Genomic DNA, 72,089 nt, shown 5'->3' with positions numbered 1-72,089 from the left:
TGTGTTGTAATTAAAACGTGACACAAATGCTACAACAAATATGGACGTTGAGGCAAGAATGTGACGTTTTCAGAGCACATGCCACCGATTGGCTGGTCAGTGGTGTCACTTAATGAGCCTTAAGAGCGAATCGTTCATAAAAATCAAAACCACCATTTTTGAAACCTGGCAACGAGAGAAAAGGCTACAAAAACAACGCTGTGTACCTGGTCGGATCGCTTGGAACCCCGGCCAAGCAGGTACTAAAAAGGGCTTAATGGAAAACACTGGAAACTGTGGCGAGCTGTGGAGAGTCAATCCAAGTACCCATATGGAAAAGAAATATTAAAAACTTATATATGATTTACTCATGAAAGTGGCCACTTTCTCATTACTTTCATATATTGTTTTAGTAAGTATCCAAAACATACAAGTTTCATTATATAATTTTTCAAGGGATCTTATATCTGTTTTCACTCTTATATGCTTTTCATACAAGTTTCACACAAGACAGATACAAACTTTATAAGATTTATATATATCTTTTCCATATGGGTAGGTACCAATGGAAAAGGGGCTTAACATTGTCTCAGGGCAAACTAACATCATAGAAAACAAAATGGGATAATTTGAATTTATTGCCTGTGATGTGAGAAGTCTAAGTTGATTGAGAGTGTTGCATGAATCCAGTTTAGTTATTTTCAGAGTGTATTATACTTTAAAAAGTGCCTTACAAATAAAGCTATGTTAAACAAACCAGAGCAGGCAGCTAAACAGACAAACACACTGGTGGATTGTTGTTAGTGGCTATGGCCGATCAGATTTGAGGACTTGTTAGGATATATCACTGTAGAATGATACTGTTAGAGACTCGGTCCTTGCCAGGTTTTTTCACACACCAAGGTTCTCGGCCTTCCTTAAAAAAGGCCACAGTGAGGTTACACAGACTTTGTATACCCTTTCTAACCTTTGAACTTTGACCACTGTGCACTGAGTGACATCATTGTTTTGTCATAGAGGAACTGAAGCTTGTAGTTCCGCTAATGAGGCACACACACCCTGGGAAGGGTGGTTTATTAATTCCAGGGTAAATCAGTTCTAGGAAACATGTTTTTGACATTTTCTGATATTAATATTTGTAATCTCCATTCACTCCATCCTTAGTCTACATAATAAATGTTTTATTTTGTTTCGTTTCTGTCTTTTCCTGCTCTTATTCCTAAAAATCTTCTATTGTGCAGCAGTCTTGCACTGCTGTGCTCATCCAAATTTTTATCTGAAACAGCCCATTCATTCCTTCTGGGGTTGACGGTTCATATTTCTTAGTGCTGAACTCAGAGGCTTTCCTGTTGGAGCCTGTTAGGCAATAGTTCACTGTGTACAGCATGCGTGTGTCCTCTGGCTGCGAGCCCAACTAAACAGAAACCCCATGTGTGAACTTTTGGCACAGCATGAGTTGAATGTGTAAGCATGTCAGTGGGTAATCCAGGGAATTGCTTTTTTGTGTATCTTTTCTCAAAAATGGATGCACATATTGATGAAATCTTAACTTTTATTTAGGGTTACATTCAATAAGGAACATTCTGAGGAGTTTAGAGTGGAGACTAGATACTCTGCTGTTATTTCTTAATACTAAATTACTATTCAAATTTAGTCAGCTGTGAAAGTGTCAAGAAAACCCGGTTCAACCAGCACGAGATCCTGATAACTCACGTAACATCTTTGGCTGCAGAGGAGGCGATAAACTGTGGACAAGCGACAACAAGTTGAAAAAATATTTCAGTATCCATGCTGCAAAAACTGCCCGAGGATAAGATATTCTATCAGCCCTCAACTAATACAGTGACACGATGAGTGCTTCATTGTGTCACTATTGTCACGAGGAGCACTCAAACAATGCAAGGAACATTTTGGAAAGATAAAAATCATTTAGACTGAAAAACCAGGATAAGAAAACACTGAAGACATCAACCATACTATGTCTTATCAGTTGCTGTTGGCCAGTCAAAATGGCCAAGGGCTCATTCCTATTGATTATGTCAAAATAAGATAGGAGACAGAACGATAATCAATGTGATAACTTCCAGAGTTGTAAATTCCTCTCACAGTATCATAAACTCTGTCCAGATGCTTTGATCTTTAAACTTGTGGTCCTTGATCATATGCTGACAACACCTGTTAGCAACACTCTACACATACAACAACTCGAGTCTTTTTTAAACTGTCTGTTACTTACCCGTCTCCCCCTCCCTTTGTTTGCCCCGTAACACTCATTCAACAAAAGGCGTTTACTATCAGTGTAACTGAAACAATAAAGAACAAAACATAGAGTTTACTTGTCTTGCTCCAAAACTTGGGACATGTTTCATCAACTGTTCTTCACAAAGTCTGCGATCACTCCTTACCTAATAGTCATATTGACTGAGGAACACTGTACCCTTACGTGGTTGCAACCTGTCTGACTTATCGTCTATTTTGGCTCATTTGGGAACCATAATTTATTAAATGAATATTGTGTTGTAGTCAGTAAGACCTGAAACAAGCAGTTTTTTTGATAAATTCTTTTAGAGTGTTTCACTGAGGCCACAGATCAAGGGAGCACTAGAGCTTACCCATAGACTTTAACATAGACATTAACTTGTCCACCACTTTGGCCGTCTGACACTCATGGTGAAAATGTATAATCAAATGAATAAGGCCCCAGTCAAACAGGCCAAACGACGAATCTGTGAAAATCTGGTAACCACTTGTCTAAAGGGAAAGATGTATACTCCTCAACCAGTTGATAAAAACCACCTTGTGAATGCGTTGTTGCTATGTTGCTGCAGTCATAGTCTGAATGGAAGTTATCTACAAACATTGCCCAGCTGCTCTCTGAGCTGTAGTGAAAGTGCGAAATGTGTGACACAAACCGGAATTGGTTTGTGTCACACGTTTTCTCACAGCACTGAGGCAAATCTTTCACTTTGACAGTGAACCTTCTCCATTTTTATGCTAATAGTCAGCAAGTCATTGCAGACAAACACAAAAAAACTACAAAGCAATCGCTGGGAGGTTTTTGGTTCAGCGCCTTTTTTGCAACAGTTTTTACCCAGCGAGACCCAGAAACCTCCAGATCCACTGTCACCCAGTCAGGAGACACATTTCTTTCTTACTAAACAGTTGCTATATCATGTCCAATATGGTAGACAACTCTTGAGTAGAAATAATGGAAGTCGACTTCAGTTTAATCAGAAATTCAAATAAGAAGGAATATAGCCTTGAAGAAAGATGAAGAGCGGATTACGGACGCCTTGCAATCTCAATTCTTTGGTTTTAGAGGTACTTATATACAAGCCAACTCTCTCACCCATACTCACATAGTCACATTGCCTGGAAAGGTTAGACCTCAGACACATGTATGTGGTATGCTTTCCTGGAAGGACTGTATGATCCTTTTCATGGCCCTGTGTGTCAGCACACTATGTTACTGTCTGAACCACAGGCAGCTGACATGCAGCTACAAGTGCAAACTCCTACAGTTCTTACATTTGGCAGTAAAAGCCACTGATCAGGTTTCATGCCATAGTGGGGCTTTAGGGATGGCAATATTGCTGCAATTTTTTTGTTCAGACATGAAATTATTTAACAAAGAATGAATTAATTACAATGAAACTGGGTATAGGCACTTCCCTTACGTCCATATATGGTAGCTTGTCAGATACGTTATATATCCACATGCGCTAGCAGGTTATTTTGTTCAATATTTTGATTTATGACTCCTGGCAGGTCCAGAAACTGCTGATCCTATTAATCACACAAATGACCCTGATACTGTGTTCTTGTTTAAACAACTGAATATATTACAATTACACAAAAACTTAGAATGAGCCTCAATACAGACTTTCAACAAATAAAATTTTGAATGACCATTAATGGTTTTCTTTCTTTCTTTGAGGACCACTGTATTAAATGTAGGACTATTATTCCATTTGTAATATTTGGGAGTGTGGCGTTGTTCTGGGACCTCCCCATCTTTTCATGTACAGCCTATATGCAGAGAGGGAAGAAGCAAGACCTCCTTATTGAATGGAGCAGGCATCATAAGTAATGATGGAACTGACAATAACCTAGTCAGAAACAACAGAGGAGATGGGGAGGAGGTGGGTACCAAAGTGGCTTGTAGAGTTGCTCATGCTTTTGAGCTGTAACAGATCGTTTCAAGGCTTTCTTCCACCTGCTTGAAAGAGCTGCAGCCCAATGCTTACAAGCTACAAGCAAGAAACAACAAACAGATGAGTGTGAATTCTCTTTCAAAATTGGGAGTGTGTCATCAGGTCAAATTGAATTGTGAGCCGTTTTTGCTTTTGCACCACCATGACTTCACACCCACCCTGTCCTTCCCGTCAACAGCTTGAATGTCTCTGGAAATCACAAGTGAGCTGCTCTGCTAAAGGTGCTTTCTTAAAAGGCTGGTGATCAAACTGAAAAACAAGAAATTTTCCACCATAGTGACCTTTCCACCTCCACATGTTTATACTTGTTTTTCTACAGTGCATCACCATTGAACACAGGCTGTAACTTCGCCTGCGCTTTAAAATAACCACTTTCATATTCTTGCTGAAATCATTTAAATAAGATTTGCATTCCTGTAAATGTGTCTTCAGCGTGTATCTGATCCAAAATACAAGACAGCGTGAAAAGTAAAGGTTCAGTAGGAGAGATCATGAGGGCGCTAAATGCACAGCTGAAACATAAAAACACTGAGCAGGAGCTTCTCGAACAACTTCTGTGCATTTCTGTGTGTTTGTTGGTGCTTTGAAGCTTTGAAGGTCTTTTGTGTTTAATTTTTTTAGTTTGCGGATACAATAATTTGATTCCTGTATCATTTAGTAGTCCTTACCAACACCAGTAGGGTTAAGGCCTTCGCACACTGGACGCGTAAAATCTGTATGAATATTTCATGCATTAAAAATGTTTCTGTTAATGCAGCCGTTCACATCGACTTCTTAATTTTCCTGGACAGATTTGCGGCATTTATACGTTTATTTTTTCTGAATGAACAGTTTGAACAACCAGAACATTACATTTGACAATAAGTGCGCTGGTGCAAAAACGTGCAACGGTACTGAATGTACAACAAAACAATAACACAAAATACAATTAAGGCTTTAGAGCTCAGAAGCATTTCCTACCTTAGCCTAAAAAAGCACATTAGCATTGTGTGCATATTGTCTTTAGTTAAAGAGTTATCACTTGATTCTTATGGCCTTTCTATCAGCGAGCCCGGATAACGCTCAGCAGCCGCACTAGTCGACATCTTACTTCTACGCTCTTCTACGTTAGCATGTTTGGATAGATTAGAGAACTTGTAGATATGTGCAGCCTCTGTACATATACCACTTATGCTACCTACAGTAACAATTGAAATTTTGGTATTTAAAGGTATTGTGAGGCTGCGTCCACACTAGCCCAAATAGATTTGAAAACTGCTCCACGTCCACACTAGTGTTTTCAGTCGTTTTCACAGAGTTGTGCATCCACATTGAAATGGCCGAAAACGCTACGTTCCAGTCCTGCACATGCGCAAAAGCGAGTGAGAATTTAAGAATTTGAAGAAAAGCTATCTGGAGCATGTACAAACTGATATTAATCTTTTTTAGGGCTGTCAAAATTGAGAGCAATCAAAACAACTGCTGTATAATACGCTCCGCTATCTTTGTTTAATTGGTCACATGACTGCATCACATGACTAAAATGCGTCATCGTTTTAGAAAGTCTGCGTTTTCGAGTGTCCACACTGCGATGGGACAACTCCGTTTTGAAATGTATGCGTTTTCGAGAGCGTTTTCAAAAGGAAAAACGCTGTCTCAGTGTAGACAGGAGGCCAAAAAACGAAAACATATTAGTGTGGGCATAGCCTAAGTATAGGCAGCATCCTTACTGTTCTCAAATTGTGGGGTTGGTGGCATGACTTTTTCGACTATTTTAAGGGTGTCTTGCAAGAAGACGTCTGAGCCACTGCTGTAATATGCATCTTGCTACTTAGCACTTCACAGTGCTTTCAGGAACCTTCATGTGGAATTTGTCTACTCACTTTCACGTGGAAAATCCCAAAAGCATTTTTCAGCCATCATTCAACAAAAGCATGTGTGAACCCTGGCCTGTGTGGGTTGTTTCAACCCCCCACCTCAATCAACAGATCTTCAGTGGCTACCAAAAAAGACACATGCCGAAATTCCTGGGAATTGCTCAAGATGGTTTGGCATTCAAATTCCCTGTCACTGAAAGATTAGTATTTGAATGGCATTTGCATGTGAGTGGAAGCTGACCCGAGGCGACCACCTGAAGTATGAGGCAACCGAAACGTTAGAACATTCCTGTCAGGGCAGAGCTTATCTCTGCTGTTGCTTATCTACTGCCAGCATTGACGGGAGGCAGGCGCTGTGGAGGCTTTGTAGGCTCTGTTTACACAGTCCCTTCTTTGAGCTTACACCAGTTCACAATTAGATTAGAACTTTCCGTTAACAGTTCTGTTTTGCATACCTGTTGTCAGTAAACTGATACAGAAACACTGACGAATCAGAAGGAATCACTCAATCAAACCAGTGTTAGAAGTTTAACAACACAAAGTTTCTCAGTAGTAGTTTAGCTTTACAAACTGGCTGTTACATTTTTTCTATGATAGAAATATTTGTTTCTTTCATCCCTCGCAGCCATTTATTTGTAGTTTGTGCAAACCGACTGATGCGTGATAAAGCATGATAAAAAATATGATTTATTGCATGGCCTCTTTTTCTTAACCTATCTCATGTAGTTAGTGAATGTAAATGATAATTTTCAAAACTGAAACAGACAGCCAAAGTTAAAGTGGAAAGAACAATTTGATGGAAAGTGATGGAAATACTTGGAGGAGTCTTTTCACTCTGGTGACCTAAAAGATCAACAAACTTTCTCAGTATGACTTCACCTCGGCTCCCTTTAGGCTGTTCTGCCTTTGTTGACCCCACCCTCTATCTCTTAGCTATGTTCCAGTCATCGCTCAGTTCACACCTTCACCACAGAGAAATCCCTTCAGCTTGCATCGTTAACCACGCTGCTCCAGTATACCCTCGGGTTGTCCTCATAATCATATTTCATATGTTGCATCTTTTTCTTTGTTAGAGAAAGCCAGTAGGTGTCAACATGACAACCAGGTTGCATTTTACATCAACAGTTATGATTTTATAAAACTAACAAAATAGTATTTTAATACCTAAAGATAACCATGAAAAATATTTGTAATTAATAACATATTTATAAATCTATGAAAAACTGTGACGTATTTACATATATGAAGCATGACATTCAGGACTTACCATCCCTCCGCCTCCACTGTTTTCTTACTTTTTTTTTTTTTTTTTTGCTTAAAAAATAATGGTCTGGGGTAATTCATGTTGAGAAACACAACATTTTAAATTTACTATATAATAACAGAGTGCCGTGAAACCAGATTGTGATGTGGGTAACTTTCCATTTGACACATAAGCCTCCTTTCACCACCCTAATTAATCCTTTCACAGATGGCTCCAGGCTGCTATAGCTGGTAGCTGTTCGCTGGGCTACACCTTCTGCTAATTCATTAAATTTGTGAAGTGGATTATGGTCAATGCTGTTCTGGGCATTTTTAATGGAATTATCAGACAAATAACACAGATTGGTTTATAGTTAATGTACTGACAGAATATCAAAGACATCTGTGAAAACTGGAACCCTTTCGGAGAAGGTGGAACAAAGAGTTAGCTTATTACAGAGTCAGAAAGTCAGAACTCTGAAGTGATGTCTTCCCAAGTTGAATGATTTGATTTGATTTGATTTTTATTGATTAGCATTCAAATATCTCAGTGAAAACAGAACAAAGATCTACCACAAAGCAAGAAAGCATGAGACAAGGCTAATCAAAAGGTATTGGCTGAAGCATTTGCTTATTACGCCAACCCTTTTAACAAAATATCTTTTTGCATGCAGCTCCTGTACACAGGGCTCGAAGCAAATAATAAAACAAAGCAAAAACAAAAACAAAACAAACAAACAAACAAACAAACAAACAAGAAAAAAAAACTTTCCACCTTAGATAAGTAACTACATCAAAGCAAAAGAATCAAAAGGTTTTTTTTTTTGGGGTTTTTTTTTTGCTCTTTTCATTCTTGATTTATATATTTTTCTAATACTCTATTTTTAAACATATTTTTAAACAAGGAAAATGAACTACACCTTTTTAAATCACTGTCATAACTATTCCAGAAAGAAAGAAAAGAAAGGGTTTTATTGCCAAATGTTGAGCAGGTTTACAACATTAGGAAATTGCTGCGGTGCTTCAGTGCAAACATACTGTCATAAATTACGCTTAAATAGACATGAAAAAATAAAAATAAGAATAAGAATTAAAAGTGCTACGTAGAAAGATATATACATGAGTGCAGGTGGTGATCAGTGCCAAACATGGAATGATGCAGTGACACAGCGTAGGGTCATGTGTTAGTGGTGGGAACAGTCGTACGTTTATTGTTCATGTGTCCAACAGCAGAGGGGAAGAAACTGTTCTTATGGCGAGAGGTTCTGGTGCGAATGGACCGGAGCCTCCTGCCTGAGGGGAGCAGGTCAAACAGCCTGTCTCCAGGGTGAGAAGGGTCAGCTGAGATCCGAGCTGCACGCCCCAGTGTCCTGGAGGTGTACAGGTCCTGCAGAGATGGGAGTCTGCAGCCAATCACCTTCTCAGCAGAGCGCACAACACGCTGCAGTCTCTGTTTGTCCCTGATAGTGGCTCCAGCGTACCACACGGTGATGGAGGAGGTGAGGATGGACTCGATGATTGCGGTGTAGAATTGCATCATCGTCCGTGTTGGCAGGTTGAATTTCTTCAGCTGCCTCAGGAAGTACATCCTCTGCTGGGCTTTCTTGATGACGGAGGTGATGGTGGGCTCCCACTTCAGGTCCTGAGTGATGGTGGTATCCAGGAAGCAGAATGAGTCCACAGAGGTGATGGGGGTGTCAGTCAGGATGATGAGGGGGAGTGGGGCTGTGTGCCTCCTGAAGTCCACAATAATCTCCACTGTCTTCTGGGCATTCAGCACCAGGTTGTTGTGGCTGCACCAAGACACCAGACGTTCAACCTCCCTCCTGTAGGCAGACTCATCCCCGTCCGAGATGAGTCCAATAACGGTGGTGTCATCTGCAAACTTGATTAGCTTGACAGACTGGTGGGTGGAGGTGCAGCAGTTGGTGTACAGGGAGAAGAGCAGGGGAGAAAGAACACAGCCCTGAGGGGAGCCGGTGCTGATGGTCCGGGAGTCCGAGACATTCTTTCCCAGCCTCACATGCTGCTTCCTGTCCGACAGGAAGTCAGTGATCCACCGGCAGATGGGATCAGGCACATTCATCTGGGAAAGCTTGCCTCGGAGATGGTCTGGAAGGATGGTGTTGAAGGCAGAGCTGAAGTCCACAAACAGGATCCTGGCGTAGGTTCCTGGGGAGTCCAGATGCTGCAGGATGAAGTGTAGGGCCATGTTGATGGCGTCATCTACAGACCTGTTGGCTCTGTATGCAAACTGCAGGGGGTCCAGGAGGGGGGCCGTGAGGGTCTTGAGATAGGAGAGAACCAGGCACTCAAATGACTTCATGACCACAGGTTCCACAGGTTAACTCCTCTAACAGAGACACATCTCTGCTTTATATTTGTCCTCATCTTGTTTTTTTTTTTTTAAAGAAATCTGTTCCCCTTAAGTCATATTGACTCTCTCTGACTTTGAACAGCTTCTGAGTACTGGGGCAAAGCAAGTTATTTTGTCCTTTATACATTATCTGTGCCATTTTATATTCAACTAAATCATAAAATTTCAGGGTATTCAGATTAATGGATTCCAGCTAGAAAATTGGAAAAGCAAGAAAACATAGGATTCTATTTCCTTCTGAGCAAAATGCAGCAATTCGTGCTTCAGTAGCAATACAGTACAATGTTTTTTTTGTTTGTTTTTTCAATGTTTCAAAACACTGCTACAGTGCTTTCATGGATAGAGCCTCAAACACACAACAGTGACAGAAAAGTTTCATAATTTTAATACTGTTTATGTTGGCTGAAGCCATCTTGGATCGCTAACCTGGGCGTGGTAGAGCTGCTCAGAGTTTCCACGTTGGATATGTGAGATGAGGAGGTGTTTTAGATGAAAATTCTGACATCTGACGTCCTCTGGAACACACAATGAATTAAATGATCCAAGCATAAACAGACAAATCGTAAAAAAAGAGAGAGTGATAGTGTTATAAAACTTATGTCAGTGTTGGAGGGTTAAGATAAGATAGCATTTATTATTCCCCACTGTTGGGAAATTCACAAAGGAAATTCAATTAGCTGCTAACTTACACCTCTTGTCCCCATATGGTCACATCTGGCTTTGAAAAGTTAAAGAACGCATTGTTTAAAATGCTGCCAAAAGGGTTGAAAAAGACTTCATCTTGCTATGTTATGTATGTCTCACAATGATATCCAGGAAAAAAGTAAAAATCCAGAATTATATAGTGATGGAAATAATAATAGTGTAAGAAAAAAAACTTACAGAACTCTAGAAACTCACTTTCTAGATTATAACCCAAAATCACTCATCATGTTCATTGTCTGCTTTAGCTCAACAACCTTTTTAACATGTCCGATTCTGTATTTACTTACATACTTACACATACCCCGAGGCTGCTTTTATTGTTGCTGGCGACTTCAACCACACCAACTTAAAGACAGTCCTCCCCAGATTCCACCAACATGTCTCCTGCCACACCAGAGGAGACAAGACTTTAGACCATGTGTATTCCAACCTGGCCGGAGCCTACAAAGCCACACCCCTCCCCCACATTGGACAATCGGACCATCTCTCCCTGTTCCTCACACCTAGGTATTCACCACTCATCCAACGTGTGAAACCTGCTGTGAGAACAATTAAAGTGTGGCCAGAGGGGACAGACGCAGTGCTCCAGGACAGATTTAAAAACACAGACTGGAATATGTTCACCCACACAGACCTGGACCAGTACGCCTCATCTGTACTGGATTACATCTCCGAAACCACAGACAGTGTCACCACCCAGAAACGGATCACCATGTACCCCAACCAGAAGCCTTGGATAAACCGGGATAAACCGGGATCTCACCTGGACGACCAACTGCTCCAAGCTGGTCAAGAAGGCTCACCAGCGCCTCTTCTTCTTGAGGACTCTGAGGAAGAACCACCTGTCCTCAGACATCCTGGTCCTCACATATCTATATTATTGCTAATATATAGTGTAATATATCTATATCACTAAAGCACTTCTGGATGGATGCAAACTGCATTTCGTTGCCCTGTACCTGTGCATGTGCAATGACAATAAAGTTGAATTCTGTTCTATAAAAAAATTAAACGAAATCAGAGTTAGTAAGTTACTGTACACCTTAATTATATATTTTTAAAGATTGAAATGTTTTGTATGAAAGCAAAACAGGTTTTTTTTCATATTCCTTTGAATTAGACAAAATTAGTGTTAAACATATTTTCCATGAGAACTGCGCAAAAAAAATAAGTTGTATGTTCTTAGTTTAAAATCGTTAATTCTAACAGACAAAAATGAAATGTGCTGTTTTACTACAATATGCAAATAGTTTGCCTTTTGACAGAGAATTTAGCCTTCAGCTTTTACTTTTGCTTAAATGTAACTTAATTTTGTTTGTGGAACAACTGAGCCATACGCAGTACAGGGGATTTACACGCCTGCAATATTGCACATAAAAAATCCAACTCCGTCACAGTATCAACACGTGACAGAAAAGGAAACGCCTATGAAGAAAAAAATCGCTTAAAAGGGTTCAAAGGATGTGAAAATGTGAGTGGAAAGAGATGAAAAGGAATAGCAGGGGTGACGTTATCTTCCACTGTTCTCTGTCCCAGTGGTTATTGTTGTATGACTTTTTCTGAAATAAACTAGTTAAAACATGAAATATCTTCTCACTGAATTTAAACCCAAAATCAGAAGAGGAAGAATTTGGAGCCAAACATATTTACAAAGGATTTACAAGCCTCAGATGGGATATATGCAGATATATGCTCCGTATATATTTCCTCAGACCTCATGAGTGGAACCACACTTGTCTTTAGGCCTTCATATTTTTTTCTTTTTTTTTTAAACTTGCAAAGTTTTGTGAACATAGGATGTTTCTATAGGGGACACAAAACATGCCCCTTCTGCAAATACCTTTCCAAATAAGCAGCTGAACCCAAGTGCTGCTAATCTCACAGTTCACAATACACACCACACTTGTAAAAAATCAGGATTTCTGTCAATTTGTGACCAATAAATCATTAAGTTGACCTTAAAGACCTTGATGGACAGTCAAATTTTAATAGGTTGTTAACATGACCCCACCTTTCGAGGTTTTATCAGAATTCATTCAAAACTTTTCAGGCTAGATAACTTTCATCTAGAAGGTAAAATGAATATTTACATCTGCACTGTAAGTAAAGTTACTCAGCCCAAAACCATTTTCAGGTGCCTGTGCAGCCTCTTTTACGGTGGCCCTGAGAGGCCAAACAAACTGCAACTTAAGAAAACACCAGCAATAAGAAAAACGCGACAAAAGCACACAAAACACAATGGAAATAGGAAAAACGACAACGGATATAGGAAAAACGACAATGGAAATAGGAAAAACACAAACAGAAATAGGAAAAACAAAAACAGAAATAGGTAAAAAACTGATTTCCAAAAGCACAAGGGAAGTGTTTCTGGGGAGACAATAACCTGACGGACCAGTTGCAGAAACCAAAATGTGCTAAGAATTGCGCTGGGAGACACTTACAAGAAGTGGAGGATCTATCGGTTTTGTGAGGAAAGAAAAGATGAGAGGTAAGGGTCTTAACCTAAGTATTAGCCTAAAAACCCGTCATCAGTACTATATGAATCCTGATAAAATACATCTACCATGTTTTGGGTTCCTGCAACTGGTCCGTCAGGTTAATGTCTCCCCAGAAACACTTCCCTTGTGCTTTTAGAAATCTGTTGTTTCCTATTTCCGTTGTCGTTTTTCCTATTTCTGTTTTGTTTTTTCCTATTTCCGTCGTGTTTTGTGTGCTTTTGCAGCGTTTTTCTTTTTGCTGGTGTTGCCTTAAGTTGCAGTCTGTTTGGCCTCTCAGGGCCACCGTACTCTTTTCATATAATAAATCTGTATGAGGGAGAAGGAGCAGACAATGAGCCTGAAAAATCATAATCTATGTATATATTTCTTATTTCATAAAGTATTCCCTGTGATCCCTGCATACCGCGTTATCGCCCATTTTGAAAAAACTGCTGTCTGGAACTAGTCACCAGTTACGGGATGAGCAGACAAATTGTGTCAATTTCTTTTTGACACAATTTGTCTACAGACAAACCAAACATCTGCTAAATGACTCTAAACTACCTATTTGGTAGTTTCATCTACAGTAGCTGTCTACACACACACAGTCACGCACACACACGCACACACACACACACACACACACACACACACACACACACACACACACACACACACACACACACACACACAGTCACGCACACACACGCACACACACACACACACACACAGCCTCACTGTCATAGCTGGTAATAACTTGCTAACAATCAGCTTTGTTTCAATTCAAATTATGGACCAATCAATCACCTGGCCTGTACCCGTAGAGGAATCTGATTGGCTGACAAGTGAAACAGAATGGCAGGCTGTGTGAAGGCTCAAATAGAGACCACCATGACTTTCAGAATTAATGTTCTCTGGTTGTAGCATCGTCAATGATTAAACACAGTTCACGGCCACACAGTCACTTTCTGACTTGGCCAATCGACTCTCTGTTCATTCTGAGACGCTTAATGACTCACGCACACAAAGACCTTTAGAGGCTGCTTTCAGACCCACAGTAAAAAGAAACTAAAGAGAACTCTGGTTTCCTTTCAGGTAGTAGACCTATTTATGGTTAGCCCACTGAATGAAGAGCAAAGACTTTAAATACAGACAACCTTTTCTCCAAGTGAAGCCAGATCAGCAAGTTCAAACGTTTTGTTCGTATCATGATCTTAATATCATTTAAAAAAAACTGAAGTTTCTTATTCTTCTTATTCTCCTGGTTATCCCGTTTTACAGATTCTACTCGGTTAACTTCTTCCTGATGTGCAAAAAGCCATTTATTGGGAAGGAGTCTGAAAACCTGCTCACTGACAAAATGCACAAATTGTTATTGTGTATTTTTTCAATGTAATGTCATATTGTAATTGTTTATTTATTTAATCATATAACTCAAATGCAGTAGTATATGTGTTAAAGTGCTTCACTTGGTACTGGTGAGGAGGGAAACTAAAAGTAAAAGTGCATTTAATTGTAAAGCTTGTGAAGATAGTGATATCAGTGTCAGTTAAACAAACTGCTTCTGATGTACCGGAATGAGTCATCCGCTTACAAACCTAGCTACACCAGGAAATGTTCTCAATTGTTAGAGAGTCTGATAAAAGGTAACCTGAGGACACAAGCATATATAAAAATTAAGGGAAATGCACACATTTTTTCAGGTACCTGTTCAGTTCCTGCAACGGTTCCCTAAAAAGAAGCACCTTTTACACCATATATTTTTGTGATTGCCCTGTTTGAGAACTGCTGAGTTAATAAAAGCTTATTTATTATATATTCATTATTGAGTGTACTTGGAAACCAGAAGTCTACATCAGTTTGTTCAAACCAGGTGATCATGCACAGGTTGGTAAAGGTTGATAGCCTTCCTTCTGACCACAGCTCTTACCTGCAACACATCCTGAAAGTGTCGGATTTGTTTTTCCATCACAACTTAAAGGTGCTTCATCCTTCCGCTGCCTATAGTAGCTCTATGTTTTACAGCTTGTGTAGTGACTCACAGTATATGTAACGTCCTCCTCCACTGGCCAGTCAACTGCAGACAGTGAACAGTAATCATTGTGTCTCACTTCTCATGATAAAAGTAGCCACCTTCAGTTAGTCCTTGACCCCACTGTGACACTTAGTTTCACATTGCTGGTGGTCTGAAGGACCCACGGTACCTGCTGTTGTAATCTTTGTAGACGGCAGCACACACCAAAAGTCACGTCACATTCGCAAGCACAAACCACGTTCCGGTGTAGTTTTGGTATCATGCATGTCACATGGGTGTCATGACCATCGTGGCTGGGTTTAATGTTTGGGTTTCTTTCACTGATATTTCAATGACATATATAAAAAGATTATTAGTATTAATGATATAATAATTTTGAGAATAAAGTCAAAAAGTGGAGATTACAGTTGTCGTTTCAGGTCAAACAACTGCCACAGCTGTATAGGCTAATCTCTACAAAATTCTGTGCGCAGATGAGTTAGTGAAGCAACTTGATCAGCTATCTTGTTGGGTCTTGTGATAGATCCTCTTAATGTTATGAGAGTTAAACATCAATTTGCAATACATATATGCAATATCATAGAGGGCTTTAATTTGAACATTTCATTTTTATATTGAATATTATCCTGAAATTTCAACTTTGGCTTTGTATACATCAGTACATGGGCTCAGAGTGAGATGCTGTAACAGCTTGAAAAGAAGATACTTTATGTAGAAAAACAAATGTGTCTGAAAAACAAAACACGCGAATAAAAACCGTTATGGTCTTGTTTTCTCTTTTGAAATCTTCTACAGCTATACCACCATCACTGCAAATGCTTTGTGTCAGGGACCAAGCAGTGAAGCATAAAGGACACAGGTGCTTAATTCCAAAAAGGGGTTTTATTGACCCCAAAATATGAAAATATATTTAAGAAAGCCAAAAAAACTTAAACAGGCAGACCAATAAAAGAGGTCAACTCAATAAACTAAATAGTATAACAATTACCGAAACCTCAAAAACATAAGACAAACTGACCTCCTGAAATGACACAGGGAGAACTTAAATACTGGCTTAGCTAAACCAAATGACACACATGGGGGGAACCAAAATGGCCAACTAATACAAAACAATTAAACAAACATGAAACACCCCCCAGGCAATGAAGCATGTGGTTTTATCCAATTAGGCTGTCAGTGGTACTTCAGCTCTCCCAGCCCTTTGCCACACAGGAGGAGAAGCCAAACCCCAGGTAATTCAAACAAAGAAAGATGTATTAATATAACATAAAACAGAACTTTGACCTTGCAGTGTTAATATATGTGCACGCCATTTAAACATTGGAAGGTGTGATGGAAAAATAAATAAATTTAATAAAGAAACAATATTGAACAAGAATATATTAAAGTAGTGACTGCAAAGTAAACTAAAGTGGATCAACTGGTGGTGAGGTGTGGAGCTTACCATGTGTGGCTTGCCATCACACTTTGCCCAAGTGGCAACGCCTGTCGCTCAGGAAAGTGTAGTGTAGCGCCCACAGCACTGATATAAATGGTGATGAGGCTGTAGTGATGTCACTGTTCGTATTCAGCACGACCAATCTGGTGACCATAATGGGCTCTTCAGTGGTTGAGAGTCAGCATGGGCACTCCTTTGTAGTCTGTGGCTACTCGGCTTCAGAAGCCGAGTCCATCACTCTGCCCTGAAACATTTTCTTCACAATCAGCATAATGCTTTCGATATCAGTCAGCACCATCTCGGATATTTGACTGACGCTGCGCATTTGTTTATCAACATAACGACAAGCGCTGTGCTCATCCCTAACTGATAAACAAATTAGAAATCGGAAGCCAAGGTATTTCCCGTTCCCTTTAAAGGACCAGTATGTGAGATGAGTGTGTGAGATGCAGCTGCTGTGAATTGTGTGCTGATTGTGATTAAGTACATTTGTAAGGTTTTTTTAAAATATTTGCATATCTTTCAGTGTAACTGTGATCCTGATGACGGTCCCTCATCCTTCCTGTCATCACTGCAGCTGGTTCAAAAAAAAATGAAGGTTACCAGCTATTAATCCAAGTCAGAGCAAACACCTGCACTTTATAAAACATTAAAAGATGAAATTCAAACTCTCAAAGAAGGAGGTAGCTTGTTGTTCAGTAACAAAAAGTACTGTGAGATGCTTGCAGTACTTTTTGTTAAACTGGTAAGGTGCACATACAGGAGCTCAGTTACCTCTTAACAGGCAAAAGATGAATCTTGTTTTATTTTTATTCTTTTTATACTTTTGCACATTCTTTAAAGTGAGTTGAAATCAAGCTAGAAGCTTATTTTTTACCCCCAGCCACCCCCCCGAAGAATATTTGACTGACAAAATTTGAATTTGCGAGAAGCCCTTCTTTATATAAAGTCCAGTCCATAGATAGTGACCAGTCATGTCCAAATCCACACCTACAGCCTGTCAACAATCAGCAGTTATGCTTACATACATTTCTTTGGACTGCTGGAGGAAAGCTGACGAGCAACCTTGACCTTAGAATTATCTTGCTGTGAGTGGACAGTGCTAACAGCTGCTTATGTATGTATTTATCCTTCTTTCTATTTACGCAGCCCATAACCTGACTTACTCAAACAGATTGTTTGCGGTTTCCGGTGTTTCTTTCTCATACCTTCCGCTGGTGTTTAAAATCACTATCAAAGTTTGGCTTGCTCTTAGTGTGCATGAGTTTTCTTCTTTTTTTTTGTGATGGATTTGTCATTTGTCTAGTACTGACAAATTCCAGTAGTGCTCAGGTCATTAGTTTATATTAAAAACAAAACCACATGGTTTATGGTTTAATGATTCTGAAACTATGATTAAAAATAAAATGAGATTTTGATTTTCGATTTGTTGGTCCCTTGAGAGGTTTAAGTAATAATCCCTTCCTTGAAACCAGAAGAAACTCCTTCTTTGGGTTTCTCGTTTCATATGAAATACGTAACTTCAGTTGAACCAGAAACCTCGGGTGTGAATTTGAAGAAGCCATGACTGTGAAGCAGCCCAAAAACAGGGTAATGAAAAAAAAATCACCTGACTCGCCCAGTTATTTTCCAGGGGGAAATGTTACCTCAAAAAACCCCAAACTTGAACCCATGAAAAACATGCAGATGAGGATGTGGGTGTTTTGCAGAAGAGAGTCTCTTGAGAACTTGTGGTTGTGTATCATTACAGGCACAAAAGATCCCCGTATGATCAGTGTTGTTTACTGTTAATCTGTCTGAACCCAGAGATTAACCTTTGATTGCTCTGTAGTGAAGGTAGTCTATATTTCCATAAATAGCACCAAAAATTTTAGTGAACTCCTATGTGAGATAAGACACTTTTGCTATACATCAGATATCAGTGGAAAAAATGAACTGTATGATAATGGTACAAATGGAGTTTCACTGTTAATAGGTTTTTTTTTCAGTCAATTGGAAATATTTTATGTTTTAGTTCAACTGTTGAAGATTTCCCCATTATTCAGCTAATCATGTGGCCTTCTTTTAACCTCTAAAAATGAATGAGTGGTATGTAATGACAAACATACTTGTACATTTCATCCACTGCATTCTGACTTTATTTAGACTCTGAAGTTGCATTTTTAAGCCACTGGCCTCATTCTTCAAGGTGCTAATTCTACGGCGGATTTTATTATCAGGGAGTAAAATATCCAGTTTGGTCAAAGCCATTGGGATTGATCATTTATGCTCAAGTTATCATCAGAGTTTGTCCCACTGGAGGGTGGCATTTTATGGTGTGCAGGGGTTACTGAAAAGGTCTGTTTATACTCAAACCACAATCTCTTCCAAACCTAGTGGAAGTGCTTATACCTAACCGGCAGTGAAGTTTGACAATTACAGAGGATGAAGACCTAAAAGCAGGATGTAAAAGTAAAATCCAAATCATTTATCCAGATAGAGGTCATACACAGACAGTCGGCGAGGCACATAAATCCAGCAAAGGGCAGGCAACAAAGGACATGTCCAAAAACCAGGCAAAAGGTCATAACTGCAGGGAATTACTGCAGAAATGAATGCAAACAGAAATCACAAAAAAGGTCATAAGGAGTACTGGAAAGCTTGAATTCAACAGGATGATTTGTTAACTGGTGAGTACAAAGCAAGTGGTATATGTACTGGGCTGTTAGCAAACACATGTAAAAGCCAAAACAGGAGAGACTTGGTGAACTTGAAGCAAAACTTCGGACAGTGTAAAAAAATTATAAATGACTGAATAAATTAAGAATTTACTTAACAGAAAGACAACTTTGTGACAGAAACCAAAAGTAAAAAGTCAGGGGAAAACAAAACAACAGCATTTGGAAAAAAGAAAAACAAAACAAAGTACAAACCACAGAGGTCCATACTTGACGTGAACCAGTCTTGTGGCTAACCAACCTACAACATATGTCCCCACCACAGCTTTAACCTACTAATGTTTTTGTCTCTTGCAGCTAGTAAAGCTGTGGATACCAAATATAATAACAGGGAGGTGCTCGTGTCTAAGGCAGCATCATATTATATCCTGGAATAAGAAAATTCCTTTATATTAAAATTAAACTTTTTGATCTGAACATACAAACATATTACAAACCACCTCAACTGGCTTCTTTCAAGCCAGGATTCACAGATAGATGTGATGCTTTACTCTGAGCCCCTCCCCCATTCAATTTATATCAGTTTTATTTATATAGTGCCAAATCACAACAGCAGTTGCCTCAAGGCGTTTTTATAGTATTAGGTAAAGACCCAACAGAGAAAACACTGAACACTCCAACAATCAGATGACCTCCCCATGAGCAAGGACTTTGACGACAATGGAAAGGAAAACCACTCTTTTAACAGGAAGAAACTTCCTCCAGAAGCAGGACAAGGGCGGCCGTCTGCCATGACCAGCTGGGGATGAGGGCAGGAAGACAATACAAAGATACGCTGTGGAAGAGAGCCAGAGATGAATAATAACTAATGATTAAATGGACAAATCAAACGCTATGTCAGTACACAAGGTCAGAGATTCACAGATTATACAGATGATGATGCCGAAACAGTTTGAAAAGATGGGACTTTTGGGGGAAAAAAAACACCTTTTTGCTTCCTGTTGTCAACTCATCTTTTCCTATATATGCACTGATGTGGCGGTATTATCTGAGTGCCCACACCTATTGTGTAGGAGAATACTGTTGCGGCTAACGGTGCCTTAACAGTGAGCATAAATACATGTGGTTGTGTGATGATTTTACCATTGGCACGTGAAGTGACATCCAAGCAGGCATACTTGGTTCTTAAGGCTCATACACCCTTCAAAAGAAGCTCATGTCTTTCTGTCTGTTGCATTGAAAGTTCAGATACTTGCACTTCTACTACTGGAACACAACTCAAGTTAAGAACTATGTTGTCCTCCCAGCTGCTTCACCCTTGGCTGAAAAGCCCCTGCTCACCCCAGTGCCCCCAGTGCCCCAGGGTATTGATGAAACAAACAGAATCAGATAATCTGCAAAAAGGAGAGATGAGATACTGAAACCACCCATGTGTCCACTCTCCATAACTTGGCTGTGTTTACAAATTCTGTCCATTAAAAATTAACATAAGTTCAATTAAAAATTGGTGACAAAGAGAAACTCTACCAGAGTCAAAAAGTTACTAGCAGGACAGGTGACTCACAGAAAACACATGACTAACATTTCACTTATGTTTTTCACTTTATTAACTAAAAGCCAGATGGCACCTAGCAAATGTCATTCATGCACTAATAATCAAACGATATTAAATTTGACATGCACAAATATAATATATATGTAATAATAAATATAATATTTTCGCCCAGTAATATGTTTTATGTGGCACAGGCTTTCCAGACACTAAATGATTAAAAACACAATGCATCCCAGAGTAATTGTTGCTGGATATAAAAGTTACACTCTAAAAGACGTTAAAGGCTTGAGGCACTTATAGTAATGTTTGTAGAGTTAGTTCCACAAGAAAGGAGTATCATCTCGGGTCCAGCGCGTCCAAACACTAAGGATGGCAAATTCTACAAGTGTATTTCATTAATAAATAGTATGTCTATTTCGGTTTCTTTAATGAATACACGCTGACTTTAACTTGACATTGCTGTACATTTCTGGTCAGGTTTAATCAGTAATAGTCTGCTAATGTTGTGCCCCATGAATAAGGAAGTGTTCAAGAAGTTCAGTTTACCAGGATGTTGATGTAAACCTTTTAAAAAGTATTTCCTGTTAACATGTTTCTGGTTAAGCAGAAGGATGTTAATAATAATAAAAAATGTTTAATCTGACAACAAAAATAACCAAGAAATGGAGGTGTTTACTGGCCAAGGAGGTGTTTGAGAAGAAAACGTTTGTGTGCGCATGTCTCTGTGTGTTGAGTCATATGACTATGAGAATATGTGGTTGAATGTGTGGTGAAGACATCTCTGTGTGTTTGTGTGTGCGTGCTACACATGAATTTGTGTCGTATTGATGCAGCGAACCATCTGTCAAAAAACTATTAAAAAACAAATCCACACCAAAAGCAGTTGTACGACACATAAGCCAAAGCTACATCTGTGTAAAACAAAGAAACACAGGAAGGATGTCTTTAAAGTGGATTTAAGCATTTTTTGCTTGGTTTTTTTTGTTTGTTTTGTTTTATAAATAAATCCTCTAAACTCTATTCAAACCACCAGCTGTTTCTGTTGTTAGAGCAAAAAAGCCATCTGCTTGCTTACAGTAGAAAGTGAAGCGCTTTCTTTTCTTTCTTTCTTTCTTTCTTTTTGTTTTTACAATAATGCTAAACAGGATAATCTGCCTCAATGCTGCTTGAAATCCAATCTGGTGACAATAGAACTATGTTTCCATCTCAGGAACTGTTCTCATTGTGCATCTGTCAGCATAAAACAGCTTTTCAGCCAACAGTTACAGAGGTGAGTATTATCAACTCTGTGTTAGCCTTAATGCCATATAGTCATCAGTTGGGTTTATCAGCACATTATATGAATATTTTGCACTTTTTTTGTAGCAAAGATCTGTTAATGTAATCAGTTGTGGTTTTTATGCCCAGATTAGAGCCACCATAAGGAGCTCCATGTTGCGCTCGGAATAATTCCACCCACTCTGTGCTTTGTTTATGTGCCTACACCTTCATGAACAGTGTGCACAGCAGACCACAGAAGGAACCTTCATTGTTGGAGCATGTATACATTTTCCAGATACCATATGAATATTCCTGGACTGGATTAACAGTTACAAAGCCCCAGGATTTCTGTGTGTTAAATAACATCTTATAATTCTATTTGTTATAAAATAGTAAATAAAGCACAAAATCCACCCATCTTCCATCATTTATACAGTTTTGCGTCAAAAGGACAGAACCCCCCCCCCCCCCCCCCCCCCCCACACACACACACACACACACACACATACACACAACCTCCAGCTCTTTTGGGGGATTCCCAAGGCATTACCAAGTAAGCTGAGCAATATAACATCTGCAGTGTGTCCCAGGTCTGCCCTAGGGTCTCCTCTCATCTGGATATTCCTGAAGCCTTACTGAGGACCAGTAGCTCATTTTATTAATCCCCCCATCCTATCTCCAGAGCTGAGCCAAATACTGTTTGGATGCATGTCCACATTTCTACCACCTGTATCTGCCTTTGTATTCTTACTATCAGTGAGCGTATGAAATGAAATTAACCACTAAATCAACAGCTTTGCCCTCTTGCTCAGATTGTGCTCCATAACAGACCAGTACAGTGTCTGTATAAAGGACCCATAATGGTTACCACATTGGTTGTGTTGTTCATGAACACTGATGTCACCACAATCACATCAGCATTTATTACCAGTGCTGAGGCTGCAGGTACTCCTCGCATTATTCTCCTACATGATAGGTATCGCCATTCAGACAAAACCTTTGCATCCCTGCTGTTATAGGAGTAAAAAAACTGGAAGCAAAGAATTATCAAAGTTTTGTTTGTCCAGAAAGTCTCTTCAAGCTTTTCTCAAGTTCTGTATTGTTGAGATTTTGCACTAATATCTCATGGAAATGAGACGATCACCATGCTGCAAGGCTTACACTCATTTTGAAGAACCAGGCTACCTTGGACGACACACGTAAATGTAATGTGCACGTACTTTGTCAAATTCCAAATTATTTAAGAACGTGTTCATAACAATGATTTTTGATGTATACTGTGTATGTTGACATTAAAACTCCATTCAGAAACCCTGAGTGGACTTTTTCCTCTAAACTTTATTTGCATAAACATTTTAGATGCTATTTTACTTGTAGTACAGTTCACTAGAAAATGCATGACCTTGACAGGAATCAAGCAAAGAATTTTTGATGATCAATCGTTCAGTTGTTTTTTTAGCCCCGCCCACTAAAGGCTTCCTAGACCAATGGCTTTTCTTTCTGCACAGCATCACGTATTCAGAGAAGTGTTCTGAAAAGTGAAAATGCAAAACTGCTGATCTAAAACTGATCTATTGATCAAGAATGTATTTGTGTCAGTGTGTTTAGTTTTCTGTTTGATATGGTGGAAACTTCACAGTCCGGTTAAGTTCTGACGTTGGAGGGGCTTCCATTGCAGACAAGTGAAACTCAGTGAAGCATAAACCACACATACACAAACACATACCCCACGTCTGTTTCTATATGCTTAACCACCATTACATAGAGTATATGTACACTCTTAGCACAGAGAAAGTTCCCCTGCTGTATTTTCCAGCTTGTGAGGCTCATTCAGTGACTCACAGACAGAGTGAAGAAAACCACACTGTCAGTCTGGGACGGGCTTGGGTTTTTTCAGTTTCAGCTCCCTGCTTTGCCACTAAAAATGGAGAAAATGAAGAATCGATAACTTAGGTCTGCCAAAAGACCACTGAGGAAAGTGGTAAACCCCTCACTGTTTATGGGAGTGTGACTGGTGCTCTACAGCTAAGGTCAAATTGTTTTTGAAGTGGGTTTCTTTAGGCGTTTGGCTCCATTTTCTTCCATTTGAAGAGTCTTTCAGTCTTCTGTTTTGGGTAGATGACATTTAAAGCCCAGCAAGCAGCCACAAGTAATTTCCCTGTTATTCTATCAGCAGGCACACATGACACAGGTTTCCAAGAGCTTTAATGAGTGTCTGAGGATGAGGGGGGATTACAAAGAAAATCAAGTAACAGTTTTTTAACTGAAATGTACAACTATGTTATAGGGGTGAATGCTAATATTAAACCTGACCAAAGTTTCAATAAATGAGGTCAATGTGTAAATGAGTCAAAAGGTCAGACATCAGAATGCTCTAAACAACAGTCTTGTATGATGTAATAGAGCAGAGATGAAAGCTCATGTATATAAATGGATAAGTGTCAACTAGTAGGTGTGAATTAAATGTTTTGATGTATTTGACATTTTTAGCCCCTGAACCATGGCAAACCCTCGTTCATCTGCAGTGAGTGTAGGCTGTCAGTTTGCTGTTTACCTCAGCTGTCAATATGTTGGGTGAGAGGTGTCTGTTTACTCTGAAGCTGTAAAAGGATATGGACGATATGGACTGCCGAGTGGCTGGTGAATAGTGGTGTGGACCCAAAAGGAGATGCACAAGAGGGACGACCGAACTTAACGAACTTAACGAAATCCAATGGTGACAGGGAAGTAGAAATGGGAGACGAAACACAGACATTACTTAAGAACAAATACAGAGTACATGAAGGCTAAGGAGAACACACATGAACGTACATGACAAACAGGGGAGAGAGAACGAAACACGAGTGAAATGTAAACAGGAAGGGGAGACGAGACATAACCAAAGAAACATACGCAGAGAACACGACAGACTTTGACAGGAGACACAAGGATGATACAGCGACAGGAAACCATGGAAACAGAAATAGTACTAAACAGAACAAACACAGGACTCGTTCCATACTAAATAATGGAAAACATTATAATACAAAGAAGTCACAAAACTCAAAAAGCTTGGTCAAATCACCCAGAACAGTGACACGGACTCGTGCATATCTGCAAATAGGTCTTCCTCAAACAATGACACTGTAGTTGATCACTTTGTCTTATGCAATAAATATATAGTTCGCAAAGAAGAACAATAAACATATGAATTCTTATTCATGTGTTTGGTGTCTATGATGAACTGTTTTTGCCTTCTTGCATTATACACTGACATAATGAAAATAAAATCAATTACAGGACAAATTAACATACATGTATGTGTGAAGCGAACAAGAGCCAGAGGCCTGCAAAAGCCACCTATATAATATTCATGGGTAACATGTAACAGAAGAATGATTCTAACTTTGACAACAGTTATTTCATGGAGCGTATCAGAACTCTTGAACATGAAGTAAACACAATTTTAACTAATATAGCTAGTAACTTCATAATTAGTGGAGTTTTTTTTCTCATGATGTTTCTTTTTTTGGGGGACTCTCTTTTCCTATAATGCAAGTTGATAGCATCTTTTTTTTTTTTTTTTTTTTAGATCTGGCCTACTTGGTAAACACCCACATTTTAAACTCTACACCTACCTGCTTTGCAGCACTTACTCTGCATCTAAATTGTGTAGTTTCCAAACCCGAAACTGTGATGTCAAGAGTCATTTCCACAGATCTTCTCCAGAACTATAGAACACACTTTGTCATTTCAAAGGCTCCCTATGACTAAAAAAAACTGACTTTCATGGGTGTAGTGCCCCTTTAATGTATTGAGATTTTTGAATTTCTCGCCATAGAGATGCTTAGGTTAGAAGGTTTCTCATGGAAATGAGATTGTGCATAGACCTAGAATTGGGGCAGAGGCATGAGAGGAAACAGAAGTAGGCGTAGCAGAACATCCTTCTTTTACCTCCACAAACAAGATTATCTGACTGATTTGGTTTGTCCTTTGGTTAGCAGGATTATGCAAAACATTATAGGTGGATTTAAATTAAAGTTTTACCCGTGGCTCAGCCCTTCTTATAAATGCTTAACTGTTAGCGATTGATCTGAATCCAGATCTGAAACCAGGAACTTTCTAACGATTGTTTACCATTGCAAGGTAGGACAAAACTGAACCAAATTTTGTGTCATGCCTCACCAATAAATATCAAATGGAAATAAAAACAAACTAAGAGACAACATCTTTATGTTCTCAATAAAATATCATATACTACGAATCATCTGTGTTGGTGTTGCTGCTCAGTTCACTGTGTACAGACCTTCCAGTAACAGATCTGCCACCCAGTTCGGGTCCAGTTTGAATATTTGGAAAGTCTGAGGTCTACAGGTAATAATCAAGAGAAACGGTTTAGTTTCTGTATAAATGATGTGCACAGAACTTATAAATATACTCTCAGAGTGAATGGGCATTCATTCTCTTACAAGAAGCCACAAAGTGTGTGTCTAATCGCGAATGTGTGGTTTCAGTATGAGAAAGCAGTTTCACAAAGCCTTGGAAGGTTGAATGGCTTGCAGGTGTGAATTTTTTTCTTTTTTTTCTAAGTAATATTATTATTAGTCGTGATAAACTGGGAGTGCAATTCTTACTGAGAAACTTTGCAAAATGTGATGGTTGATGTAGGAAATGTATAAATGGGCATATAAAAATATACACACATGCAGATTATTTGATTTGAGATAAAACAGACAGTTAAAAAGACCAGCTTGTGTTTGAAAGAAAACTCTACATCAGGGCTCCCCTCGTCAAAGCATAAATCAAAGAGCCCAAATGTGTTTATCCATGTAACAGCCCTCCTTTAAGTTTACAAATGGTTAACTTTCCCTTCAAGGAACTTGTGTGTGACGTAGCTTCCCCCTTGTTGAGGAAAGTTTGAGACAAGAATGTATTAGAAGTAGGTGCAACCACTAAGGAGTTTACACCCACATTGGTGATTGGTGATACTGTAACAAACCACATTTGGTCTCTCTATTTATTTCTGCATAGGTGCTATTATAAAGTGTTCACAACACATTAATCTAGAGGTGAATGATTCTCTGTCTTCTTCCTCATCATCGAAGAGTCTTTACTAGGTAACAAGCTAAGCTAGAGTAAAGCCCTGTTTTAACTTCCATCCATCAATCCATTGAGCGAATCCAGCTGTCTTAGGGCGAGAGGCGGGTCACACCCTGGACAGGTTGCCAGTTAGTCTGCGGTTAATCTCTGCTGGTATCCACATCTATTTACTCTCAAAGAAACTGTAAAGTTTTGTGAATGGAGTCTGCAAATCAATGAACCAGTGAAGTTTGCTTCTGTCTAGTGTCAGCAATACTGACAGGAGTTGTCAAGGACATCCCTGGGTAAGCTTTGCTATTAGATGCTATTAGCTGGCATTAGTGAAACGTTCTTAAAAGTGCATCTAACATTGTTCAGTTTGGAAACTTGGTGAATACACTTTCATACAATGTGAGAAGCTAATGAAAGTGTTCATCAGAGTGTTAGCTTATAACCAGCTTTTGTTGTTGTTTAGCTCACCAGAGAAGGGAGGGGGAGGGTTGCATGTTCTGCTGACAAAACGTAATTTTGACAATTCTGGGAGTAAATAGGCATGTTTATACACATTTCTCTGTGTTAGACTCCTTACCTCAGTTCGGGAGAAAGAGGACACTGTTTCCAGATCCAGGAACTTCTTATTATGATGAGACATAGGTATGATCCTTCTGATCATGAGTCTGAAAGAGCAAACACTAATTAAAATTTGCTCCCACAGCACCCAAATACTTACAAGTTTTCTTCTCCTCAGCCTTCGTTGTACTATGTATGGGACTGGTTTCTACCCAAATAAACACAGTTGGGTGAAACAGCAATGTTCATTTCACTCTACTCAAGGTGGAACAGCAACATGTTTATGAGAGTGCAATATTCTTATTTCTTTTTGAATAAACTCAAAAAATAATAATTGACTGTACCCTTAATCTATTTAACGTCTATTATGGACGAATCAAGAAGTGCAACATATTCCATGTTTATTTTAGCCTCCCAGTTCTGTAGAAATAGAAGCCCAGATTCATTAGTGTTTCTTTCATTCCATGTGTGCACACATGCATCAACACTGTCATTACAAATGTGGTCCAGATCTTCATGCGGCTAAATCGAGTCACAGTTTGCTGTCAGAACATTTAGAAGTTGTGCAGCTGCTAGATGAAAAAAGAACATGACACAGATGTGTTTGCCTTAACAAACAAACAACAAAAACTTCTGAGGGGAAATGACTTCCTGTACAGTGTGAAAAATAACAGCTGAGAGCCTGCTGATTCACACATTAGAGTTTGATCCACATTAGAGATTTTTACAGATTCAGAGCCATGGTGTGTGTGTGTGTGTGTGTGTGTGTGTGTGTGTGTGTGTGTGTGTGTGTGTGTGTGTGTGAGAGAGAGAGAGAGAGAGAGAGAGAGAGATTTGATAGAAGAATGTGTTTCCATTTCTTCAGCTCTGTATGGTAAAATCAGACAGAAAATTAAGCTGATACTTTTGCTCTTTTAGTTGTGGCTTAGTTGAATTCTTTACCACATTTACATTAAACTTATTGTAAACGTACTTATTCTTAGGTGACTTGAGGCAGCTGTTGTTATATTATTATTATTATTATTATTATTATCATTGTTGTTGTTGTTGTTGTTGTTGTTGGCACAATAGAAATAAAAAAATAATCATAATATTTAATATATATTATATATGATATGCCTCTGTCCCTCTGTCTGTCTTGCTGCATTGAGCATGTGTATGACAAAAGAATTTCCCTCGGGATGAATAAAGTTCTTATCTTAAATTAATACAAAAATGTGATTCTAAGTGTATGTGAGTGATTGTTCTTTTCCTCCAGTTTACATTTTGTCCTTTTGGTAGCCCTCTTTTACCCCCCACCCCGCTTTTCAGCTCCAAATATCTCTCTTTTTTTCAGTGTTTGGGATCTGCTCATCTGCACGTGGAGACGTGGAGTTCTCGGCCACCCATTGGCTGAGGACTTCGTTGAATGCTATTGGATGGAAGACGGCTCTTCTCTCTGCCATTGGCTGTAGGGGAAATGGTTGAACTCACCCCTTATACATTTCTCATTTGCAGTGGCACACTTAACATGCAGGAGTTAAGACTTGGTACAGTTTGTGTGTTTGCTTCTTGGAAGTCTTGACTTCAACAGGTGGTCTGACAGGCAGTTTCACTAACTGTTCATGTTTACTCCAATAATGTGATTTTTAACCGAAGCAACCACATGACAAAGCCACACATACATCCTTGTTCTGGGGTGTGTTTAGTAGTACAACCTATTTGCTCCAGTTTGCAACAGTTTTCTGGTTCCTTTCCCACGATGCATGGCATCCTGCGGAAGTTAAATTCTCAGTTAGAGCCATTTCCGTGTGGTTTGGTGTATTTTAAAAATGTATAGTTTTTAAAAACAATGTAAGAGCCACTGCGGTTAGTTTTTATTTGAATATGATCTTGGGCTGTAGATGCAGGTAGAAACATTCTTTGTTTCATTTTCTACTCCTTTGTGGCTTAACTTTTAAATACTGGTATGTATTATTTATTGTATTTTTCCATTTTCTTCTGCCTATATGGCGTTGGGGGAGGGGGCACTAGAGCCTATGCCAGCTACCATAGGGCAAGGCCGGGGTACATCGTGGACAGGTTACCAGTCGGTCGCAGGTATAACAGAGGTACACATGACAATTTAGATCTGTGTGCAATTTATAATCACCAATTAACCTAACCCTACCAATTGCATGTCTTTGGATTGTGGAAGGAAGGCAGAGTACCCAGAGAGAACACACGCGAACACAGGGAGAACAGAAAGGCCCCAGCCAGTGGACAGTGAAGTCAAACTCCAACAGTGCTAACCACACTATCTATTTTATTCATTTTGCAGTTTTATCTATTAATCTGGTGACTTTGCTGATAATAAAGGACCATCATGTGTGCTGACTGAAAACAGAGTTCTTCCAGTAATGTGAATGTGTCTGACGGACAGTATTTAAGGACAAATATGAAAAATATCCCATCAGTGGTTTCAAAATATTTGTGAATGCGACGAATCCACAAAACTCCCTAGAGTTGATGTCAAAGAGACAAAAGGTGTTGTGATATTTCCTTTTGTTTTCTGTTCTCTTTATTCATTGCTTCTGTTTTCCAAATTGTTCAAATGAAAATGACCATATCTGCAAATGGCAATTACCTCCTTGTTACTCTTCGTTTAAAGATAAGACCATCATAACGAATAATAAATGTTTTTTCCTGCTTTTGTCAACTTTAAGTGGAGCTTTGTTATGTGACTAAAAGTGGCATTGGGACAAGAACTTTAAACTTTAAAGGACTGGAAAATTAGCAACTTTTCATACCAGTCATTAATATTTTTTATTATTTATTAAACTTTAAGAAAAACTCTACTTAAAAAAAAAACTTTTACACTGTAAGATTTTGGAGACATTTTTATGACCTTTTGGTAAACAGCTCAGTGGTGAACATGAAGAGGAAAAAAAACCTTTGAATTATATGAGGGGAACAGAAAGAACAAGTGAGTTTTAAAGAAAGAGGAAACCCATTGTCATCTCTTTTTGCTCAGCCCCCCTGCCTCTCCTGTCAGCCCCATTGTCCTCCATCATAATGGAGACTGTTTGATCATCTTAAAAACTCCTGATTACCAGTCAGGACGCTTTTTCAAGGTCAGATCTCAAAACAGACCCAACAATACAGAACAGAGAGGGAGTTCCTCTGAACGGTTTGGGCCCCTGCAGATTGTAAAGGCCACAGCTTTAAGGACACCCCCTTCCCTTTCTATACCTTTTCCCAAAAACACATTGGAAATGCGATGCTGCCGAGGATCATAGCTGTGAGTGGTGGGGGGCAAGAGGAATGGGCGACATTCCAGGAAAAAATGGCTGCTTCTTGGAAAAAGAAAAAAAGATGGCACATGCTATATGGGGGGAAACAATGTGCCATCTTTTTTGTGGGATCCACGCTGGATATAAGTTTTCCCACAAAGTGGTCTATTAAACCAGGACCATATGTTTGTGAAGCCATTTGATGGGGATTTTTAAATGCTGCAGTTGGAGAATGAAAGCTTGGTTTGTGTTAGTATTTAATAGTCTATATTTTTTAAAGGAAAAATGTTCTTGCATGCTGGTGCAAAAAATTGCAAACACTGATTTGTTACAATATATGAAAAGTAGCAGGGAAAAAAGTTTTGCATATTACATTATAAAGATTTGCATGCCAGCTGCAAGTCTGGTTAAAGTCTGTGGGAAAACCTGTTTACACAAGACATCTTTGAACTTGAAAGTGTTTGTGACTCATAAACTGTAAGGCATCATTTCACTGTTGGGGGAAATTACCTCCACAGCAATAATTCTGTTTTTGTCCCAATATGGATGAAGTAAAGAGTACCACTTTGCCCTTTTAAGTGAACCAATATTCTTTCAACACTTTCAATATTTAAAACCATTAATAGTATTTAAATGCCCAGATTAGTAAGACAGGGCTGGCTGGCATGTCAAGAAAAGTCACAGTTCATTTAGCTGGAACAGGCAGAGTTTGATGACCTTTCAACTTGAAAGGATGATGTGGTCACGCTGTTTTAATTGCATTTGCACCTCTTAAAATTCACTCACAATAGAAGAGTGACAGAGTGAAGAGTGAATGACTTCCAAATGTGGTTAAGTTAAAGGTCATTTTCCCTTATAGCATGTAATACCAGGTGTAAACTGAGTGTGCATACTACACACTAAATGCAAACTGAATTAAGATTTGTTTTGTTGTTTGTTTGAAGGGTTTTGTTTTGTTTTGTTTTGTTTTGTTCTCTTTTCTTTAATTTTCTTTTCTTTTCTTTTGGGATCTCTTTTATATAGTGACACGTGTCCTACTGCTGTTTTTCTGTTCCATTATTGGGCTGTAGCCAAAAACTTTTCTTTCTTTCTTTGTCTTCCCGTACAGAAACCTTATATGGGGTCTAGAAAACTTTAAATCTCTACTTGGGGTAGTACATAATGTTAGTCCAAGGGTTTTGTTGCTGACCAGTAGCTGCCAGTTTCTGCGGTATCCCTTAAAGTAAGTAAACTGATTATTATTTGCCATTATTATTGGAAAATGATTCCATGATAATTCATATTGGATGAAATTCTGTAAGTAATCTGCCTGACCAGACAAGATGACTGCCAGGTGTGAATACCATGAAAGTCTTTAGTGAGCAGATTTGATCAGTAATCAAAATGCGCTTCAAATGTGCATTTATAAATAAGGATACCAAATATATATGGGGGGCACATTGGTATGGTGGTTGGCAACGTTACCACACAGCAAGGAGGTCCTGGGTTTGAATCCACTATCTCTGTGTGGAGTCTGTGTGTGGAGTCTGTGGGTGTCTGTGTGGAGTTTGCATGTTGTCCCCGTGTTTGCGTGGGTTATCCCCAAGTACTCCGACTTCCTCCCACAATGCAGAGACACGCAATTAATGGCGTTAGGTGAATTGGTGATTCTACATTGCTCATGGGTGTGAATGGTTGTCTGCCTCTCTGTGTTAGCCCTGCGACATGATGGCAACCTGTTCAGGGTGTACCCTGCCTGTTATCCCAAGGTAGCTGGGATACACCCCAGTCCCCCTGTGATGCTGCTAAAGATAAGTGGAAGAGATGGATTGATGTATAATAAATAAAAAATAAAATTTATCAACATGTAGTTTCGACCAAGTTAACTGATTTCTTTAAATTTCAATTGATACTTGGTGAGAGCATCATGATTTAATTGTTGTGCATTAATGAACTGTTCTCTCTCTTTAATTAAGTTAACAAAATTAATTTGAGTAGCAAATGAACAACAGTAACATCATTACAAATCAGATTTAGCATGTTTCCCTCCCTGTGTGTTAAAAGAGGTCAGTGTTTGTTGAGTTTGCATGCTAACAGTTAGCAGAATAACTATTTTAACTGCATACTCACACTAACATTAGTGTCAGGGTTTACTGCTTATAGATGTTAGCATCTAGGCTGAAATGGTTCTTTATTTCCCTTAAACACACACACACACACACACACACACACACACACACACACACACACACACACACACACACACACACACACACACACACACACACAGTGTGTTTGTATCCTTACTCCATCATTCTCCCTGTAATTTCACAGGCTGTTAGAGAACATTTAGACACACACACACACACACACACACACACACACACACACACACACACACACACACACACACACACACACACACACACACACACACAAACTACAACTCTATAAAACCCACAGTTGGGCCCTCTAATTTTATAGGTAGTCAGCAGGACACACACAAACATGATCTCCTCTGTCCTCAAAGCCGTCCCTGTAATTTTACAGTGTTATGTTGAATTTATACACAGAGATGGATGGATGGAGTTACAGTTTTGAGAAAAGAGTTTCTGTTCAACACAGTCATCCTCAAAGTACATGTTGTCCTCTCAGAGCAAAAGCCACACACCAGAATGTGAATAAGATATTATGCAGAGGGAGGACATCTTGTTTATTCAAATAAGGATCCACAAACATAGTTAAAGCACAGCCTCTGTTAGCTCAAGGATTTTAAATACCAGGGCACTAATATATAATCACTATATATATATATATATATATATATATATATATATATATATATATATATATATATATATATATATATATATATATACATATATATATATATATATATATATATATATATATATATATATATATATATATATATATATATATATATATATATATATATATTTATATATATACCCTGCTGTCATGTGCTGGGTGTTTTTTTTTTTATGGGGCGACCGTGGCTCAGGGGGTTGGGAAGCGTATTTGTAACCGGAACGTCGCCAGTTCGATCCCCGGGCTCTCTGTCCTGGTCGTTGGCCAGAGGGGCCGATGGTGCGATATGGCAGCCTCGCTTCTGTCAGTCTGCCCCAGGGCAGCTGTGGCTACAACCGTAGCTTGCCTCCACCAGTGTGTGAATGTGAGAGTGAATGAATAGTGGCATTGTAAAGCGCTTTGGGTGCCTTGAAAAGCGCTATATAAATCCAATCCATTATATATATATGTGTAGAGGAAGATGGCCGTAGTGATAGATGTAGCTATGCTGAGTGATAGTAACATCAAGAAGAAGGAACACGAGAAGCTGGAGAAGTACCAAGGCCTGAGAGAAGAACTCGAGAAGATGTAATAGTGGTCCCAGTGGTAACTGGAGCACTTGGTGCAGTGACCCCCAAGCTAGGCAAGTGGCTGCAGCAGATGTTCCCAGGAGCAACATCCAAGATCTCTGTCCAGAAGAGTGCAGTACTAGGAATTGCGAAGACCTCAAGCTCCCAGGTCTCTGGTAGGGGACCTGAGATTGAAGGTCAAATACAGAAGCAGTGTGACAAACTAAGTCCAACCCACGATATAATAGCTGTGAGAATAAAACTTTAGCTGTCAGACAGATTTTACTCTCGAATACTTTGCTACACAGAGGAGTCCATTGTTGACTCAATGCCTGAAAATTGCCCAGCTTCTTGCTAAGAACTTTACCATTTAACATGCTATCCGGGGCCTGAAGAGCCTGCCATGATGCAGCTCTTGGATTTTTGCATTCTCTCTGAGCACTGCATGCTCTGACCTTGAGTGATTTTGCAGTGACGTTCACGCATTTTTATTTTGCCCCGATGAGTAAAATCTTATAATTTAAAGACAGTATACAATGAGTTTAAACTGTCAGTCATTTCTGTAATCTCAGGGGCAGAGAAAGAAAACATTTTCATTATAATCTGAATTTTAAAAAAGACTACTTTCACTACCACAGACTGCTTTTTTTAATACCTAAGATTTTGACTCTTTTGCGTTACTTTTTGTAAATGTTCTGCAGTTCTCTGGAAATATTAATATTAATACAGAAACTGAAGATCAAGTGTGGCATGGAAATTCAGTTTTTGTTCATTTGTTTTATGGACATCTGGTGGTTTTCATATGATTAACAATTTCCCCATTTCTTCACTGAAAAAATTTCAACTCCACCCATGAACTGTCCCTTAGAGGGTGGCACATGGATATGAAAATATCACTGTGGTTAACATGTAGGGTGAAGAATACACCTTTTTCTTGACTCAGAAGTGGACAAACACAAAACACAGGAGACCACCCAGATATGGATGACTTTAAATGGCTAGAACAGAAATCTTCCTGAATTAAAATATGTGCAGTAAGAGAAATGTGAAACACAGCAAATAAAACCAGAACCAAACATGCTTCTGCTTGCTATGGCGACAATATCTATCTGTCTATGGTAGAGAAGACTGGGAAAGTACAGCTGTAGAGCTGAGGGAAACTGCCAAGAAAGTATTTCCTATATCTTCTGGGCAGAGGAAAGAGGACAAGGAGAAGTTGGAGGTTGGCAGAGAAAACGAGGTATAGGTAGGAGGCTAAGTGTACAGCAAAGAGAGGTAGCAAAAGAAAAGGAAAATACTTATTGAGTTGTGTGTGAAGTTTGACACTAAAGAAGGAGACACATGCCCAGTTAAGTAGACAGTGAGATCAAGTAAAGGAAGTGTGGTGAGAATTGAGGGAGTATTTTGAGGAGCTAATGAATGAAGGAAATGAGAGAGACAGGTTAGTAATGGTAAAATGGTAAATAGCCTGCATTTGTATAGCACTTCACTTAGTCCCTAAGGACGCCAAAGCGCTTTACACTACATTCATTCACCCATTCACACACTGGTGATGGCAAGCTACATTGTAACCACAGCCGCCCTGGGGCGCACTGACAGAGGCGAGGCTGCCGGACACTGGCGCCATCGGGCCCTCTGACCACCACCAGTAGGCAACGGGTGAAGTGTCTTGCCCAAGGACACAACGACCGAGACTGTCGGAGCCGGGGCTCGAACCTTCCGATTACAAGACAAACTGCCAACACTTGAGCAACGATCGTGCAGGAAGTGGAGAGGATTGGGAAGTAGGAAGGACAGCTGTTTGAAAGGATGGACAATGGAAAGGGGATTGGATCCAATGACATAGCTGTGGACGTGTCGAGGAGAGAGGGCAGTGGACTTTCTTGGACAGTCTTCAAGCATGAGAGGATGCCGAGGAATGGCGAAGTGTACTGGGACTAATTTTCAAAGGTGATGTGCAGAGCTGTAGTAACTACAGAGGGATAAAGTTGATGAGCCATACCATGAACCTGTGGGAAAGAGTTGTTAAGGCTAGGTTATAGAAAATAGGTAATGATCAATAAGCAGCAGTACTGCTTCATGCTAAGAAAGTGCGATCTTTGCTTCAAGAAGCAAAGATGAAACGTGTAGTGAAGGTCAGAAGGAGTTTCACTGTCTTTGCTGAGAAAACATATGATAGGGTGTTAAGAGAGAAACTGTGGTACTGCATAAGGAAGTCAGGAGTGACAGAGAAGTATGTGGGGGTGGTGCAGGAAAAGCATTTTTTTCTCTCTCTATATATATAAATTTAGCCACGGTCAAATCAATTGCTTTACTACACCAGTATGCTGTAAATGTTGATTTCATGATGCAGTGGCTATAGATTAATGGCACTTAATGTAATTGGTCAGGAAATCTCCCAGGAAAATAAAAGCTTGGTGTGCAGCCAAAACAGGGAAACTTACCTTGTCACTGCTAGTAACTTCTCATATGTAGGTAACATTCTGTATGCTAGAACAAGTAGATTAACTGTGGTAAACGTTTAGAGATAATAAAACAAAAAACAGAAAGTGAAAGTAGAGTCAAACTCCAACTGATTTTTAGATGTTTTTAGTGAATCTATCAGCTTTCACCTGCATCAAGATCTGCCTCACATGGGTTTTGTGTTTGTGCATTTCAGAAAAATAACATGTTTGATTTATATGAAAAATAAAAATCAGCATTGTGCTACATTATTGCCACACTGTTGGTTATGAGTGGTAACTTCCTTTCTGCTGTCAGCTGCTTAGATGTATTGAGTTGGGCTCTGCCCACTGGCTGGTAGAGATATGACTGCAAAACAAATTCCATTTTAGTGAAAAGAATATTAACTTCCATACATGGAAAGCGTAAAATGGGAAGATATCAGACTGTGAAGTGAAATGCTCCATGGAAATAAGACGCTAGGGGGTAGATGGCCTGCAGACACACAGATTTTTGCCATCTAGATTGTAAAACTGTATCAGCTGAGCGACAACGCTCAAAGATTTCTGTAAATGTTAAACTGTTTTTTTTATTCATGTTGTAGGATGGAGGATTTCATGAGCTTATTAATAGTGACTTTTTTTTACTGGATGTCATTAATCATTTAACCCAAACTTAAAAAGAAAACAAGGAAACTGTAAATCAAATATTAAGAAAGTTTTATATACACCAGTAGATATTTTTACATTAAACAGAAATATAAAGTAGTAGCTGTCAGTCTATGATCATTAATAAAACATTTATCTCTGTTTATTAGAGAGATTTAAAATCTCTAGTTTAGGCAGTCAGGAGAGCCTGGATCATTGGACTTGAAAGGAAAATGTGTTGGAATGGCTGATGAGGTTCCCTTTCCACAAAGGCCTCTTTCTCCTATGATCATAAAGTTTTCCACACATTGGTGTGATGAGCTGTACAAAAGCAGCATAACATTAAATGGAAAATTACCACAACAATCATGTATTAAAGTCAGAAGCAGAAACTGCTTCTCCACAGGAGATTTTTGGGGAGGGGGAGGGGGGGGTCAAAGGTCAGTGCTCTGTAAATGAATAGACTGCTTCAGTTCGGAGGAAGAACAGGACTCCATTGTGTCCTGGAAGTGGATCCTCATGAAAACATTTGACCTGTCAAGGATTTAAGATCATTAGCCGGTGACCCTCCTCCCATCCCCTCAACACCTTACTCACCCTTTCACCCCCAAATCTCTTGGTTCTCCATCCCTGGACCCCCTAAGGCTGACCTAAGTCCAAAAAGTGAAGTATCTTAAGATAAACACTGTGTTCACACTAGATTAAATATTTATCCAGCTTGATTATTGAAATTCTAAAAATTATATTTTCTTCCATGTTGTTGTTAATGATGCAGTCCAAACATCAGCACACAGAAACATAGCTTTAAATGAGTGTAAATGAGTCCCTCCACCTCTGCCTGCAGTATGATAGAGGGCAAGCTCTTGTGCTTGTGCATGGTATTCCTCTGGCTTGAGATTTGTGTGTGCGTGAGCCACTGGTTGCTACAGTACAGCAAGAGAAGGTCCTCATTAGCAAGCAAATTAAGTAAGTCAGTTAACTGTAAAAAGAAATGTTTTTCTCTAGCTCTCAGTCATAAATAAAATGACATATTTCTCATCCAAAAACTCTGCATTTAGAAAACTTGCTCCAGAGTTTATAAATCTTGAAACGCCAGCTCAGTGTTTCATCTTTTGGGGGCGAAACTAAGTGTCTGTAAAATGATAAACATATTTATATCTGCAGTTTTTTGATAGACTAAAGGCATAGTTTTGATTTTTCTTTCTTACTCTTAAGTTTTCAGCTTTTTTTCTACAAAGTTGTAGCTTACATGACTCAGTGTATTCAGGGTAATCCAAATTCTGGTTTTCCTCCTGCACTTACAAGTTTTGATCTAAAAAAAATTGCTGTAATTGCTTTTTAAACGCTGAGATCTGAGCAGAAAGACAGGAGATGTAAAAACATTACATGCAGTGCTTCTCAGATAGTCTAATTGTTCTGGTGTCTCAGGATATTTTAAAGCTGATGCAGTGGAGTGCTTCAAATGCTATTCATGTAATCCTCAAAATCTCACAAATGTATGTAACTTTTATGCAGTGATAGTATTCAGAGGTACAATCATGATTTAGAACTGATGTGTCCATTTTTGTTGTTTTTTTAATTTAATTCCTCCAAGTATGCCTCTGAGCCTTTATCAAGCCATAAACTGTTTTCACTTTTCTTTTTTTGTCCCTGAAAAGCAAGCCTATGCCTTTCCTCCCATTCACCAAAAAACTGATCTTATCTTTTCTCATTCTCTTCCTGTCTCCAGCCATTCATTCATTACCTCTTCTGCTCTCCCGAACTTACTTTCTTTCTTTCTTTCTTTCTTTCTTTCTTTCTTTCTTTCTTTCTTTCTTTCTTTCTTTCTTTCTTTCTTTCTTTCTTTCTTTCTTTCTTTCTTTCTTTCTTTGTGTCTTATATCCACACTCAGTGTTTTGTAAGTAAAAGTTATGGCTGCATCTGTCGCATTCATTCGTCTTGCTGTCAAGCAAAAAGGATCCCACTGTGTGCATGTGCGATGATTGACTCAACACATACACACACCTGTTGTCACACTGTGTGCAAACACGCCATCACACACGATCCCTCACCTGTCCTCTGCTTCTCCTTCACAAATCACATTCTGCCAAACCAACATCCATCCAATTATCCATTGATTCTGTCCTGACATGTCAGTATTTGTTTGCATCTATCAGTTTTACATATATCTTAATATCTGCAGACAGTTTCAGCATGAAACATTGATTCAATGTCTGCAGCTGTGTGTGTGTGTGTGTGTGTGTGTGTGTGTGTGTGTGTGTGTGTGTGTGTGTGTGTGCGCCGCAGCTGTGCGGTCATCTGTCACCTTTCAGACTGCTGAAGATGGACTGCTGCTGTCTGAAGGTGAACTGGAGCCATTTTGGTATCTGACATACAGTAAGAGAAGCATGCTAACTGGAGGATGCTAACAACAAAATGCTATCATAGTCCAGCTAATGCCAAATTTTTATATACGAAACTACAGATTAAGAGCAGTGTCACCATTTTTCACAAGTTTTTGCCAAAGCGGAAGCTGAATTTATCTGAGGGATAAAAAACCCCATCATAGCTAGGTGTTTTGATAAAAACACCTAGTTGGCTTGATAAAACCTAAAAGACCAGTGAAAGATAATGGGTATCATAACAGTGGTTATGAGTTGTCTTTGATAACACTGCTTCAGGTATTGCATGAGTACATATTAAGAAGGGGCATTTCAATGCATCATTTCACTCTTCTGCACAAAGTAGACTGAGTTCCAGCTGACTATGTGCAAATTCCTGTGCTGATTTTACATTGACTGCACAACTTAGACTCCCTTTAATGTTTTTCCTGAGGTAAGACCACAGAATTTGGTCTATATACTGTAGTTACATATTGTAATTAAAAGAATTAGTAAAAAAAAAAAATAGGTAGAAACTATTAATATATTTTGCTCCAGCCAAGGATATGTCTTCTGTATAATTTACCATGGTGATCTAATCACGGCATACCTTACTAACCGTAATGAATTGGTGAGGTCAATTTCCAAATGGAGTTAAAATTTTCTCTGTGTGCAAGAGAATCAAACAGGACATTGTGTGAAGTTGCCTAACAACAGACAAACCATTCCAGATAGGTACTCTGGAAAAAAAATATCACATAGGTTTATAAGTATAGACTTTAACGGGCAGAGGGACACTCGCCTCCAATAAAACATTTTTAAAAAAAGTTAAATTATAACTATAGATCCTACTATTTGCAAACAGTAAGAAAATGAAATTGATTATGGTATTACTGCTATCCTCATCAGGACACTTCCCTGGATCATCACTAAGGTTTACAGCTTAATTTCACAGATTCACACCATCTGTAGATGGAGTGGGGTTAAATGTCTCTCTAGGAATGTGACTGAGGTGAAAAAGAGGAGGAGGAGGAGGTAGTTGTGTTAGTCTGGTCAAGTGTCAGGTTGTTTGATATTCAACAAATGCCTTTCATCTTCTAGTGGAGACGAGCAAAGAAAAGCTGGCTGATTTGGAGGAGGGTTAAATACACACAGACTGTTTTCACACATGCACTTTGGACAGTTTAGTGAGAATCAGGTCAGGATTTTTAAGAGCTGTCATTTTTCACATGTAGCACACAGCAGGAAATGGTCCCTTTCAGGAACATTTGCACAAAAAGTTGGGATCGGAACAAAATAAAGGCTGGAAAAGTAAACGGTATTTTAATTGGCAATGGATCAGTAACATGACTGGATGCAAAAAGAGCATCTTAGAGAGGCAGAATTTGTTAGAAATAGTCCTTTTACGCATATACAAGTATAATATAGAATAATAGAATATTTAGGGCTAAAGACCTCATAGCACCCCCAATAGAGTACTTCACTCTAAAACTGCTGGTTTGCTTGTGATTCCTATGATATTTAGAAGTAGATTAGGAGACAGAGTCTTCAGCTTTCAGACCTCTCTTTTGTGAAACCAGCTCCAGTTTGGATTCAGGAAACAGACACCCTCTCTACTTTCAAGGCTTAAAACTTTCCTTTTTAACAACGCTTGTAGCTAGGGCCCTTAGTTAAGATAAGATAAGATAAGATAAGATAAGATAGAACTTTATTAATCCCTCGGGTGGGTTCCTCTGGGAAATTCGACTTCCAAAAAAAGCACAGCAACGACCGAAGTTACAGTTACAGAATTGTTATATACACACACACACACACACACACACACACACACACACACACACACACACACACACACACACACACACACACACACACACATATATAAATACAGAGACAAATATAAATAAAATATACAAAGGGGATAAATAGAATAAATAGGAATAAAAAAAAAAAATACAAGTGAATTGCACATTTCAAGTATTGAGTCTATTGCACTGTTGACTATTTACAAAAAGTATTGCACAAGGTATTGTACAGTGAGGTGAAGAGGCACTACAGCTTAGTTGTTCCCCCCTCCTTTGTCCTCCTGTTTCCCCTCCCTCTCCCCTCCAGAGAGGAGTTAAACAGTCTGATGGCGTGTGGGACAAAGGAGTTTTTAAGTCTGTTAGTTCTTGTCTTGGGGAGAAGCAACCTGTCACTGAACAGACTCTTCTGATTGTTTATGGCCGTGTGCAGAGGATGCCCAGCATTGTTCATAATGTCCAGCAGTTTCTTTAATGTCCTTTTCTCTGCCACTGTCACCAGAGTGTCCAGCTTCATGCCGACCACAGAGCTAGCCTTCCTGATCAGTTTCTCCAGCCTGGAGCCTAGTTACGCTAGGCTAGGCTAGGTTAGGTCTAGGTTTTATCTTATCTTATCTTATCTTAGGCTGCTGGAGGCCATAATGCACCTTTTTCACTCACTATGTGCTTACTCAACACTCTGCATTTAATCATTAGTTATTATTAATCTGTTGCTCTTTTCTACAGTGCATCTTTTGTCCTTGCAGATGGCTGTCCCTCCCTGAGCCTGATTCTGCTGAAGGTTTATTCCTAAAAGGGGGTTTTTCCTTCCCACTGTTGCCAAGTGTTTGCTCAAAGAGGGCTGTTTGATTGTTTTGATTGTTAGGATTTTCCCTGCATGATTGCAGGATCTTTACCTTACAGTAGTAAGCTATATAAATAAAAACTGAATTAAAATTGAATTGAATTGATTCTGTCATGGAAATCATAGCGTGGGCTCACAAACACCTCTAGAAAAAAACTAACATCCGGGATGTCCAGGAATTTGGTGGGATGTTTATTTAAAGACCATGCTTTAAAGAATTCTCCAGCACTGAGCGTCATCGGAAGGCTTCTCTGTGATCTTTTAAGACACCAGATAATAAATAAATGCATGGACTAGTTTTTCAGCATTATTGAGACAGAATATTTCTAGTTTTGGCAATACACTGTCTAAGAAGGAAGTCTTTAATGTTGTTCAATGTACGACATGTTACTGTAAACTGAATTTACAGGGTTGTGGTGTGACTAGCTGCTGTCTGCAGTAAATGAGCTTGTATTGCAGTAAAAGGTCTGGATAATCCCTTTCTTCTCTGCAGTATCTGGTGATGCCCCACAATGATCTCATTGACATGAATGAAGAAACCGCTGTTGCTACTTTAAGTGTGAAAGAACCGTTTGCAATCACACATCTTCCACCTCCCCATCCGTTAGTGTTTACTCACCCAGCCCACTGCAAACTTCCTCACACACATGCACACACTGCAAGCCCACTTTCAGTTCTGTATTTGATTTCCCATCAGCGCATCAGGTTTTACAATAAAAGTTGTGAAGGTGGTATTTTTATGTGTGTTTTGTGGTCTGGGGGTCTCTATGATGTGTTCCTGTTTTCTCTAAATATTACTATGTTTTCCTCTCAGTCCAAAATTAGACAACCGACACTTCACAGCAAAGGGCTGATGGTTAATTTAAAAATGTCTTCAAATTGCAAACCTCCCAAAAGCTGCAAAGACGATCAGAGACAAAACAACACTAAAGTCTGAGGGTTTGTGGTCTTTCCACACTGTATCACAGATGGTTGGATAGTGTCGCAAGCCCCTTCCTCCACACCTTTCCATTGCTCCATTGTTGTGGTGTTTGCTGTGAGTTTCCGAAACCAACAGTCCAACATTCATGTCACACTGTGATTGAGCAAGTATGTGGAGGCGAGAGAGGAGTCAGGCTTTGGAGTCTTGATTGTAGATCATGGCTACTTTTTACTAAAGTACTTGTTACGCTTTTCATGTGTAACAAGTACTTTTTACTATTTCAAGAAATATTAACAGAAATTGTAATTATTGCACTTCCATATTGCATTTTGAATTACTTGTGTTACGCCTGTTTTGGAAATTATTTGAACAATAATGAACTTTTTACATGAGATACATGCTTTTAAAGAACAAAGGCAATTTGCAGAGCTGTAGAAACTACAGAGGGATAAAGTTAATGAGACATACTATGAAGCTTTGGAAAAACTTGCTGAAGCTGAGTCAAGAAGAGGTGCAAAATGGTATCATGCTGGAAAAGCAATTGGTGGAAAAGTATAGCAAAGGTCAGAAGGAGTTTGACTGTGTTTTTGTGGATCTGCAGAAAGACATGGAAGGAGAAGAACGGTGGTGGTGCAGGACATGAATGAGGACACCATGACAGAGGTGAGTTAGGAGTAACAGATGGGTTCAAGGTAGGCGTGGGACAACATCAGGGATCTGCTCTGAGCCCTTTCTTGCTTGCAGTGGTAATGACTGGGTTGACAGATGAGGTCAAGCAGGAGTCTTCGTGGATTATTATGTTTGCAGATGATGTCGTAATCTGCAGTGAGAGTAGAGCTGAGGTAGAAGGTAGAAGAAAGCCTAGAAATGTGGAGGTATGCTTTGGAGAGAAAAGGCAAAAAAGGCCAGTAGAAGCACGACATAATAGATGTGTGTGAATGAGAGGGAGGCAAGGGGAAATGTGTAGATTCAAAAAGTAGAGAGTACATGAATTCAAATTCAAATTCAAATTCCAATTTTATTTGTCACATACACAGTCATACACAGTACGATATGCAGTGAAATGCTTAGACAACTGCTCGTGACCTAAAGAAAAAAGAAAAGGCTATAAGATAGGAAATAAATATGAAAATTAAAAAGGGTAAATTTAACTAGGAAGGAATAAAACAAAATAAAATATAAAAATTAAGGTTAAAAATGAAATAACTGTACAACACAAATTAGAATGAAGGGCAAATTTAACTGGGAAAGAATAAGATAAATATATAAATTAAAGTTGAAAATAAAATAACTGTACAACAAAATACACAATATACAGTATAGAACTATATAAGAATGTATGAAGAAATATAAATATATATATACACAATAACAGCAGCTGTACAAGTATTAACTGGAAATGAAGAAATATAATATCCAGTGTTGTGCAATCCACATCCACATGAGTTTAAATACCTGAGATCAACCATCCAAAGCAATGGACACATGGCACAAGAGAATTGAAGAAGAAAGTCCAGGTGGGGTGGAGTGGGTGGAGATGAAATAAGGTAGTGAGACCTTCTGTGATGTAAGGTATGGTGACAGTCGCACTGACAAGGAGACAGAAGGCCAAGCTGGAGGTGGCAGAGCTGCAAAAAGGGTTTTTACAGGGAGTGACCACAATGGACAAGATTAGAAATGAGTGAATCAGAGTGAGAGCTCAGGTTGAAATGGCTTGAAGAAGTTCAACTTCAAGTTAGAGGTGCAGGGTTTAGACATGTGCAGAAGAAGAAAAGTGGAGATGTTGTGCAAAGGATATTGAATATTGAGCTGCTGAGCAGGGGGGAAAGTGATTGGCCACAGAGAAGATTTATGGATGTTGTGAAGGAGGATATGCAGATGGTTGGTGTGACAGAAGAGGATGTTAGGGATAGGGTGAGAGGGAGGTAGATGATTCGCTGAGGCAGCCCCTAATGGATGCATCTAAAAGAAGAAGACCTGTTTGTCAGGCTTTTAAATTGAAATTGAAATTGAAATTTTATTTGTCACATACACAGTCATACACAGTACGATATGCAGTGAAATGCTTAGACAACTGCTCGTGACCTAAAGAAAAAAAAGGAAAAGGCTATGAATAAGATAGGAAATAAATATGAAAAATTAAAAAGGGTAAATTTAACTAGGAAGGAATAAAATATTTAAAAAAAATTAAGGTTAAAAATGAAATAACTGTACAACACAAATTAGAATGAAGGGTAAATTTAACTGGGAAGAATAAGATAAAGATAAATATATAAATTAAAGTTGAAAATAAAATAACTGTACAACAAAATACACAATATACAGTATAGAACTATATAAGAATGTATGAAGAAATATAAATAAATAAATATATATATACACACAATAACAGCAGCTGTACAAGTATTAACTGGAAATGAAGAATGTAGTGACCAGTGTTGTGCAATCCACATTATGTCTTGTGCAGTGCAAATATGCTTAAAGTGATTTAAGTGATGAAGTGAAAACAATGTCCAGAATGTCCAGTGTGTGTGTAAGAACTGTATGTGTGGGTCAGTACTGTGTGGTGGTGTGATTGAGAGACCGTATCGCCTGCGGGAAGAAGCTCCTCCTCAGTCTCTCTGTGTTGGTTTATTCTTGGTTGGTTTATTCTTACTCTACTTAAATGAATCTCTTGGGAGATTATGATTCTTTGTGAAAAATGGCTCCATATGTTACACAAAAAAAAAGGCTTTTTTTTGCTACCAGGCAGAAGTCTGGCAAACAGGCTATTTCCGCGATGCAGTATCAACACTGGTCCAAGGAAAAGAAAACAATTTGTTACCGAATGTATCCACAATTCTCTCAGAATTCCATTCCTTTTCATGTATGCCAGCGCTTCCCTTAAGTAGACTTGTTCTACAAGTTTAGGTCTATTAGAGAGTGATATGTTTAGAAAATAAGTAATGCTAATGAAGACAGTCTGTAACAGGTTAGACAGGATTCAGAGTTTTCAAAAACTAGTCCATTAGTGTGACTCATGCAGCCCCCTGATGCCTCCCAATGACCTCTTCCCCCAAGCCTGTATTTCTGCTCTAAGCAGGGTTCCTTGGTGGCTAGATGTTATTTTCATGGGCTTTTTTGAATCACCCAGGACCCATTTACTTTAGGAGAACAGACCAGGGTAAGCTGCCTATATCAAACAATCTTGTCTCTCGGACCCCTTGGGAACACATCTGTATCATCCCAGAAGAGCTTGGGAGAGGGAAGTTTTGCCTCTCTTCTTTGCTGCCTCAGTGACCTGTATCAGTAAGCTGTAGTGGATCGATGGGTTGATGGATGGATGGACATCTTCCTGGTTATTTACGCCATATTTAATGGTTCATCTCAATGTGCACTTCTTTTTTTATATTGGAGATTATGTATCGGAATTTCAGGAGCAGGGCCACGCCTCCAAACACGCTCCTTCCGGCTGTCATCAATATAAGTTCCCTCAGTTCTGCAAGCTGATCATTCTTGTTTACGTGCCCCACCCTCCCTCCCTCCTTGTTCTCAATTCTTTAACTTCTTCACTTCTATTTAGTACATGGGGATCTGCCAGGCCCGGGAGCCATCGCCAGTCCCCTTCGAGGCCTTCCCCAAACCGCAGCTCAATTCATGTCAAAGCATTCACTTTTACCTACTAAAACGCTGTCAAACCTAAAATGAGGATGTGGGCCCAGCTAGTGAAATGAAGTTACAATGCATGTTTGCACATGTGTTGCACAAAATGTAGTCAAATGTTCAGGGATAACATTATAAATGAAATTAATTACGTAGCATGGCAAGGAAATATTGTTGAAATTAGAACAGCTGCAATTTCGAAATATAATTGTTCTCACATCAGCTGATTCATATGCTGCTGAAAGCATGCAGACATGTAGAGAATGACAAAAATGAGGGCAAAAGCCTTTTGACAGGCTTACATAAAAGCTTCAAGCTTTGTTGCAGCCTCAGTAAAAGAAAGGTCATTATAGACAGGAAGGAAGGGAGGCAGTAGGAGGCCACTGCAATCATCTTGTTATCTCTGATTATTACCTGAGTCTGTATCGTTTTTGGAGGTTAGAATGACTGTAAGAGGTTTGTTCTTTCTTTCAGTTCAAACCTTTATTTCGCTTTAAGTATATTTTTCTGAATGGATATTTTAAAGTAAATCATTTTTGTGTGACTGTAGGTGCTGATCATTTTAGTTGTCAGTGTTTTCCCACCAATGACATCTCTGTTTAAAAATATCCACAGCTCAGAACAAGGGGAGAGGGTAGGAGAGAAAAACCCATCAAATTACCTCCACGTTTCTTCTGATTTAATGTCTTACTTTGCAAAACAAGCAACACTTGCCATGCACTGAGACTACATTTGGAAGTTCTCGATCTAGTCAAACTAATAGATAATATGTTTTAACATCAGGCACTAGTCAGACCAATCAGAAGCAGGCATGCACCAACAGGTCCTGTCACTCAGTAGGAGCAGCTGTGTCTGACAACCATGAAATTAACTCCATAAAGAACGAAAAGCTTAACGATTTTGGAGTATTACTGGTTGACTTATCCTAAGATTTTTGTAGATATTTCTTTTTTCCTGTTTTCTCTTCTAGCTTAATCATTAACCTTTGATCAATAAGGAAATCAGGAAGGAGAAATCTTACCTCTTATATAAATGTTTGTCCAGTGCAGCATAGTAGAAGTGAAAAACTAAGAACAACAAAGATAATGTAGTATAAAATTGTTAGTCTTGGGAAAAATGGCAAAGAGGATATTTTATGTGTTTATTATGTTAGGTAAAAGTAGTAAAATCCCAAAGTGCTTTGACATTTGTAGCAACAATCTGTTGCATTTCATCCCTTTTTCCATTTTATTGTTTTATTTGAGCTTTGACTTCTGCTGTCCCCTAAGGGCCACTGTAGGTGACTGATGTGGCATCTCCAGGGAGTCTACGGGGGTTTTCAGTTAAATAAAACAAGGAAAAACATTTGTGTGCTTGTGTTGCCTGAGGGTACAGACAGAAGATGAGCAGGAAGTATGTAGAAGACAGTCATGGTAGGCGCAGTGTCTTCTTTGTATGGTAACAAGAGAACTACATTTTGTAACTAATGAAAAACCTGGTTGTTTCCTCTGGTGCTGCATTACCAGTCAAATATTTTCTTGAATTTGAAGCAAAACTTGGTAGAAACCTTAAAAAAATACATTTTAAAGAATAGCATTACAGTTGATGCATTGTATAAACAGTCTTAATAAAGAAAATACTTTTTTTCTTGCTGGATCTCACCAGTTACACACTAGTTTGTTGCCAATGTCCATTTTAAGTGTGGTCATTAACTGCTACATGTTTCTTATCTTGGGGCTCTTTAAAATAAAGTCTGTCACTGTCAACTTAACCTTTATAAACTGTTAAACCTTTTTGACAGGAGACTCTTGATCACTTAAATGAGACTTATACTTTTTTTAAATAAATCTCTTCTGGACAAAAGTGTAATATTGTGTTATAGGTAAAAAAAAAAAAAAAAACAATGATCCAAACAAAGACTGTAAGTTTAATGAAATTTCACATGTTTATTTTAAAATGAACAAAAAAGCAGATGAAACATTTCATTAGAGTTTATGGGCTGCACAGGTTTGGAAAACAAGGGTAAATAGTAGGAGGGAGCACGAGAGACCGAGTAAGGTTGGGAGGATTGGGGGAAGGTGTGGAGACTGAGGGTGTTGCGTAAAGAATAAGAGCTGGGTGAAGAGTAGGAAAGAGCACGAGAGGGTGGGTAAGGTAGGGAGGAGGTAGAGGGGTTGAGTTGGGGTGTAGGGACAGGGGGTAAAGGACAAGAGTCGGAGGGAGTGAGAGGGATGGGAACCAGGCAGAGGTTTGGGTTTAGATCTTCAGTTGCTGTTTTATCTTCCATCTTCTCGTCACTTTTTCCCTCAAGGTTTTCTTCGATGTCCTCTTTTGTCTCCTGCTTTTCCTCCTCTTCTTCCTGCTTTTTCTTGTCCTTTCTTGGTTTGTCCGTTCCCTCCTCTTCTCCCTCGTGGTTTTCCAGTTTTTCCTCTTGGGAATTTGTTTCCAGGGTTTCTTCCTGGTGGTCAGCATCAGGTGCAAGCTCCTATGTAGAGAGAGTAAAATGTATTTTACTGAACTGTGACTCAGTCTGACAGAAGTTGTTAGGACCAAACATGACATTATGGTAAAGTGAAATGATAGCAGAGACAGCTTACCTGAAGGACGTTCTTCCATTCGTCCAGATTTTCCTGTAAGTTCTCCATCAGATGCTTGTTCTTAATTTGGAGCTCCTCCACTTTTTTCTTCTCCTCTTTCAGGCTCTTCTCGGTTGATTGCCACTTGCTGCTCCAGTGTTGTTCCCTGGTGTTTATCTCCATGTCTTTTATGGTCGATTCATGGAGGAGTTCTACCCAGGCTTTGGTTTGAGCTCTTCTTTTCTTCACACATCTTTGAAGCGCCTCATCCTTGAGTTTGAGCTCTTCTTGGAGGCTACTCACTTCCATTTTGTGAGCATCTTCAAGGACGGCAATCTTCTCCTTCAAAGATGCATTTTCCTCCTTTGCAGTCTTCAATTCCTGAGTGGCAAAAATGGAGTGCATCTTTTAATTCTTGCACCGTTTCACTTCCAGCAATCTTGTTAGCTTCCTGCTGCTGTTTCATATCAGCAGCGCTAGTCTGCACTGGCCAAGATGCCTGAATGATAAAAACATGCACGTAGTCCATAGTTAGAAAAATCAATCACACAGTGTGATGTGTGGCATTAGAAGTTTAAGGTGACACAAGAAGAAGCAAAAACTGAGTCCTACAGATGTTCTAAAAACACAAATGTTCACAGAGTTTTGTTAAAAGTGCTTACAAATGTTTAAGTATTAAAAATTAAAGTTAAACTCCAAAGTGTACTCTGCTTCCTTAAGATTATGAAAGCTTTAGACACATTTTGAGCAAAAAATTCAAAAAAAGCTTTTGCTTGCTCACACGAGAAAAGCTTACCAGATTTTCTCAGATGTTGGGTCACAAATGTTGGGTCCATTTGGGCTCAGGAAACACTGAAGAGTCGCTGTTACACTTGTTTAGCTGTCGATATTTTTCCAAAGCGTTCGTCGAGTCACAGCAAATAGCGACAGATGCTTGTAGGTTCAGGATGGTGTTTAGAAATGAAATATCCAGGTAAACACTGCAAACACTGTGTTTGGAGAATCCTGTTCAAAAATCATCAGGCGATAGTGACAGCACTACCCAGGTGTTACCATGGAGACCATGTTGTTTTGGTTTCTGTGTTCTTGTTGTTACTGACTGAACTTGAAGCTATTTAGCTATTTACTGTGATTAAAAATTAAAACTAGTTTCAATCAGAAAGGGTCCTTTGGGTGTAGCAACCTTTTCACTTAATCCTCAGGGGACCCGTGAGGCTTTCTGTCCTATACCTTTCATTACTTTCACCTCCAGCCTCACCTGAACTGTTTTGAGCCGTAAAATGTGCTGTGCAAAGATCTCCAATCCATGTTTTAATGGTGAACGGTCATTAAAGAACAGGGTGTAGGGGCTAATTGGTTTAGAGAGAGCAAAACAAGAGCAGGCACATTCAAATCGAGACTGTGGTAAATTTTCAGTGTTTAAAAGCGGAGCGTCAAGTAAAATAGAGCTGTGTGAATATCTCATACTGGATAACCAAGAGAAATAGAGACAAACTTTTTACAAACAAATCTGGTTTTCAGATTCTGGGTTTCTCCGTTTGCTACCAGAATTTATATGAATGATGAAATTTCTTCTCCATGTTAGCCGTCGACTCCTGACTGTGGTGATGGTGCCTCTTGGTGCCTCTTAATGCAGTTAATTAACATAATACGGCTTACTGTACAGCAAATTGTAGAAACAAAGCATCCAAGAAGTCTGTGATGCTCAGGTCTTTTTTTTTTTGCATTGCATCCATGTTTGTGTGGTGGACCCAAAATGTGTTTGATACACTTATTAGCCAAGCCAGACAGCTTCAGCTGATAACTTAGCATTTCACCATCTTGCTCAAATACAGTCCAATACTAGCTCCTAAAACACAGAAGGCAACTCTTCACGTGGGTTATGTCTATCTTTTATATACAGTCTTTCATTGTTATTATTAAATAAATCCTTTTTGATAATTTTGTCTTGTTCTCACATGTAGATTATTAAAAGGAAAGAAGATCAAATATGGAATAAAAGTTGAAGCTTAATATGCCTTCATTTTTTATACATTCTAGTAGGAGGCCTTTTCATTGCTAGTTTTCACCAATTCAAAGGCCTTGATAGTGCCATATGTCAGGTTTAGATATTTAGCATCCGAAAGCCACATTAATGATGTACATGAAACATGACATCCATTCAGCTGAAAGCACTTTATATCTAATGTAAAGATCCTACAGTAGTAGAGAGACGGGGCACTACGACCAGCACTTCTTGACAGTGGGGAGGAAGAACTCCTTTTTAACAGGAGGAGACCTCTAGAGGAACCAAGCTGAGGGGCAGCCGACCATCTGTAGCGACTGGTTTGAGGATGACAGAAGAACAATGACAAAAAAGAGCATAAAATTCCATCAAGTTTCCATCGAGGAGACTAAAAGGTTTTATGTGTGTGGAGTAATAAGAAAGTTTTAATCTTCAGGTAATCAAAGAAATACAGTGGTTCTACATTCTATTACTCTTTTTCTTGTCTAACCTTTGATTAATGTGCTTTTTATTACATATACTGTTCTTTCTTCTGAAGTAGTTCATTGCCAATTATAACACACGCTCCAAATGTTTATCTCCCCAAATATTTGCATAAAAGTAATACATGGAAACGCAATCATTTGCAATTCCTGATGCAGATTTTCTGGAATTCTACAAAGATTTTCATTACATTTGCATAGGGACTGATCCATGATAAACATCTGGGTCACTTTAAGAATTGGATAGATAGCAAAACTCTTTGGGGAATTTATACAGAGAAAAAAATGCTCCCAGCACCGGCAGCTAATCCCACTTCGTAATTCTTTGGAAGAACCCCCTGCTGCACTAATACAGTGCTCTCAATGAAATAAATGAGGAGGTTTTGTGATGAAGAGCTTTTGTTGATGTTAAGGGGCCATTAAGCAGTGTGCTAATCACATACAATCAGAGAAGAGAGAAGAGAGTGCTTCTAACTAGCTGCTATTGTTAGAGTTACAAACATAAAACAGAATCTAAAGTCCGACATTACTAGTATAGTTAATTATTATTTTTTATTCGTTCCGATTCCTCCCACTTTAAACAATGATGTCTTCTTAATAACTTGAGTGAAAAATTACAGAATATCTTAGTGTTTTATATCATTTCCCTTTTGCTTTAATGACATTGTGTTGCCATGAACTCGCCAAGTTTATGCAAATCTTGATAACTGAATAATGATATCCCAGCATGATTAGAAGATCTTCCAAAGACCTTATTGTGATTTCAAGAATGTGTTGCTTTGTTTGCTTTCAAGAGCCGCCGAAAAATGCTCAGTGGGGTTAAGGTTAGGTAATTATGGAGGAAGGTTCATGACTGTCAGAGCTCCTTTGGTTTTTCAGAAGTTCTTTCAAAGCAGACTTGAATCCTGAAGAAGATAGAAGATAGACAGAAGAAAGATGCAAACAATGCACTAAGACACCAGTGAAGATAACTGGCATGTCATTTTAATGGACTGGGTAACCCTTTAGCATAATTTTCCCATGTGCAGAGTAGTCTGATGTGAACCTAACCAAGTTGTGTGTGTGGCTCTTTTAGAACTTTCAGTACCTAACACCCCCCCCCCCCCCCCCCCCCCAAAAAAAAGACAAAAACACGTTTGAAAATGACAATAAAGAAGTAACTTGTGTACCAGTGTGTCACAAGACGAGATCCTGAAAGAGCATTTGCATTTGACAAGAAAATATGACCACTTCAGTACATCTCTGAATAATAGAGTCCCATTTCTCAAAGACACAGTGGAGTTGAGGGTAGTGTTTTCCTGGACAAAGACTTTACCCTATTGTGCAGGCCACCCTGCTACGTGAACTACACACCCAACAATTGTGTCATCCATGAACAGTTTACTAGTGGACAATGCTCTTACAGTTTAGAAAAGGTGGCTCATCAACCCCAGCACTTGTGTGTGTGTCTTCCCAAGCTGCTGACTTGCAAGCCCAACTTGTTTTTTAATATCACACAGCTGCTTGTCCATAGAAATACTTTGCACTACAACCAGCAAAGATGTGTTCCTGCTCTGAAAATCTACTCTGAGATGGAGAGCTACTTTTCTTTTAAATTGGGTTAGGAAACTGGGTGTGACTTCTTGCTGCAGATACACTCCCTTTCTCCCCCATAAATATAATCCAAATCAGTAGGAAATGCAGTGATTTAGTGCAGGTGTTCAACTCTAGAACAGCAAAACATACCAACCTGAATATTCCCACCATCTTGTTTAAGTGTGGGTTTGATGCAGTGCAGTATCATTTTCTCTACCCTTCACTTCTGTGCAAGTACCCTTCTGTTCGTGCAATAAATGCTATACATGAATACTTGAGTGGGACTTTTATACTTACAAACGGTAAAATACTGACCTGCCTGTTTTTTAAAAGCCACATTTATACAAAAACAAGCCACTTATGTGTATTATATATATTTCACTCTGTAACCCACTCTCTGAATACAACACAGTGCATATGTGGCAGGTCCATAATGAGGGATGGTATGTTAAATATGCAAGGTCTTATTCTGGATCTTCCCAGGCAGATGCTCGGTCATTACACTCCTACAAGTGGGGGCCCTCTGTTAAGTGAAGTATATGAGGTCACACTTTCATGTGACCTCTGTAACCCCAGCTAAGGAAAAAAAATCTTGTAGACATCTCTTAATAGTCTTCTTTCAGCAGGAAATTTGCTGATTGGTGTCTTGTGTTCTTTATTTACCAAATTCTTTATATGTGATAAATCTGCTTTTTTGTCCCTCCGTGGACAAATTGCCTTCCTCTGATGTGTGGTCATTTTTAAACTGCCAGCCCTGCACACAAACACAGCAGCTACAGGATGAAGCTTGTTCTTCGATTACTGCTCCGATTTTCATCTTGTTTTCCTCTTTTACTGTACTTTCCTGCTATCTCTTTCATATACGTTCTGCTGTTCTTCCTCAGGATTCAGGTGAAATTATGAATTTTTAAAATTCTATTTTTTGTGTTCATGTTGCAGCTGACAACAGCTCAGGGGTTTTTCAGTGCTGCTCAGAAGATCTTACCCAAGATCAAGAACTTCTTTCTCCCTTCAAAGTGCTCTGAAATAAGTCCTCCAGTGGAGGCTCCCACAGTGGAAACACTGTGCACGGTGCCCAAAAAGTAGCTTGATTTACTTGAACGGACTTCTTATCTATCTTAGTGTTATCTAAAAAGACTTACCTCAAGGACAGCTGGCTTTTTGTAGTTCTTAGTTAACACTGTTAATATGAAAAATTGTTTAAATGTTTAATGTCTCCCCTAAAAGAAGTGCAGAGTCTGAAAGATTTCTTCTGTATTTTACATGTAAAAATGTGTTTTGTTTGTGTTGTAATTATTTACAGGTTTACATGAAAACAAAAACGTTCACTGTGGTCTATGAGAGCTTCGAAATAGAGAAACATCTTAGCTGCATAAGCTACACACAGAGGCCCTCTATGTGTAGAGTAAACACACGACTTAACGCCAAACAGCAGCATGTGAAAGAGAACATGATAACACGATGCCTTAACATCCCTGTGGAAAGTTTACATCTAATAGTAAACATAATATTTCCTGAAATGGAAGGCTGCTATTATTCTATGGTTTTCCTCAATGCTAAAAAAAAATCCTCTGACAAGTTCAGTTAGTGCATGTTCCAGTACTTTTCTTTTTTGCAGAAAAAGACAAAAAGGTTGATGTTCAGTACTATCCTGTTAGCCCTGCTTCCATGCTCTAGCATCATGTTGCAGGAGTGTGGCCCACTGGATGTACACTGCATTCCAGTCTGTGTTTGGTGTGGGTAGAGGATGTAAGGTAACTCACAATGATGGAGTAGCTGATGACTTACCCAATAGAGGTTCTGAAGGACTAGTTGCAAACTTTCAAGAAGATGTTAATGTTTATGAGGATTTGGAGGAAGATTTCACTCTGGTGAGCTTGGCTGATGACATTGGATATCCCATTTTATGCTGCTGATGATAGTGGTCTCCAGAAACTTCACAGACTCTGCCACCTTTGCATTGTTGATAAGCAGTGGGGAATGTGAGAATGGAAGTGCAGACAAGTAGGTGCCCAGCTACTCACCTTCCCCCGTGGCTTCCTGTTTGGAACTCTTTAGTGTACTCCCAGATTACTGTGGAGTAGTCTGGTGCAGACATTCACCAGAATATTGGTCAGGCATGCTAGGACATCAATAAAGTACCATAATCTTTCATACTTGGAGTGACTCTGCTAGTATAGTAATAAGAGAGGTATAAAAAAAGAAGTCTTTCAAACACATACACATGCATACACACGTTTTTCCTACGGTTTCTGCTGAAAATATGAGCTTCTCTAACTGTTGCGTCAGTCTCTCTCAACTCTATCTTCTGGGAATCCTATGCTCCCGCATTGCTGGATTGTAGAGATGCCTGTAGAGATGGATGTCGCCTCTAATGTGTCCACTTTGCATTTGTGTCAACTGTGCGCTTAGCCATGCTACAAAAATTAGGAACGCTGCAAGTGCTGCAGTTTTTAATGGAGGCTGAGCTTGACTGGATAATCCAAAAAACGGTTGGATCTGTAGGATAAATGCTGAGTATTTTGTTTGTTCTTTCTCTTTGCTTAAATTCAGATGTGTGAAGAGCCTATGGTCATCTTTCTCTGTTAAGGTAAGAAAGCGAGAAGTAGAAGATGTCAATGTAATTTGGTAAGGAGGAGACTTGTCTTGAAAAGATGGGGGTGGGCCATTAGTGTGCATGACAGAGGACCTCTCTAGCCTATTGTGGTAAGTCTTTTTAGTTCATCAGCTTGTCCAGGGGTTAGGGTAATTGCAGAGCTTTTCTTATTATAATGTGTTATTGCCTCCAGTGTGTTCTTGACAGATGCAGGTTTGTTGCTGATTGAAACAAACTTACCTTGGCTTGGTTCTCACATTTGATAACATTCTTGAGTTCCCGTCTAGCCAGTATGTATCCATATCGACTTTATTGTACCACCTGTTCTTTCTGGCATCTGAGAGCCCTGAGCTGACCTATAAATCAGGGATTATGGTGATTGTACCTTAGTGTTTGGCTTGGAAGGCAAATGTGCTTGTAGAAGTTGATAAATGAGCATGTAGGGTCAACAAATGAATTGCTGTCCTCAAGATCTCCCAGCGCCTCCTAATCTTTGGACTCCAAACAGTCCTAAAGGAGGTTTTCTTTGCAAGCTCTTGTACCAAAAGCAAGTTAGTTCCTTACTATTAAAGTTAGAAAAGGGTTCAACACAGTCCTTCCCCGCAGCTGCTTACAGCCCCCAACAAGGTTAAAAAAGTCCTAAACTGAGATGCAAAGGATTGTAAATGTACCAGAGAACTCACACCCAGAGGCCGTGTTCAGTGTTTTGAGAAATTTTCACTGAGCCATGAACAAGGTCTTCCCAAAATACTATCAACATATCATTTGTCCCACCAGAGGAGAGCCAACACAGGATCACTGTTACACCCATTCAGACGCTGCTCCAAAACCCTCCCCCACCCTGCAACATTCCATAGGCCATTCAAAAGTTCAGGCTCTACCTAACCCCTGCCCCATCAGGGTTGTGTGTGCTGGTCGTTTAATTTAAATGAAGACAACTACCTGATACATACGGATTTTTTCAATTGTGATGGCTGAAATACCTGGACTTTAAAGCATCTTTGCATGTGGCATATATATATACATATTTACATATTCATTGAGCCCTTATATTCTGTTTGGTGTGACAAAGCAGTTGAACCCCCATTGCCCCCATTGGTTTGGATTTCACACCTGGTATTAGATGCTTTCAGTGAACAGTCTGAAAATTCCACTGAGCTGTAGCAAAAGTCATGATTATATTGGTCAGCAATTGTAACCTTCATTTTTTAAAACATATTTTTACTTTAACATAATGCATGTATTATACTTTAACAAATATATCACATAATTGAGATTTAAATATAATTCAAAAAAGAAACAAAAATAAATAAATGGAGATACAAGTAATTGACATACCTCAGATCAGTGGATTATTTTGACCATGTCACCTTGCAGCAAAGGGATAGCCATTTGGAAGTGACCCACTTGCATTAGGAGCGCAACAGAGAGTTGAACCAGTCTTGGTCATGTGATTATGAAAGTGACCAGGTGAGACCGACACAGAAAGCCACTGTTGGGGTTGTAAGACAAAGCCAACGGCAATAGATGGCTTAAAATCAGCCAGGAGAGCACTTCACAGATAAATGTTGTGGTATTAATGATTCTACTGTAGGAATGAGCGTGGGTAGAGATCCTGTCATAAAAATTGGCAGGCACTTGATGACGGATCCAAACATTCATTGGCAAACTTGCAGATGAGTTAAGAATAAAGCTTTAATGTCCAGATCTTTGATCTTTGATGCATATAAGGTGAAAATCAATTTAAAAGAGAGGCATGTATTTTAGTATTTCTTTTAAAAAAAAAGTTCTTCTCTGTTGATTTATATATATTTGGTCCTATACATTATATATACTTGCAGACTGGACTAATAAATTCATAATTAGTTGTAGTTTAAGATCCTTTAAATGCCAGACAAGATAAATAGCTTTTAAAAAGAATTTGATGAACCAAAACTATTTCTGTCATTTCATCTTTACTTACTTTAGTAGTCACCCATCTTTTTGGTCTGAAACTGACCTTATTGAGTTCCACACAATAATGTCAAGAAAACCCACATACAACCAAATCTCGCAGCAGGTCTTTCACTATTCTAAACCTGAATCTACATCTAACCTTAAAACCAAGCCGTTTTTTTTTTCACTTACTCACCGACACATTTAGCTAAAACCACAAAGACAAGTCAGATGTCAAGGGGAATTTTCATTACTCTCAAGACACTGCATTTGTTTTTCCACTCTACCTGACAAATGAGTGGGACCTCCCCTAATCTCCTTAATTTGCATGCACTGAGTAACCCTGGTTTTGTGAAGAAATAATTCTATAAGCTTGATCAAAGTGTGCAATCAGCAGTCTCCTGACCTCAAACAACTGAGCTCTTATGGTTTTTTTGATCGTCAGGTTGATGGAGGAAGGATGTGTGATGTATCACTTTTTTTTTTAAACTAAAGGCTCACTGCAAAGTCTTTCAGGTCTTTCAGTCTTCTATGACGTGAAAGAGAGCATCATGTATCAAATCAGCGTTCATTGGTTCATTTAAAAACTTTCTCCGGGGTGAATTCAACTTCTTTTGTTAAATTCTTTAAAAGGAGAACTTGTCAGTTTTACACATCAAACACTGTTGACAATAATATATACAGAACTTGAAATGGTTAAATAGAGCAATGATAATGTTCTATCTTTGAGTAATGATGTCAGCTGAGTCAACATTAGGCAAACATGGCTTCATGTTGAAAATGACAAAGCACAGTATCTTTAAAAAAAGTGACCTATGTAATTTGAGTCTTTCTCTCCTTACACATAACAGTTATGGGCTACATTTGCCACATTTAAAATAACAACCCCAGCCTGTTTGAAACAGCATGAGGAGGCAGGAAGGGCGGTGGTGACTGTCCCCCTTTGGGAGCTTTGTTTTTGTACTTAGTTTCACTTCATTTTCACTCACTGTTTGGGTGTGTATTGGCTACTAAATCACATATTTATGTCTAGAAAACAATTTGTTGATTTAGTTAAAGCATTTCAGACTGCACTGAAAAATGATCCAAATGCAAGACCATTAGGCAGCAAGTGAACTTCAAGACAAAGCTCACATAGTACACATGAACCTCCAGCTCAGCTACCTTTACTCTTATGACTCTTCATCACAGGCAGCTTTGATTTATTTCTGACTTGGCCTTTGTGAACATGTATGCACTATAGCTTAGGGTCCTTCTATAGCAGTTATTTGAGTTTTCCAATTGATATATATGTTGATATATTTCTCCAAAGCTTTCACAACAGGAAACTGTATTGTATCATCAAACGGGCATTTACCAATCAAGAGGGAGGTAAGATATCCAACACACAGCTGATGAAAACACCAGTAAGATATAAGAATAACTGCAGCTCAAGGAGAAGAAATTAATTCTCAAATTTGTGCAAAACTATTCGTGAGCAAAAAAAAAAAAAAACAGATTTAGAAGAGTTCTGATGTTTTTATGTCTGATGACATAAAGTCATAAGTCTTGACTGAAAATAGGAAATAGGACAATAGCAGTGATGGTCAACCAGAGTTAGTCAATGGATGATGTAAACGTCTTAGGAGACTCACTGAAAATCCAAGATTAAGTGTTTGTGGAGAAGATAATTTAAAAGGCAGGATAAAGATGTGTTTTTAAAAAATAAAAAAACTGGCCTGAAAAATGATGTGAAGTGTCACTGGACTAAAGACGAGACTGTGAAATTAGGAATAAGGAAAATTTGGGACAAACAGAAGGAATAAAGAGAAGAGTGCAGGAGGAAAAGCTCAGATTCCTAGGATTCCAGGCAGACCTAAGAACACAGATCTTTCTTATTGAATTTATGCAAAGGTTCATTAAATTTATCTGGCATTCTCTTCCTGCTTGGAAACACGAGCCAGGGTGGAGTTTTAGTCACAGACTCAGTCTCCTCAAACCTGCGCCCCAACAAGACCAGAAAAGAGCCAAAAGAATAACAATGTTTGAGACAGACAGTGATCTGCTCCTTTTGCATGCTAATGATGTGTTAATGAGAACTTTTCACATCAGATAACCCAGAGGCGGTGCAGTGAAGCCAAAGGTGCAATCGGGAAGCAAACAAGCTTCTAAGTGATCAGGTAAAAGCCTACAGCCTGCTTGTCTCCACCATATTTGCACTTGAAAGCCATAAGACACTACTATATGTAGCATCCCACCCCCCATTCACTGAAAACTGTGTGTCAACGCTGAAAGCCTCTAATCAGCTACTCAAACAAGTTTCAACTGTATTTGACATGGAGGATGTTGGACTACAATATCAAGTAAATATAATAATTTCAAAGAAAATGTTCAAAACATATGCTCACAAATGTGGTTTTATATATAGTAAAAATAAAGGGAAAATGGCATCAGTGTAAATACGCTGGTGCCTGTAGGGGATAACGCAAAGGAAATAACTAAAAATCTCCCTTGGCAGTTTTAAAGTGATCCATCAGCCACTGCACAACGCAGGGTGTCATCAATGCACTCTTAGTCTTGTCAGATATTAACTACACACCAACAAAGTAAATTCTGTTTATGTTTAGTATGTTGTAGTAAAAATTGCTCGTAAAATAATGTATTTATTATTTTGTAATGAATTGCAATTGGAATTAGTTTTTATTTTGTTTTTAATTTTATGCCTTTGATTGCTTATCTTCCCAAGTCTAGTCGCAAAATGCTCATATTTTTCTGAAATCTGCCAATGTGCCTTTAGCAAGCTTTCACAACATTTTCCATGCAGCAGTCTTGCACCAAATATCTGAAGTTTATCTTCAATAAGTATGCACATTTCACACATTTGGCTCCTGGTCTGCGATTTCAATGTGAAGGTATTTACATTAGAACAGGCTAACTGTAAATTACATTCATTTTCTCAGCTTGAAAATCATTTAACAAGACTTATACTACACACAAAAAAGATAGAAACTAAACGCACGCACACACACACAGACACACACACACAGATAAGCAAACAGACAGGCATTCACACTTTCCTGGCAGCCCCACTGGCTGTCCTGCACACACACAGTGTGCCAACCAGCCTGCCTCGGGATCTTACACTCGTGACATATCTGATATAATAGCCCTATTATTTTAACATGACTCTCAGAGCCAGTAACATGTAGACAGGAAACGCATCATCATAGTTGTTCACAGCCCTGGGGAAGGCTTCTGGCCAGGCAAAAGAGCAAAGGGTTCTGGGTAATGGGTTACAGATGAGGGGAATGTAGGGCAGCTGTGTCAGCTAAGACTGAGTTAGAAAGACCACCGATTACCGGCTGTTGAGCCACATCCAAGCTAAATGTGGATTTAACATCTAGGAGGTGAACACATGATGATGAAGATGATGACTGAGAACAGCTGCCTTATAATCTATGTCCAAAAGAAAGATCATCGTTTTATCACATGGAGACTTTTAATCAGAGTTTTGTGTCATATTTATTTACAGTGAATGTGAAGACTCGGAGAAAGAATTTAAACACCAGTTATGCAGAATTAAAATGGAGTTGCAGAATATTCATGGCATTGTTGACAAATGAAAATCAGCTTTTTACATAAAAACAACTTTCTTGTTTACCTTTTGATCTGGTAGGAAAATTTGAGAGCTCTGAAATAAGGCTAATGTTCAGTATGTCTGGTGTATATCCTTAAAGGGAACCTATTATGCTGTGAGTCAAATGCTGAGGCTTCTGACTCCTCTAAACACTCAATTTCAAGCTTTCAATTTTTATTTCTACTCCCAGGTCTGCATGCTATCAGTAAGCGGGCCTATCCATATATGACCATCTCAGACATGCGTTGCTCTTGCAGAGTCCAAGAATAAAACCACGGAGCTCTAAATGAGCACACCCTTTAACGCTAGCTGGAGTATTTGATTTGTAACAACTGGATCAAGTGAAATTTAGGAAAAATGTTCACCAGCCATTGTCACCCCTCCCCTTTATCATCAGTACCATTTGCTGTCCTGTTGCTTATGGCAAACAGCAATTTCAGGGCACATTTTTCCCTATTACACAACTAACTTTGCTTAGTTATCTAACTAAGTTCTTGTGCATAAAGAAGTTGTGCGTTTAACTATTAACAGGTTAGTGGATTTCTAGACTGGGTATGAAAATTTTGCATGTCACTAAGTTTTAGCTGGTAATTTCAGTTGTCAGTTACAATAATTACCATGTAGCTGTCAATATTAGACAAGTGAAACATTTGTTTGACTGCTTCAAATATTAGCTAATAAGGAGTGGCTAAAATACTTCCATTTTTAAAAAGAAACCACTTGATTTACAAAATGTTAATTTAGGTTATTGAAAGAACTCCACTGTTAAATAGATATAAGGCCTCAAATAACCTTTTATGTTGTTGTTTTAATAAGGTGCCTGGTGTCACTCATTGACTTCACCCACATCCAATTACAAAAACAACCCAAAAACAAACAAACAGAACTACAGCAGCTCAACTAATCAGTACATAAACTAGGGGTTAATAACCAAAGATTTTCCCTGGATGTAGCGGACGGGAATTAATGTGAAGGAGACCAGATGACAGAAAAAACAACCACAACAGACTTCAGTCGTTTTCCAGAACTCTGGTTATATCATAACCAGAGGCGGATCATACCACCAATAGAATTTAAGAGATTTCCCCTTACACACTCCAGCTACAAATAAACATATACAGTAAAATACTGCACTTATTTTAACACACCCCACATGCATCTGAATACAAACAAAACCCAGCTAAATAATATACAAACTATTTAGCTAATCTTCAGCCAAATCAAACTGAAGATTCAGGCTCCTCCCACCCTCAGCTCTCATCTAATGGTTTACATCACTAACAGTGAGTAATTAGATAACGTGAACGTTATCTTCTCACACCCCCGTTCTCTGCGACCTGCTGGAGCGGGGGGCCGGGAGGAGGAGTTGGCCATCCGACTGCGGTCTGGAGTGTGGGGCCTCCCTGCTGCTGCGGAGTCGGGGCAGTCTGCTTCTCCCCACCGCAGGGAAAAAGGGTAACACCACCTGGGTCTGGGTGCAGTTTCCCCCTCCAGGAGCAAGGGTACCTAGACCCGGTTCTTAGAGTACGCTTGGGGAGTGTGATCGTGTGTACAGCGTCTCTTTATGTCTGTCTCCACGTTGGGTGAGTGTTGAGTAATTGCATATGAGAGCATGAGGGTGGGAATGGATGTTTGTATCTGTGTGTGCCTGTATGTCTGTGCCTATACTGTATGTCAGGTTGGGTATCAGACGCCACCTCTCTGGGGACATCTCAGGCCCTCCAAGGTTTGGAGGCCTATCTCCCCCTACTACCACTTCCCCTGCCAGTGGCGGACTCCCTCAGACATCGGTGCGTTGGTGGTTCTTTGTGTCCGGGGGTGGGCGCCCGGGTACACACCGGCTCACTCCTTGGTGGCTGCTTATGGCCTGGAGCCTGGGGCTCACTCGGGCCACTTCCGGGGCGGGGTGCCCTCGGCCTCTCGGCCCAGGGCTCGGTCACTCTGGCACAGCTGGCTGCCGGCGGAGCTCACGGGCACGTCACTGCAACTCCCCTTGGCTTCTGCTCCGCGGCTGCTGAGTGAGCCCTCATCTGGGACTCTCCTCAGCTCTTTCTGGGACAGTGGCGCGGCTGCCCCTCTGTTGGTCTTCCTTGGTCTCTTGTGTTCTGAGGGCCTCTGGATGTCTGGAGTCTTGATCTCCTCCATACCTGCTTCAGGCCCTGGAGGACGGGGCTGTGGCCCCCCCACACCCTCTAGCAGATCATTACATGAAGGAACCTTTAAAAAACAAGCGCGTCCATGCTCACAGGTGTACACACGGGTGCTCACACACACAAACGACACCCTTTTTGGCTCCTACCTCAAAGCACACTGTGTTCTGTTGATCTTATGTGCTGCACAATAATGTTTAATATTTAGTATTTACTGTCATATTCCCATTTATCATCGTGATGTTGTTTATTGTATTGCTCTCGTTTTCTTCTGCTTGTTTTCTTTTTTCTTTCTCAACAGGTGATCCAGGTGATTGATATATGTATTTTTTTTTTATTTTTTTTTGTCTGTTTATTTAGTTGGTTTTTGGGTTTTTTTTTGCCCTTTATCCCCGTCCCTCTTCTCCACTGTTTTTCCCCCCTCTTCCTTTCTCCCTTTTCTTTTCCTCATTCAAGTTGTCCTGTATCTAGCAAGTGAAAAAATAAAAAAAAAATAAAAAAATAAAAATAAAAATAAAAATAAAAATAAAAATAAAAATAAATAAATAAATAAATAAATAAATAAATAAATAAATAAATAAATAAAATAAACAATAAAAGGTGAATCAAATAGACCATTACGGTAAGGCTGGGATGGTCTATTTGGTAAAGTAAATCCGTTGGGCATCTTTCCTCGCCTTTAGACAACAATGCTGATGGCAAAAGAACCAAACGGGACAGGCAGGAAAAAAAAAAAAAAGATAACGTGAACGTCATTACCCATAATCATGCGAGCACTCCCTGAATCAGGCTTTCAGGAAGTTGACTTCAAAAGAGAAAGTGGTTAGTGAACTTCAAAATAAAAGCATAACAAAACCAAAACTTCCTGTCAGACATTGCGAGTGTGTGCTTCTTAGTGACGGAGATGCTTCCCCAACCCTCACACTGGACCACTCCTTGTATTTCAGATTGCAAAAACACAATCATATGGGGACCAGATTTCACGATAGAGTCAGAATGATACACTTATGATGAGTGTGTTGTACTGTGGTTCACGGTTTGTAGTCAGAATGTGGTTTGGAGTGAATTATGTTCTAACATTTCTTTTCAGTCTGTCATTATTTCCTGCACATTGGAAAATAAAATGGGCACTGCTTTTAGTCTCTAAAGCTTTATTTTTGCCCCCCCCCCCTCTCTCTCTCCTTCTCTTTATAAACTCTTTTCATTTGTTTCCTCCCTCGTATTATTTTTCCATGTCTCATCTTCACTCTCTCTCTTTTTTACGATGTGGCAGATCAGAATAAATGACTCAGAATATTTAAGTCACAGAACCACACAAGAAGTAAATACAGCCAGCTACTGTGCAACGCCCACACACACACACACACACACACACACACACACACACACACACACACACACACACACACACACACACACACACACACACTGGGCCTGGTCTGTTCCAGCCTGAATTTAAACACTCCACCCAAAACCTTACTATGTCAAATACTCAGCCTTTGGAATTTTTTTTGTGTCCTCTTTCATAAGTCGCATGTGCACTGCAGATCTGGACTTTTGTAGACATTACACAGAAGAACTTCTTACACTGTCTTCTCAGTCTACGTTAAAGGTCTTCAATGGTCCAAGCAAACACGGAGATCCTGCACCCTTCATGGTATCAGTAGTTTTTGTTGGGTTTTCTCAAGCGGAGTGTACCATGTGTTGAATTTAGAGCATCTCAGTTGAAAGTGACCAACCTGAAACAATCTGAGCCATTCAGAATTTCCAACTTCCCAGTCGGAATGCTTTCAACTCGGAAACTCGGAGCAGCATCACCAACCTGTGTCAACAGTCCAAGGTGGCGTTAGTACACATTACACATAAGTAAGATTGTAAAACTTAGTCTGTACTACTAGTACTACTACTACTATATATTGGCGACTCACTAAATATGCCATACACAGAGCATTGACCAGGCTCTACCTATGAATGTGCTGTAGGGCTATTTTTAAGTGCAAAAAAAAAAAAAAATCAAACATTGCTCGTTACTGCTTTTGATGCATGATTAGGTCTACCTTGAAGGAGCAAAACAAATCCCATTTATTCTTGCTTATGTTACTTTATCACTGGAAAGGGCTCAACTTAGGAGTGATGTCACTCACAGTTCAGATGCCCGACTTCCAAGGTCGGCAAGGAAGGCAGCATAAGCTGCTCAGTGACAAATGTTAACCAAAGATACCGTGGGAAAAAAGTATCAGAAGCATAAGCTGACCATGTGCGATGTGCATATTTGTGTGAAGAACTGAAGGTTGGTCTGTTGGTCAGTTGTTGGTTGACCAGTCAATTCTCAGGTAAGCAGCTGAAAGAGCTATTACTTCAGACTGCACTATAAACCTGCATGATTCATTCAGAGAAATACACTGTGGTAATCAGCAATCAGATTAAAGATAATCTTAACCCCAATCTTAGCAGGAAAAATATAAACACAAAGCTCCACCTTCTCACTTTTACGTCCCTTTAACTGAATACTGTGAACAGGAAAGCTGAAATAATTACTTGTGTATATTAATGTTGTTTGAGTGACTTATCAGGCTTCCCTTTCTTAAAACGACAAGCCTAATCTGCCGTTGCAGATAAAAAGGCTTTTATGGTATCTTGACCAATCTTGTAGTCACTATCTGATCCACCTGACAGTCACAAAACCACTTGCTCACCTTGACCTACATAGCTGTAAACTAAGCTGCATGTCGATGGCTTAATGTGATATTACACTGACTTACATTTATTTTCTGTACACTTTTTCCATAGTACCAATTACCCTTACCTTCAACCCCCGTCTTTGCCCTAAAATGGAATTTTTAAATCATGGGAGAGTGACAGGTGTGTGAGGGTGAGCATTTTTAAATCATGTTTATTTTTTAGTGATCATAAAGAACATATGTTCACACACATTACAGCTATCCTTACATTACTCTCTTACTCAATATAATGTGATTTTTAAATTAAGTGTACTGTGTTTTTTTCCCCAAAAGTGAATATAGAAGGGATGAGATTACTCAAGGGAGTTTAACACACACACATACACCTACTGGGCACATGTCCACGGATTGCACATGCAGACTGCAACACATGGAATGAGCTCAGATTGCACAACATACAATTGCTGCTGAGCACACTTTGCCCTGGGAAAATGCTTGCATATCTCTACACATGGGAGCGGTCTGGAGATACCGTTGATACGCGAGAGTGACAGGTGTGTGAGGGTGAGCATTTTTAAACAGAAGGACTATGAATTTGCAAGCCAGACGCAGTGGGAATAACATCTCACGCAGGTCATCATAGGGACAAGTATAATTCTCACGTTCTTGTTGATATTTTGCCAGTATTAAAAATTGGACAAATTGTTACTTTAAAAAAAAAACCTGTACATTTAACAGGAGTTTTACTCATTCTGGCTGATTAGCCCAGTACTACAGTACCGTGCAAAAGTTTTAGGCAGGTGAGGAAAAATGCTGTAAGCAAAGAATGCTCTTAAAAATGGAAGTGTTAATCTTTTATTTTCATCAATCAACAAAATACAGTTAATGAATAAAAGAGAAATCTAAACTACATCAATATTTGGTGTGACCATCCTTTGAATTCAAAAGAGCATCTCACTCGATGATGTTGAGATCAGGGCTCTGTAGGGGCCATACCATCACTTCCAGTACTTCTTGTTCTTTTTTATTTTGACGATGGGTTGTATGTTTGGGTCTGTTGTCCTGCTGCAGAATACATTTGGGGCAAATAAACAATCATTAATATTTCTGAAGACATTCTGTTTATAGCATTTTTTCACACCTGCCTAAAACCTTTGCACAGATCACACATCTTTTTGTCTTGCCAGTTTAAGCCTAGCTCACCTAAATGGTTGGGAATGGAGAGTATAGAAGATAGGGAAGAGGAGAAGTAGGAAAAATAAGTGTGGGGCTATACAGGAGGGTTAGTAAAACCTTAAAACCAGTGTAATGCCAGAAAAACAGTGGAACACATGTTCCTCCTTATTTGTCTAGGGTTGCATATTGTCTAGAACATTTTTTATGATAACAGTTTATGCTAAAACCATAGACTGTAAATAAATGATGGATGTAAAATCTATGACATCACCAATTGATTTCTGGATTCTGTTTTCAAGCATTAAAGTTGTTGAAAAATGTTTTGGGGTTTTTTTGGCCTTAAGAGAGTATTTTTACACAAGAGAGTGGATTGTTAAGCTAATGCTAACAAGGTGCACCTGCTAATACAATAAAATAATCCTCTAGTACACATGTCTGAAACTCAAAGCTTGCAGGCCAAATTTGGCCCGCCATGCCGTTTTATGTGTCCTGCGTGAACTTCTCAATGATTATCTTAAAATAAGTTTATCGTTTGCTGCTTAAAAGCACACAGTGATCATAAACTACATTTCCCACAACACATTTCGATTGTTTGAAAGGGAGAGAGACAACATCTAATTTAACTTGATCTGTTATTTAAACATACACATGTGGTATCCACAGAAAAGTCAGAATCTTAGCTAAAAGCTTACAACATAATTTCAATGACCACCAAAAGCTAAAACAGCAAACAGATGTAAACACAAAGCGTGGATCCCACGTACAGGAAATGCCAATCGGGTGCGGAAAACCGACATCTCACAGATTCTGAAACTCCAGATTTCATCACTCTCCAACCAAAATTCATTGAACGGCAAAACAAGATCACTACGCTATACTTCACTTTTGAAAAAGACTTTTAATGAATTTCCACTTACGTTGGCTGTCTTGCTTCCACCATAAAATTGCACTTACTTCATAGCTCTCTCTGTGTGCTTCGAAAGACTAGTTTCCCATCAAAAATCCCTAATTCGTGCATTATTTGCTTGTTTATTACACACCAGTCTATTGGTGAGTACAATAACAGCTGAAAGCCTAATTTCTACTATCCAGTACAAAAGAAAATTTCAACTTTCACAAATTGCAAAACGAGTTACGTCTCTAATAAAACCTCTTTGTGAAAAACAGATGTTTGTTTTTCCACTTTCAACTATAGAAATCTGGTTTTTATGACAATTAAAAAGCAATCGCCACAACATTAAAAAAAAAAAAAAAAAAAAAAAAAAAGGCTTCCTGACACCGACAGAAACAAGAGTTTTGCTGGTCCAGCCTGCTTAAGATCAAAGTGGTCTATATGTGGCTCGCAATATAAAATAAGGTTGACACCCCTGTCCTAGAAGCATCATTTGAGTTTCCATGTTTATGCAGACGACTTCCAGATTTATTTGGAAGTCAGATTTACTCTTCCTTTCTCCGGGAACCAGCTAACAAATATTTCATTCTTTAGCATCTATACTGGTGCATTTTTGCTGTATATGTGTATTACTATGCAACTTCCACAGACTTTACTATATTACTTTGTCAGGGCATTCTTGTAAAATAGACTGTTATTTACAATAAAAGATGAGCTCATACTAATGGGTATAAACAGATATGTTCTCTTAGGCGATAAAAAGTTTCAGGTATATTGATCAAGTGGTTTTTTGTAAGAGACATTAATAGCATGTCACAGTCCCCCCCCCCAATTGTCCCTTCTGGTAAGTGCTCTGACAACACATAATAAATTACCACACTAAAAACTTCATCTCTAATTTACACTTTAAATTTTATTTTAAAAAAAAAAAAAAAAAAAAAAAAAAAGTGCATTCACAACAAAGAATGAATAAGACTAAAATAAGTTATATTACAATATTAAATGTACACTTGAACAAAAACTGTACAATATGTACAACAGAACAAAAGGCAAACAAAAACATCACAGGCCCGATTGCAGCCAGGTGGAGGTAGGTTTCCTAAAGAAAATTGAGTCATCCCTGCTCACTTTATGTTTACAAGGCAGTTATATGACTAATTTCTATGAAATGAACAGTTAAATATTTGCAGAAATACAATTAAGCTTCCCTGAAAGAACTGGTTTGAAAACAAAGGAGACAGTGTCCTGAACAGCATGCATCTCAAGGCAAAACTGCTTCTGGCTATCAACGTGTCAAATACTTACTGATTTAGGAAGAACTTACTTCAAAACCTAATTAGGCCATCTGCACATTTCATTATTAACCTTAATAGCAACATCAGCAAATAAATCACCTGACAGTCGAGGATTCTGCTGGACATGTTCATGTCTTAAACTATTTTTGTGTGTTACAGCGAGAGTATAGAACAGCCTGTGAATCCAACCTTTCAAAACAGGGAATGTTTATTAGTGAGTGGCCCTTGTTGATTGATAAGTCTTTACATAAAATATTTATTTCAAATCATAAGTAGTGTGATTTTTGTTTCTTTTAAACACTGTTCATTTTTTACAATTTGATCCAAGTACAAGGGCCACCAACTGACCAATCAAAATGACACTTACTCACCTGAACTGACACAAAAGAAAAATGACTGAATCAAGTGACTATGATTGCGGTTGTTGCAGCCTCCTCCGACTATTTAAAACTTTGAGTCTGTCCTCTTTTTGTTTTTGTTTATTTAAAAAAAAAAAAAAAAAAAAAACCCAAACACACACACACACACAATATAAATGTTAGAGATTTTGCCCAAACTTTGGCTGCTTTGCAAAGCTTGCAGTTCAGTCTTAACAAAAACAAACCTGAAGTCCACTTAATATGGCTCACCTTTGAGCTTAACAGATAACACATGACTCAGTGAGTGAACTAGTGTTGAGCTGAACTGTGGCCAAGCATTGCTGTGTACAGCGTTGGGATTAACATACATCATTCTGTAATAGTTGTGTTTAGCCCAAACATAAAAGCCATACAAGGCTGAAGGCACAACTTTGTAATGACATTAAGTCAAAGTTAACAAAGCACAATTAACTCTAAAGCCACCAAAGACCTGTGAGAATGGAGGGATCATAGTCAATATGGCTATAAAAGATCCTGAAAATAATATTCAAGTTTCATTAAACTACAACACTGTACTGCAGTGGCTTCCAGTTAATTGGTCTAATTGAGACTTTGCTTTAAATCATTGACATTTGACATACTCCCACAGATGACGCAAAAGAAATGACAGGATGTTGTCTTTGTCTTGTGTATTGAGGTGGCAGGAGGACCAAAAAAAAAAAAAAAAAGAAAAAAAAAGAAAAGAAAGAAATGCACTACACTCTACAGTCAAGGCATGACAATGATTAATTATGAGGCAATGTGTGTTATATCATGTCCAGGGAAACTGTGTGCATGTGAATATACAGTCTACATGACAGAAACAACTGTATGTGCGCTTTCCAGCAGGAAAAGCCATTTCTTACTCCCATCTATCTACAAAGTCTCTTCCCTTACCCACCCCCCCCCCAAGAAGTCTCTGAAAACCTACAAATGTCCAATCCTGGTCCGTTACCTACGGAGCTGCTCTAGTCTGGCTTTCAGCTTTTCCTGTTTGGCTTTAAGTTTGTCTTTCCTGGTTTGCAGTCTGTGGGACTCATCCTCTAAACTATAAATACAGTCTCTGGCTTTCTTCAAGATCACCACCTTAGATGCCTTGTCATTGTGCGACAACTCAGGCACGTTGTCACGCAAGCGCATGAAACAGTTCTTTAGCTCGTTTCGGCGTTGCCTCTCCATCACATTGTGAGTCTTTCTCCGCTCCTCCTCATCCTCCGTCTCTGTTGAGTTTCGGGATGAGTGACGCGATGAGGTTGATGAAGAACTGCGTGAAAGGCAGTGGAAGCGTGACGGGCCATCGCTCCCTCGTGCACGCTTGTTTGATGGCGGCGGTGATGCAGGGCAGGGAGCAGCGTAGTTGTGCTGTAGCTGGATTTCAAAGCGGTATCGCTGCCGAGCACGTTGTTCCTCTTCTTGCTTCTGCTGACGTTCAGCCAATGTAGGCTCAGGGGAGGAACTTGAGGAACAGCGGACCACAGTCACCACATCAATTTCCTCCTCTGTAAGAAAAAAAAATAAAAAATTAGAGTAGTTCTTTGGCCCCCCATGACCATGTCATAATCTTGGTGGGTTGTGGCACAACTTTTAAAAGGACACACCGTATAGACTGCACAAAGCCCACCGAAGGACACCAGTCAGTTGTGAAAATCTAACTTGAAATAGTTAAAAGTTTACAACATCCACAAAGAATTCCAGTGGAATTACCAAATCACAACAAGCTATCATATCCTAAGAGATAGTAACCACTGAAAAACTAATATAAATGCCAATCTGCCATCTCCGTTCTAGCCCAGAGATGCTGCAGGGCTTAAGGCAGTAAAATGACTCATTAAAAGCGTAATAGATTGAGCCACAACTCTCACTGCTAAACATGAGTCACACACACACATTTCTCTTAAAACCCCTAATCTACTTAATGTCACTCAACATCTTAAACCTCACCCACACCTTAATAACACACTTCAGCCATTAAGGCTTCTGCAGATTAAAGGTGGGTGCTGCTGTCTTGATAAGCTGAACACAGAACAGTTTGGGCTTA

General features: G+C 39.1%; 2 protein-coding genes and 1 long non-coding RNA gene across 4 annotated transcripts in view; all 3 read right to left on the bottom strand.

Moving 5' to 3' along the window:
- Positions 1-18,455: 18,455 nt before the first annotated feature.
- Positions 18,456-55,652, bottom strand: LOC145428675 (uncharacterized). The gene is made up of 3 exons (XR_013908990.1): positions 55,101-55,652; positions 27,446-27,533; positions 18,456-19,818 (listed from the first exon to the last, which is right to left on the bottom strand). It is a non-coding gene; the product is annotated as an uncharacterized LOC145428675 (long non-coding RNA).
- LOC113022199 (uncharacterized) lies at positions 48,181-51,491 on the bottom strand. Its single transcript, XM_026167348.2, has 3 exons — positions 50,047-51,491; positions 49,272-49,749; positions 48,181-49,159 (listed from the first exon to the last, which is right to left on the bottom strand). The coding sequence occupies exons 2-3, from the start codon at positions 49,653-49,655 to the stop codon at positions 48,626-48,628; spliced, it is 918 nt and encodes a 305-aa protein (XP_026023133.1). The 5' UTR covers positions 49,656-49,749; positions 50,047-51,491; the 3' UTR covers positions 48,181-48,625.
- A 13,599-nt stretch (positions 55,653-69,251) lies between the features above and the next one.
- Positions 69,252-72,089, bottom strand: part of mych (myelocytomatosis oncogene homolog) — a 5,434-nt gene continuing 2,596 nt past the window's right edge. For both annotated transcript variants that reach the window (XM_026167340.2, XM_080301202.1), the window contains exon 3: positions 69,252-71,550. In XM_026167340.2, coding sequence (XP_026023125.1) covers positions 71,003-71,550 — 548 coding nt within the window. In that variant the 3' untranslated portion in view covers positions 69,252-71,002. The remainder of the gene's footprint in view (positions 71,551-72,089) is intronic.

The sequence above is a fragment of the Astatotilapia calliptera genome, chromosome 5 (genome assembly GCF_964374335.1).
Source record: "Astatotilapia calliptera chromosome 5, fAstCal68.1, whole genome shotgun sequence".
Taxonomy (NCBI): domain Eukaryota; kingdom Metazoa; phylum Chordata; class Actinopteri; order Cichliformes; family Cichlidae; genus Astatotilapia; species Astatotilapia calliptera.
This window is presented reverse-complemented; position numbering and strand designations above follow the sequence as displayed.

Excerpts from the sequence above, each read along its gene's own strand:
- LOC113022199 (XM_026167348.2), bottom strand. The coding sequence starts at position 49,655 with ATGCACTCCATTTTTGCCACTCAGGAATTGAAGACTGCAAAGGAGGAA. Across the intron at positions 49,160-49,271 it reads AATGGAAGAACGTCCTTCAG|GAGCTTGCACCTGATGCTGA; the intron begins GTAAGCTGTCTC and ends CTCTCTACATAG.